General features: G+C 38.7%; 1 protein-coding gene across 1 annotated transcript; it reads right to left on the reverse strand.

The window, feature by feature from the left end:
• Positions 1–18,276: 18,276 nt before the first annotated feature.
• On the reverse strand, positions 18,277–40,110 carry stc1 (stanniocalcin 1). Its single transcript, XM_077223720.1, has 4 exons — positions 39,830–40,110; positions 23,580–23,722; positions 22,846–23,057; positions 18,277–19,634 (listed from the first exon to the last, which is right to left on the reverse strand). The coding sequence occupies exons 1-4, from the start codon at positions 39,942–39,944 to the stop codon at positions 19,352–19,354; spliced, it is 753 nt and encodes a 250-aa protein (XP_077079835.1). The 5' UTR covers positions 39,945–40,110; the 3' UTR covers positions 18,277–19,351.
• Positions 40,111–72,089: the final 31,979 nt, after the last annotated feature.

Here is a 72,089-nt window from a genome sequence, read left to right on the forward strand (position 1 = left end):
CTTAAAGTCTCTTACATTGCCCCCGTTTGAACCTTTAGAGCAGAGCGATCTGAAGTGGATCTCATTGAAGGCAGCATTTCTCTTGGCCATTGCTTCGACTAAGCGGGTGAGTGAACTCCACGCGTTATCAGTTAACGCATCCTGTATGCGTTGGAACGCAGATGGCTCAGTCGTGACATTATGGCCCAACCCAGCATTTCTCCCCAAGCGGCTTTCTGCCCTTTTTAGAAACCAGGCTATTGAGCTGGCAGTGTTTAATCCTCCAATGTCAAACGCGCTGGAAGAAAGTGGAAGCAAACTGCTGTGCCCAGTAAGAGCTCTCCGAGGCTATCTGAGAGCCACGGAAGTTTTTCGAAAATCAGACCAACTTTTTCTCTGTTACGGGGGCCCGAAAAGAGGTCAGCCCCTCTCAAAGCAGAGATTGTCGCAATGGGTAGTTGAGGTTATCACCCACGCTTACACATCTAATAAATATCCAGTGCCTTTGGGGGTGAGTTGCCATTCGACAAGAGGAATATCAACGTCTTGGGCTGCATTAAAAGGGGTCCTTCTAAGTGACATCTGTGCAGCAGCTACGTGGTCATCAACAAATACATTTGCCAGATACTACAGGGTAAATGTGGCTGCTTCCGGTAATATTGGAACAGCTGTCCTCTCCGGACCCTCAACTTCCTCTTAACGGTGAGTAGGACCTCCTCGTGACCTTGTTGTTATAAGTCATCCAGTGTGAAGCACTGCCTCTGGCGGTCAGGAAGAACGAAATAGAACGAGAGTTACGTATGTAACTGCGGTTCTATGAGTTCTGGATGACCGCCAGAGCTTTCTGTCACTCGGAGTCAGGCGAGAAGATTCCGTAGGGACAGTCTGCAGGAAGTCACAGGGTTAAATAGAGGAGCACCCCGAGTCATCCTGGTCACGAGGGACATTGTTTGTATTTGACTCGACCTATGCATTGCAACGAGAGATAGTATCCAGTGTGAAGCACTGCCTCTGGCGGTCATCCAGAACTCATAGAACCGCAGTTACATACGTAACTCTCGTTCGTCTGGTTTGGTTCGGCCGGGTCCGAGTCTTTCGTTCTTCCTGTCAGTCCCATAGAGACTATGCTGTCAGTACTGGAAAGATAAATGATTAGTTCATCTCTTCGGTTTCGAGTCGTTCATTCTTCAAGTCAGACTCACAAATATAGCACTTTGCAGAAACAGAAATGATTAGTTAATCTTGAATCCTTCGTTCTTTTGTTACGTGACAGCTGGTATCTCAAATCAAATTCGTATTATTGACTGCGTCTGACTGTATATATTGTTTTATATTTTGGGAATTAACATAAAATTATCAAAATATATGTGCAATAAACATCATCTGAATAAAACAGTTCCATCTAATGATTGTCCCTGTCCATTTCACTTTTTGTTAAATGTCTTGTGCATCTGTGGTGTGTTTTTAGTTTTTATTATTACTATTATTGTTATCTATAAACACACACACAAACACACACACACACATATATATATAAACAATGTGTGTTTGGGTCAAACAAGAGTTTAGATAAGGTTTCATAGTATTACATAACTGCAAATTTAAGTTATATACTTAGCTACTGTGACTTTTCACAAAACAACCAGTCCCGAACACGAAGACTCGAGACTCACAAAAGAGTGACTAATAATTTCAGTCGTGACTTCATGTACCTTATGCATTGTTGCGCGCATTCGCGGTCAACACAAAATGAACGAATCACTCTCTGAGACAACTCGGTAGTCCCGAGTCATATTAATGATTCTTTCAAAATGAACGAATCGTTCATGAACGACACATCACTATTGCGTATCCTGTGCGCTTTCGTCATTGGCGGAGCAGTTGGTCAATCCCACCTTTCTAGTAAATACGACTTGTGATTGGACTGTATGTCAGCAGACAGCAAAGCATTGGCCAAGAGCAGAAGGCCCTCCCTCCAGGCTTTTTTTTAAGTTGCGAAGTTGCGAAGCTTCATTTTCGCTCAGTCTGAGTTTCAGAGTTTCAGAGCAGAGAGCGTGACAACGCTGCCACAAATCACGTGAGTCGCAAGCTCGCAACTGTGTGGGTGTATCTCCGCAAAGTGGGTGTTGTAAACTCAGCTCTGAAAAAATAGTCTGCAATAGGAGTGCAAATGTAATGTAATGTGATAAGTTTTGCCCTTTCGAACCTCAGTTTTCAGAGTTTCAAAACTTTTTTTCACCTATTCGCACACCAGTTTTCAGATCACCATTTACAAGGTTTCAAATCTGGAAAACAAACTAAACACTGGGAGAACAGTGACAAATTCGAAACTCTGAAAAAATGATTGCGCAACACCGTAAAAAAGAGTGTTGCACTTCTGAAGAAGGAAAACTCAAAAACAAAATTATGTTTGCAGAGATTTACATTTTTTTATCACTTTGCAAGCCTGCAAAACTCTGTTTTCAGAGTTTCAAAACTTTTTTTCACATATTCGCACACCAGTTTTCAGATCACCATTTACAAGGTTTCAAACCTGGAAAACAAACTAACACAGTGCGAGAACACTGACAAATTTGAAACTCTGAAAATTTGTTTGCGCAAAATTGTATTTTTTTTTTTACAGTTCTGAAGAAGGAAATCTCAAAAACAACATAATGTTTACAGAGATATTTGTATTTTTTTACATTTTGCAAGCTTGTAAATCTTATGTTTCGATCTTACAAAACTTTTTTTGGTAAGATTTTGAGTTTTCGAACACTTAGTTTCAACCTTTCAGAACTTTATTTTCAGTTTTGAATCATGGCAGGATATTAATCCCATACGTCACCTAGATGCGCGTGCGCGAGCGGTGCGCGATCATGGTCAACTGACAACGAGATTAAGCAGCTGAACAAGAATACGGCCGTGAAAAAATAGACATGCCATTTCAAAAATCTTTCATTTATTGTCATAAATATGTTTTCAAAACCATTACTTTCATCAAATTTTATGTGACATAATTTCCAGTAGGCAACTGACTGCAAACAAGCAGGCTTAGCCTATGTGTCGGGGCTGAGCCCCGGAGAGCCCCGGCCCAATTTAACCACTGGGTATACGTATAGGCTATACATCGAGTTACTAGGTGTTGTTTTATGTAAGTCACGTGTCATTTTACCTGTCCACCTTACTCTTGGTAATCTCAAACCACGCCATCAAAAGGCAGAAAGGAGAACGTAAAAGGAAAGTATCACAATCATATTCAAAACGAGATGGCAAACAAAAAGCAGCAGGGTTATGACGGTAACAGAAAAGAATGAGCGTACAAAGAAACAACAAAGCAGAGCGCCGTGAAAACAAGTCGCTCTCGTGTTTTTTTCAGCGTCCTTTTAACGGCTGGTGGGAAACTTGATTGGCTGTGGGGGAGGTGACGTCACGCCATTGGTAGAAACGGACAGCTCTCCCAGCCAACAGCAGACCAGCAGTGGAGCGAGCCTAAAGGCCCGTTCACACCAAGCACGATAACTATAAAGATAACGATAAAGATAAAGTATATGCGTCCACACCAACGACCGATAACGGTCTTTTTATTCTAAGCACGCGCGCGCCCGCGCTGCGGTTTTAAAGTAGCGAAATTGATGACCTGCTGCTGCTTTACGTTACAAAAAAATATCAAAAGAAAAACAGCCACTTTTGGGTACACGATATCCTTAAAAGACGAGAGGAGTTGCGAGAATCCGAATTTTATTATAATTGTTGTTTACAACATGTCATTGAATATGTTTTTGCTTTTCTTATTGCCTTTACACGTCTTTGCCAGCAGATGTCCTCAGCCAGCATAATATGTTCCGAGCGCATCTATACAGTGAATCTAGCAAGTCTAGTGTAATCGATCTAATCTAACTGTGAAGCTGACGAAGTCAATGATGGGAAAAAAAAGCGTTCTGAAAGTGATCCCAACGATATCGTTCCTCATATCTTCATCGTTATGGTTGTGGTGTGAACTTTGTTATTCTTTAATATGGAAAACGATTTTTTGAATTATATCTTTATAGTTATCTTTAGCCCACAGTTATCGTGCTTGGTGTGAACGGGCCTTAAGAATATGTGTGAGAGAGAAAGAGAAAAACAGCTACGCACAACCTCAGGGACGAAACAATCACATTGAGCAAATCCCAACACAACGGTACACTCTTTAGAAAAATGGTTCTGAACAGTAGGCTACAAAAAAGGGTTCTGCAATTGTTATAAGCCAAAGAACCCTAATTTGGTTCTAAGTAGAACCCTTTATATAAGGTTCCATAAAGAACCATGCTTTGAAAGTGCTATATAGGACCTTGGTGTTATAACCTTTTCAACAATATTTATTTTCATTATTGTTAGTATATACTCCCTTGACATTATTATTATTATTATTAATATTATTTTTATAAATTATTTATTAATATAGAATTTTTTAGTCCTCTATGCCTGGTCTCATATCTTATTGCCTCTACTTGGGTTTTACATAAAAAAAAAAACAGCATGTTGTGTCAATTAGGTACTTTTATGTTTTATTTACATGGCAGATTGTAGAAAAAATTACAGTGCTATAACAACAGTTGTTAGCTGAAAACATCAATAAATAACAATTGACACTGAACACGATTTAGATGTAGGCCTAATGAAGACCAAGTTCCAGGGAAATATCTTCACAATCCCCTATGATGTCTTTACGTCCTTCATTATATGTGTATTCTGAGTGGCAGTTTCTCTCTGCAGATGAGGAGGTTATGATACATGACAGCATCTGAAATACACAATTCATACTTTGCAGTCACGTGACAGCCATGGATACCTGGCAGGCAACAAACGCTCACAAAATGGCCAATACTACAATCAATTATACAGTGAGGCTATTTTGTTTCCATAGCATAGCACATTAACAAAACGTTTAATGACACTAATAACACTAAAAACAAGACAATTAGCCTACTAAATATGAACAATATCACTAAAATGATATAGGCCTAAAAACAGTCTTTAGTTCACGAACAGCACAACTCTGCCATCTGTGAAAATCAAAAGCAGCTTCAAAAACTTGTTTAAAAAGTTAATGTAGGTCCACAAGAGAAATATTAAGCCAGTAAATTAAGATAGTCGTCGCTATACCGTTATATCCATCGTCGTCTCTGAGAGAACGCGGCGTTAATGCAGCGACAGATGCTGAAAGCTCAGTCCGTTTCTACTTTCACTTTCAGGGAAGGAGCGCGTTTACATGCACGTTCTTAACCCGATTATGCTGAATAATATTGCATCCAAGTATGAATTGAGTTTAGAGTTACATTGTGTCTCTTCCATTTGATATGTAAAAACAAATATGTTCATGAAGGCCAAAATTATTATTTAAAATGATTAATTAAAAGTCATGGGATAGATTTGATATTTTTTTTTTGAGTGGTATGTTTAGGCATAAAGTCATAATTTTAAAATATCATACATTTTATACATATATCTCTGTTACTTTGTGGAGAAGAGAATATGAGTATCCTTAAATGAACAGAGGTGCCCACACTTACATGTTTTGCTAAACTAAAAACAGAAAAGGACATGATTGTTAGGAAATTATTGTTACAATTTTTACAATGAAAGTTCTAATTTACAGACATTTAAGAAAGAAATAATTTACCTGTTGAGAGTATGTTGACAGTAGATGTGTAGTAATGTAGTTGTATAGCTGAGCTCCAGAAATTCAGTAATGAGGAGGCATGACAGTTACAGATTTGAAAAACAAAAAGGCGGGAATAAAGAACCCTAAATTTTAATACAAAGAACCATTTCAGCATATAAAGGTTTCTTCGAGGCGATACGGTTCTAAATAGAACTGTTACTACATGTAAAGGAAGAAGGGGGGACGCTTAGTTGGGGAGGCGATTTCCAACTACGCTTGAATGAGTGTAAAACAGAGATTGTTATATTTACCCCTTCTGATGCCAACTCAAATCTCTGTGTGTTAACACCCTATGTTAAATCTAATGTGAAAAATGGAGTCCTACTGGACAGTGCTCTATAGCTTGACAGACAAGTTAATCAGGTTGTAAAATCAAGCTCATTGTGAGTCCTGGTAAAAGTCTTTTCACTCTTTTAACAATTTTGAAAAAGTGATCCATGCTTTTATCACCACTAGGCTTCACTACTGCAACTCTCTGTACTTGGGAATTACCCAGTCTTCTTTAAAGGTCCCATATTGTCAAAACTGAAATTTCCTGGCTTTTTTCGTGATAACAGAGGTCTAGGGGTTATGAAACTACCATATAAGTTTCAAAACAGTCGATCCACAGACAAATGCACACAGCCTGCATAAAGTAGCTCTGCCTTTTCACGAGCCGTTGTGACTTCCGTATATTTGTGATGTCAGAACTACTCAGTCACCAATGGTAGATCACTCAGAAAACAACCGACCAATCAGAAGAGAGGCTCTTGAATATTAAGACAGGCCAAAATCGAGCTGTTCTTGGCAGAGCTCCTGAGAAAGGAGCTGTAAAAATATATTGACATTGTTTATATACCGCAAATATATATTCTTGAGAACATCAAAACCTAAAATAAAACTTCAGAAAGTTGTACGATATAAAACACCTTTAGATGGTCCAAAATGCGGCCCTTTTCCCTCAGTTCTATAAACCATAAACTCAGTTAATGCAAACCATACCTATGATGTCAGATTCACAGAAATATATAACATGTCAGATTTAGATATATAGTAATTAGCAGAGTCATATACAGTACTGTATATAGAAAATGTCAGATTCACATAATGCATAGAAAATGTCAGATTCAGATACACAATAATTTTGTCAAATTTGAATATGAGATGTCAGATTGATTTATAGAACATGTCAGATTTACCTACAGTATAAAGGAAATATCAGATTCATATACAGTATATAGAAAATGTCAGATTCACGTATATTAAAAATAGCAGGTTCAGATGTATAGAAATTGTCTGATTCAGACCTACAGAAATTGCCAGATTCACATACGGTATATAGAAAATGTCAGATTTAAATAGGAAATGTCAGATTAAATTAAACAGAAAACATGTATATGTTAATATAATATATATATATATATATATATATATATATATATATATGTATATATATATATATCATGTTCGCATAAAGTAGCCTATAGAAAATGTCAGATTCACAGAAATATATAACATGTCAGATTTAGATATAGGCCTATAGTAATTAGCAGAGTCATATACAGTATATAGAAAATGTCAGATTCAGATACACAATAATTTTGTCAAATTTTATGTTCGCATAAAGTATAGAAAATGTCAGATTCACAAATATCCAAAATGTCAGGTATCTTCACTACAACTGACAACACCGTCCATTTCTCACCCAACTTTCTGGTTTCACTGCTAGTCCATGTGTGTGGTGTGTATGTCTTCTATCTTCTAGCTACAGCGTTTATTTTTGTCTTGAGTGTTTGGTACGTTCTTAAGCACTGGCTTGCAGATCCAGATGTGTTCTCCTTAGGAAAATAAGAAAAGTTTTCTGGGTACTGACGAGAAAATACAAAAGACACTCTTTTGTTCTCAACTCCTGTTTTTTCAGATCCTAGACTTTTTATTGGACATAAAGCTAAAGTGGCAACCAATTATCATACAAAAGCAATGTTATTAAAATAATACATTCAAAACAGCCCACAAAAAGTGAAATAATATGATGTTGCAGCAAGAAAGGCAGAGCAGGAGAGGCTACAGGCTCGTCTCAATCATGTGATGTTTGCTTCGACCAAAAGAGGGCGCTGCTTGCCATAGCAGCTTCAAAACCTCCATCCTCTTTCTTCCTCTACTTGTTACTTTCTCCTGCTAGTTTTCCCAATGAAAACCACACTAGGGTGAACAATGATTTCATTTAGTTTCATTATGTACAGTACATTATCTATCAGTGCTCACTTATTGTTTTATTGGACTAGCATTAGTTTGGGGAGAACAAGAGTGTTGTAAGTTTTTACAGATCATGACATTTAAGTGTATTGATGATGTGTAAATATTATTTAGAGTAGTAAAACAAAGTATGAGCTGCCATAGCTCATAATACAATGTAGTATATTTACCATGGTAAAATAACCGTAATTGTCTCCCATATTTAATAACAATGCAGATGTTATCACTCCCTTTGACCCGAGGATAAAGTGGGTATCATGGATGGATGGATGGATGGATGGATAATCATTGCTGAAGAAATGTCCTCATTTTTCATTTAAGCTTCTTTAAAATATCATAATCATTAACCTTTAAATATCATTTTCTTTTGCTTCAGTTGTTTACAAGCAAACCAGGTTCATGATGTCACATTCACACATATAGAAAATGTCAGATTCACAATTAGGCCAGACACGTATGGATATCTAACTGTCACAATAGAATAAAACTCTTGTGATATTTTAATAACAATTAGAAAATAATAAAATAAATCATATTTCATTACCTTTTGGAACTGGGAAGGGTTCAATTTGAGCAGGTGTTTTTATTTTTATTTTTTTACCATCATCACTGTCCTCGTCTAAGCTCATTTCCCAGTACCTTCATATTCGCCATCTCAACCATATTCTTAAAACTATCGTTTCCAACATCTTCAAAATCTGTATTTTGATCACTGACAGCTTCTTTACTAGATCCACCATCAAGTGACAGTGACACTAATATTTGATTGCGTTCAGTACTAGCTCTGCAGTAAATCGCTGAGCCACAAGTTTTGCTGATGACGTTTGTGTATTCTTTCGTTTGATGTTTGTAGTAATTATGAGTGGAATATCACGGCATCATTGTGTATCAGAAATTTCCACCTTGAGGAATAAAGGTAAACCTGTTTAGTCATCAGAGATTCAATTGTTGCACAGAAAAAATATATACCTACACTATTAGATACTTCGGATCACTAGACCCTATACACTTTTCACCAAAAATTAATTAGCAAACAAACATTTTTTTTTAATGATTTTTTATATTGTTTACAAGGAATAGATTGAGGAATACTAAGAAGGTTGATGTCTAACTTTAAAAATGAACGAGGGGGAGGGTATGCGTTTACTTGGGGTTAAATAAGGACTGAAAGAGTTGCCGGAAGCGTAGTGATTGTAATACTGAAAGGGATAGTTCACCCAAAAATGAAAATTAGCCCATAATTTACTCACCCTGAAGCCATACTAGGTGTATATGACATTCTTCTTTCAGACGAATACAATCAGAGTTATATTAAAAAATGTCCTGGCTCTTCCAAGCTTTATAATGAGAGTGAATGGCTGTTTGACTTTGGAAATATACATTAAAGAGTATCTATTCATGATTAACGTATCTCCGGGGGTTAATAACGGTTTTCTGAAGTGAAGCGTTGCGTTTGTGTAGCTTTTGTGTTGCGTTTGTTTTTAGCTTTTTACTTTTGCAGATTGTATTTAGGCTTCAGTTGGCTTGGTTCTTTTGGTCCAGACCAAAAAAATGACAACAACAACGTTTAGTCCTGGTCTGCTTTGCATTCACATTGGCATTTTTGACACTGAACCTAAAGGCATAGGGATGTGTAGAGGAGTGTACATGTGTAAAGGAGTCAAAACAGCAGCAGGAATCCCTCCGTCACACACACACACACACACACACACACACACAAAACAGGAATGCTTGAGCATTCTGTCCTTGTTAGGGTGGCATTTAGTGACATCATGTCCTGTTTTTGGTTTGTTTACATGTTTAGATTTAATTCGAACTGCACCAGAGCTCGTTTGGAAGCGGATTTGAGATCCATCTTTTCAGCGTCTCGGCCCGTTTGTTTGGTGACTCCAGGATTCAGATGGCAGCGTTCACACTTTTTCAAATGAACCGCACTAACAGAGCAATCGCACCAGAGTTTGTTTTAATCCAACCAAACATGCCAAGTGTGAACACACCCTAATAAAAGTTATGTTCATTTGTGAAGATTGTCATGATGAACTAAACGTGTAAGAGTCATAAACGTTTTTTGCTATAATCCAAAAAAAATCCAATGGAAAAATCCTTTTTTTTTTTGAGGTGACCTGATGCTGACTACAAAAATATGTCATCATTGCAATGCCCTATAGTTGTCACATAGACAAACACCTGTCAAGTTACTGAATTAGCACAATCACATGTTAAGATGTTAATGGCTTTGACATCAATATAAATTTGGTGATGGACAAAGGTAAACCAAAGTTTTAATTTCAGCAATGTGGCCTAAAATGTTTGCGTCATGACCCACTACTGGAGACTGACATACACATACGTTGAAATGAAAGTCAGCGCCGGTGGGGTTAAAAGTCGAACATATTCCAGCTGGAAGAGCATCCGGGATCCTGACAATCAAATGCATGCAGCAGCTTTCATGATGCTTGAGTCGCTGCTAACAGTTGTCGCTCCTGGCATGATAATCTACTTGGGGCGTTTGCAAGTGAGTGAGTTGAGTGAATGACTAAATAAGTGGAACATGACTGAATCAATGTTGAGCCCGAGCTGCCGCATCACCTACTCCTGAGCTCGTGCAGAAAATGAGAAAAACCCTTCAGGACTCGTTCAAATTACCATGAAATTATCTCCCTCCCCACTGCTAGAGATAGCTCTGCCTCGCTTCAGCTCGTCTCCCTCGCTCGACTCACTTCCTTTCCTCAGGCCTCTTTACAGAACAGAACCCAACCACTTTGCAGTTTCAGCGTGTTTGTGAAGTGAGTTTAAGAAAGTTCATATCTGAAGGCATTGTCTCTCTTTGGGGAGATTGGTTGCAGATTGGTCACACTCAAATGTATTTTAAGCATCTTTAGGACTGTCAAGCAGAAGATCGTTCCATAACTTCCTAAAAGCGTGACTCTGTTCATCTATTTATCCTACTCTACATGGACACCAGACCCATATGTCCTTGTTGAACATTTCATATAAAAACCAAACCATTAATCCTTCCCTTTATCACTATAACAGCTTTTACTCTTCTGAAAAGGCTTCCAGATCCTATTCAGATCTAGGCTTTGCGTAGGCAAGTCAAGTTCTTCCACAATAAATAATTTCTATAAGAATCTCGCTTTGTGCACAGGAACAAATTTGTGCACTTTTTCAAATTGTTGCTGGGACAGAAGAATCATAAGCCTATAGAGACAATTGGTTCCAATGGTTTCTAGAATCTACTTAAGCTTACACATATTAATGAAATTCCCACATGCATTAGAGACTCAACCTCTTTTGCCATGAGCACATTTTTGTTTTCTAAATTAAAATGTATTAAAAAGAAAATCTTGAAAATTCCCTTTTTTCCCTTTTTCAAAGTCTTGATTTTGTTTTAGGGGTCTAAAGGAAGGTTTTCATGCTTGATTTAAAAACAACAACTTTTTTTCCCCACATATTTGACATTGTTGCAACACCTCTCTACTCAGTCTGTCAGTAATGCTCTGGGTTGCGTTTCTCAAAATAACCAATGCACCTGTTCAGTATGCTTTTGAGAAATGCAGCTCTATTTAGTTCCTGTCTCTATGAAGCCACTCCTTCTGAAAAGAGCTGGACCAGTGAGTGTTGTGATTGGTCAACTCCCATTTATTTTGCACATTCCTCTGGCGGGAATGATTTAAATGAAGAAAATTGTGATGCAGGGCAGCACCATAGACATTGAGGGGGACCATTCTCCCCCAATAATTAGAAATGGCCAAATTGTCCCCCCCAGTATTTAAAATTCTTGCACTGCTCTGCTGCACTCCATTACACAGTGCTCTTTATGTTGTTAGGAAGAAAAAAAGGTTTAGAAGTTTACTTTTTCTGTCTCAGTGGTCCACCAGTGCTCCTCAATGCCAAAATGATTGAGATGGTCAATCAAATCAAAGTAGGCAGATTGTGAATTCCAACATGAAGCGTCAATTTGACACTGAAAAAGAGTGAGGTAAGATGTAAATAGCGAAACATGTAATACACGCAAACTGTTTTGCGGTAGAAATGTGAACTGACCGACAGTAACATAAAGGGCCCTATCATACACCTGCAGCGCCATGCGAGTGCCTACAAGGGTTTTTTGCTAGGTTCAGCCCGACGCAATTATAATTTTTACGTTATGCGCTATGTTAAATAAATAGTAAATGCAATTTAGCGCCCATGGGCCACAGGTCCAGCTGTTTTCTGAAAACGATGTGTGTGTTCAGGAATATTGTTGGCGCGTTGCTTTTTTGAGGCAACTGAAATAGACTGCGCCATTGACCAACTGAAACCTGGTCTAAAGTCAATGACGCAATAATTTATTTTTTATTTAAAGAGCGCGTTGGTAATGTGTGCCTATAGGCGGGTCCACAATGCGTGTACACTCTACTTATTAAACACACACTCTGCTTATTACACACACTGGGACGTGCAGCAGCACACAAACATGCCAACAATTAAAAATAAAAGAATTACAATGTAAAAGATTATTATTGTGTGCATAAAGATATGGTGGAATCTGGCTTGTCCCGTAGATGGTCTGCTTGCATGCTTTAACCTCGTGCACGAGCAGATCCGTTTCCTCTATGAAGTCGCCTTCAGTTTTTCCGCTTGCAAATTCCATCATGTAAATAGTGAATCCGCCATGGCGTGAACACAACTGGCTTTTAAAGGGAATGGGAGATGAGACTCTGATTGTTTTTTGCACATTACGCCCAAAACACACCCATTACTCATTAAGAGAATAGGGACAACCCTTTTAGACTACAAAATGCGCCAGGTGCGCCGGTAATTTTTCCCGTCGTTAAACTAGCAAAAGTGGATGCGGTGTGCGCTTTAGACCATGCTTAGATTGTTAAAATAGGGCCCATAATGATGCAAACTACTCAACTCTTTTCTTAAATATGGCCATTTTGAATTGAAAATATGTATTTACGTGATTTAACTGACTGACTAATTCCTAACTGATTGTGACGAGACAAGAAACTTTTGACGTTTTCGACATATTAAGCAAACAAATGTGTCCTTGTTGGCCTTGTTGTGACGTGTTTGTTCCTGGAAGAAAACTCAAGACTACAATGGGAGTCCAGAAACAGTGAGACTGATATAGAGAATAACTCCCGCTGGAGGGACCTTGTGCAGACGTTTTTCATGATTATACAGCAACATTACCCACCAAAGAAAGTTAAAAAACTAAAAAACTAAAAAAAAAAAACATAGAACCCAAATGCAAAAAAAGAGAAAAATTCAACCTTTTATTTAAGTACATTACTTTGGTGGTAAAGAAAAAAATCACACATTTAGAAAAAAAAAAACTTGAAATCATGTGTCCCACAATTATTGGCACCCATAACAATTCCGCTGAAAAATTTTAAAAAAATTTTTACAAATTATTTTTTCTGTAGTTGCTGAAGTTGGTCAGGGTATCTAGGAACTTTTAATTAGTAATTCATGACTTCCTGTTTCCCTGGGGTATAAATATGATGTGACACAGAGGCCTAATTCTCTTACCCATTTGTCAACATGGCAAAGACAAGAGAACACACCATTCAAGTAAGGCAGATGTGTGTCGACCTTCATAAGTCAGGCAACAATGGCTACAAGAAAATAGCCACTCGCCTTAACTTGCCCGTATCTACAGTCAGAGGAATCATTAAGAAGTTTAAAACAACTGGAACAGTGACAAACAAGGCTGGAAGAGGTCCCAAGTTTATCTTGCCACAACTCACAGTGAGGAGGATGGTAAAAGAAGTAAAAAAAAACACAGAATTGCATCAAAGAGTGGCATCTTGGGGTCACAGGTCACAAAGTCTCCAAAACAACCATCAGACACTCTCTACATGCCAACAAGCTGTTTGGGAGGCATGCAAGGAAAAAGACTTTTCTCACTAACACTCACAAACGTAAACGTGCGGCACTGGGACTTCAACTGGGATCATGTGCTTTGGTCAGATGAGACTAAGATTGAGCTTTTTGGCAACAAACACTCTAAGTGGGTCTGGCGTAAAACAAAAGATGAGTATGCCGAAAAGCACTTCATGCCCACCGTGAAGTATGGTGGAGGATCTGTGATGCTGTGGGCCTGCTTCTCTTCCAAAGGCCCTGGGAACCTTGTTAGGGTGCATGGCATTATGAACGCTTTGAACTTTGAACCAGGACATTTTAAATAAAAACCTGATGGCCTCTGCCAGAAAGCTGAAGATGGGTCGTCATTGGGTCGTTCAGCAGGATAATGTTCCAAAACATGTGGCAAAATCTACACAAAAATGGTTCAGCAGTCACAAACTCAAGGTCCTCCCATGGCCATCTCAGTCCCCAGACCTCAACCCAATCGAAAACCTGTGGGGCGAGCTAAAGAGGAGAGTGCATAAGAGAGGACCCAGTACACTGGATGATCTAGAAAGATTGTGCAAAGAAGAATGGTCAAAGATCCCTCTCTCTGTGTTCTCCAATCCTGTGAAATGTAATAGGAGGAGATTAAGTGCTGTCTTGTTGGCAAAAGGGGGTTGTACAAAGTATTAATATCAGGAGTGCCAATAATTGTGGGACACATGATTTCAAGTTTTTTTCTTCTAAATATATGATTTTTTTTTTTTTTACCACCAAAGTAATGTACTTAAATAAAAGGTTGGATTTTTCTCTTTTTTTGCATTTGGGTTCTATGTTGTTTAAAAAAAGGAGAATTTGTTGAAGTCCTCGACCACATCTTAAACAGGGGTGCCAATAATTGTGGAGGGCACTGTATATATATATATATATATATATATATATATATATATAATAGGACCCCTTTATGGTACTATTATACACCCTTTAGAGGTAAATATGGTACAAAGTTGGACCTTTTGAAAGGGTACCATAATCCCAGTGACAGCTTTTGTACCTTTTTTGTCTGAGTGTGTAGAAAAAATACATTAAAACAAGAAATTATATAATGGAGACGACTCTGTGTGAAATTCAATAAGATAACAATTTGATTTGTAATGTGGTGTGACTCTCCCCAACCCCCCAAACCGATTCTTCCGATTTTAATTGTATTTTAATTTAGATTTTTTTTAAATTCTCCTTTATTGTGGACACTTGTATTTTTCATTGACCCTGCAAAAAATTTGAAAGCATAGAATTCTCTAGAATGTTAACATTTGTTAATAGGAATTACTGGAATTTCCAAATTCATTAATTTCAAGGTGTGTTCGCATACTTTTGGCCATATATGTTCATAATGCGTGTTTGGAAAACAGCGTAGGACCAGCCAAATTGGTGTTGATCCTTTATTTATTGCCCAATGGTTTATTAAGTTTGTTCTAGGATTATGCTATATTGTTACATGAGTGAATTCATTGTACCCAAGTCCAAGTTTTCAATATTGCGCCATTTTTAATGAGTTATAATAGGAGCTCAAATACTCCATAATGAGTGTCTTCAGTTTCATGAGGATATTTAGCTCATAACAGCACCATTGAAATGGTTAATATAAACACAAAATAAGATACCATATGCGAGATCTGATCAGTTTATTATTACACAGTAAAAGACACATAGTTGATGTATTTGTATCTTTTTTTTGACCTCTCAGCACAGAAAGAAACCCCACACATATACACAGGTATATATGTATATATGGGTTCAGTATAAAGTGCAAATCAATCACAAATTTCCATCAGGTGTAACATTAGGGAAAAAAAAAATTGAATAGACTGCCTTGCAAAACAATATTTTCCTATTTTGGTTCCATACTGCATTTTAAAAGAAAAAAAACAAACAAACAAACATTGAATCTTAAGATTTGAACATAAACAGGAATATGAGTGATATAAGTGGATTCAAGTTTTGAGAGGAGAGAGTACCATACAGTTTAGTGGCTTGTGTAGCCTATAGTCCTCAGGGCCCTGGATCAAAGAGGAGAAATCACCCGTTTCTGGTGAATCAGAAACAATGAAGGACCTAACAGATCACTTCTATTGCAGCGCATCCTGATCTCTCTGGTTATGACTTAAAATGACAATATTAACTAAGCACTAAACTAACCTGAAACATGTCTGGGACAATTTGATCACACAGAATGTCAATTTCTAATCAGTCCCACTCACTACATTCTAAACTATTTCTACTGCGCAGGCATAAGAACGTCCGATTCAATTCTAAGTCTTGAAGTCTAGATGATTCCTTGAGGCAGTGGTTATATAAACTTTAAATTTGGCAACAAGAAGGGTCAGTTTTCAAGCTCTGCTAATCCACCATAAATCGTGATAAGGACACAATGCTGTTCAAGTTCAAATGACCAGAGGGCTGCACTAAACTTTCAGCGCCGTAGGCACCCCTTTGCACCAAATACAGACATTTGATAAAATATACATTCTCTGAAGTTGTACAAAATCCATTAGAACTTTGAAAATTCTCTGAATCACAATGGTAAGCTACATGACAGAGGCTTTGAATGAGAAAAAAGCCTTTTATCCACAGCAGTCGAACAAATGCAATGTAATAATTTAACAAAATAACACACATTTACACTAACATTTCCCTTTGATGCAGTAACGGAAGAAATGAACAAGTGGTCGGTACAAGAGTGGCCAAACCTTCCGAACAGCGTTGCAGCGTCGCCGTATATCAAACTTTAATGCTACTTAAGAGTAGGTCACAAGCATATTTTTAAAGATGAAATCAGATGTCTTTGAGCTGGCTTGAGGTGAACATCTGCACTCGCTGCTGTTTCTCTGGAGATGGTATGGACACCTTGTTGCTGAGATACCAGAACTGCAGTTGAAAATGGTAATGCATAATTGAGTCACTGGTCATGCTCATCATGATTCGCACACAAAGTCGATGGGGTTTTAAATGAAAAACAGCTTTAACATTAACACAGTGGGGTTGGAAATCAGTTTAGCAGCTTTGCTTGGTACAGGTATGGTGTTTTAATAGATTGCAAAATTATTATCATACCATATTTACCCAAAGAAAAAAAAATCCTCACTTATATGCCGCTACATCCCTGCCTGTTCAACAAGAATACAGCAGCTATTCTGGTGTGTTTGAGCAGAATCTGATTATGCTTCAATGCCCTTTAATAGTGGTCCTATGAAACAGGAAGTGCATATATTATTATAACCACACACGCGCACACACACACACACACACACACACACGCACACACACGCACACACACGCACACACACGCACACGCACACGACCACGCACACACACTTTTAACCATTTTGGCCAGAAACGGGGAAGTCAAATAAAGAAATCAGAAAAACAAACAAAAGGATTACTGGGAGGCGGGAATCTGATTTCATATGGGTGAAGAAAAAAACCCTACTGTTTAGGTCTCAAAACTTAAAAGGCCCCTTTTCTGCTAGGGGCTCGATAGCATGGATTTTAGTTTGAAACCTTTCTAGCGATTATTGCATAGTTTGGTGAATTACTTTTAGGTTTGCAGATCATTTGGTTTAAGAAAAAAACAGTCATTCTGCCCCTCCGGTTCTTCTCTCTCATTAGTCTTTGGGTCCAATTCAATCAAACTGCTGTATTATCACCACAGTACCAATATGGCGCCAGCGTTAGTTCACCATAAAACAAGCCGTTTAATGGTCAGTCTGTGTTTTTCAAAAGAATTTAGGGATTCAAATTGGTCATTTTAATGGTTACATTTGGACGGGACTAGTTGAAAAGTGGTTTTGCGGTAGTTTGATTGGATTTGGCCCTTCGCTCCTCAGTCATTCCCAAGCCAAACGCTGCCCTCCAGTCTTTGCAAATCTGAACTTCCCCAAGAAGCACTTACAAAAGAGATCTTCTCCTTTCACCCTGGGAGAAATAGGCCTTTCCGAAACATTGTATATTGCATAGTGTCGAGAATGGCTTGGGAAAACACTTTGCCCCAAATTAACCACTCGCGCATCACGTACGATGGCTGAACCGCATCGCCCTCCAGCGCTATGAAATACTGGATGTCAGTTACTCCGTTAAAGCTAATGATATACTCTATATAGCTGATTAACCCTGAAAGTATACACAGCATGTGGCAATGCTCAATAAACTTTTGACAAAGTTTGTATTATAGTGGTCCCATATAACATCCGCCTGACTCGTATGACCAGCGTGTTCCCCCATGACCAGCACAGAGTCATTACATGGGTCTTGTACAGTCAACTCAGAATGACTAAATAAAGTGATTGATTAAATAAATTTAAAACAGCTCCCAAAACGGACGCCTAAGCAATTAAAAAGCACAATATCTGTAAACCGATGCTTGCTGAATGAACTAATATTGCCCACAGAAACGTAATAAAATAAACATTTAAATAATATAGTAAGAAAATAAATATTAATAAGTCAATTAATACGTTTTTAAATAGACATTTAGATTTTTTTTTGTGATTTTTTTTCTTTTTGTTTTGTTTGTCGTCCCAGCAATGCTGGGAACAGCGCGCTTGAACTCACTTCTGCATGTCATATTCACCAGGGAGTAATTTGTTCATCTGTCCAATAAGTTGGCCAAAATATGTGTTTAGACGTAGCGCTAACAGAGCTTCGAACTGAATTTCCTCTCAGAGTTAATTTGTACTACTTGAACAGATCATAAGTAGAGAGACGATCTAAGAGTCAAGAAAATGTGGGGAAAAAAGCTAAAGAAACGAAGCCGAAGGAATGTGAAGAGAGGTTATCTCTCCCTTCCTGTGCATGTCTAACTCGTTTTATAAATAATGACTGGTCGTCCAGTGTGGATTGCTGACATCTACTGTTGCTGTACTCGATGCTTATGATTTACGGCGTTTGAAGTGAACTTCAGTTTTTTGGTATTTTAATGAATTCCTGCACATAGATCTTTAAAGATAGCTCTCACCAAATGGGAGAGTTTCACAAAAAGGCTAGTGGCAATTTGAGATTAACAGCTAAAGTAGTAGTAAAATATCTGTTAATAAATAAATAGTACACTCTTATTTCTATAACACATGCCAACTATTTCACATCAACGCAAGATTCAGTTTATATACAGATACATTTTTGTTGCTGTAATCTCTGTAAGATATATTTCATATACAAATGGCTATTTATCGTTTTTTTTATATATTTTTCTTTCGTTTCTAGAGATATTTTCATGGAAATAAGTCTATCTAAGAGCTTTCTACATTATGGCCTGGATGACTCCCGCTAGATTTCACGACGACACACGGATCGGTCTGTAAACCAGGCCGAGTTCCCCTCGAAATAATGCGTAAAACGCTTTTCATCGAATATGAAATGATAAACATAGAATTTGACATTCGAGATGTTTTCGCACTGGTGCATGCCTTTTTCCAGTTGAGAAGGAATGTGTCCCTGTATAGCCTTGGAAAATAAACCAATGTTTTGTCTTGCTTTTTTTTTTGTGTGTGTGTGTGTGTGTGTGTGTGTATGTGTGCTGGATGGCTAAGTTTGGACTGGCAAATTGGTCTGAAGTTAAGAGCTGTCACCAATGTTGCGTTTCTTGCCAAAGAGATTGGAGGCATCTCTGTTGCGTAGATTTGGCTGGTGCTTGTATTCATGGGGACTGACAGACCACCGCCACCCACCACGAGCCTCCATTCCAGTAGGAACTGCAGCAGACGGACACGGCTTGTTCTGCAGTAGCTGGAAGAGCATGGTGATCTCGGGCCCTAATCGGGTCAACAGATTTGCCCTCACCAGGTCCACTGTTTCATCGTCACACTCCATCAGACTCTGCAGTAGTTTCCCATAAAACCTGCAGCGAGACAGAGAAAACTCACACTGAGCCGGGTTGCGTCAACAAATTTGACGGTTAAAGGGTTAGTTCACCCAAAAATGAAAATTAAGTCATTAATTACTCACCCCCCTGCTGTATCAACCCAGTAAGACCTTCGTTCATCTTCGGAACACAAATGAAGATATTTTTGATTAAATCTGAGAGGTGGATCACTGCTACATAGGCTGCCAGAGGGAATGAAACTTGACGGCCCAGAAAGTCATTAAAGAACATGTTTAAATATTCCATGTGCCTACAGTGGCTCAACTATAAGTTTATCAAGCGACGAGACTACTTTTTTCCCGAAAAAACCCCCATAAATAACGACTTTATTCGACTATTCCTTTTCTTCCTTGTGGGCCTGAGACGAGAGTACAAGAGATTTCCACGACGCATGCGCGAGAACTGAGAAGAGGACGTTCTTCTTCTAATACTTCTTGTTCAGTTCTCGCGCATGCGTCGTGGAAATCTCTTGAACTCTCGTCTCAGGCCCACAAGGAAGAAAAGGAGTAGTCGAATAAAGTCGTTATTTATGTTTTTTTTTTCGGAAAAAAAGTATTCTCGTCGCTTGATAAACTTATAGTTGAGCCACTGTAGGCACATGGAATATTTAAACATCTTCTTTAATGACTTTCTGGGCCATCAAGTTTCATTCCCTCTGGCAGCCTATGTAGCAATGATCCACCTCTCAGATTTAATCAAAAATATCTTCATTTGTGTTTCGAAGATGAACGAAGGTCTTACGGGGTTGGTACAGCATGGGGGTGAGTAATTAATGACTTAATTTTCATTTTTGGGTGAACTAACCCTTTAAGCTACATTAGAAAGCTGCATAATGCGGGTAATCTGAAACGAAAGAATGTGCTAAAATCGTTCTCAAATGACACAAATCATTATTTATTAAAATATTAGTTGCTGCCACAAAATCAGTGAATTTTTCTAGCAAGCTCATGACAGATAACAATGAAGGCGTATACTATCTACCTCATTGGACACTTGCGGAGTTTGCACTATACAGGTCCTTCTCAAAAAATTAGCATATTGTGATAAAGTTAATTATTTTCCATAATGTAATGATACAAATTAAACTTTCATATATTTTAGATTCATTGCACACCAACTGAAATATTTCAGGTCTTTTATTGTTTTAATACTGATGATTTTGGCATACAGCTCATGAAAACCCAAAATTCCTGTCTCAAAAAATTAGCATATCATGAAAAGGGTCTCTAAACGAGCAATTAACCTAATCATCTGAATCAACTAATTAACTCTAAACACCTGCAAAAGATTCCTGAGGCTTTTAAAAACTCCCAGCCTGTTTCATTACTCAAAACCGCAATCATGGGTAAGACTGGCGACCTGACTGCTGTCCAGAAGGCCATCATTGACACCCTCAAGCAAGAGGGTAAGACACAGAAAGAAATTTCTGAACAAATAGGCTGTTCCCAGAGTGCTGTATCAAGGCACCTCAGTGGGAAGTCTGTGGGAAGGAAAAAGTGTGGCAAAAAACGCTGCACAACGAGAAGAGGTGACCGTACCCTGAGGAAGATTGTGGAGAAGGACCGATTCCAGACGTTGGGGGACCTGCGGAAGCAGTGGACTGAGTCTGGAGTAGAAACATCCAGAGCCACCGTGCACAGGCGTGTGCAGGAAATGGGCTACAGGTGCCGTATTCCCCAGGTCAAGCCACTTTTGAACCAGAAACAGCGGCAGAAGCGCCTGACCTGGGCTACAGAGAAGCAGCACTGGACTGTTGCTCAGTTTTGCATGTCATTCGGAAATCAAGGTGCCAGAGTCTGGAGGAAGACTGGGGAGAAGGAAATGCCAAAATGCCTGAAGTCCAGTGTCAAGTACCCACAGTCAGTGATGGTCTGGGGTGCCATGTCAGCTGCTGGTGTTGGTCCACTGGGTTTTATCAAGGGCAGGGTCAATGCAGCTAGCTATCAGGAGATTTTGGAGCACTTCATGCTTCCATCTGCTGAAAAGCTTTATGGAGATGAAGATTTCATTTTTCAGCACGACCTGGCACCTGCTCACAGTGCCAAAACCACTGGTAAATGGTTTACTGACCATGGTATAACTGTGCTCAATTGGCCTGCCAACTCTCCTGACCTGAACCCCATAGAGAATCTGTGGGATATTGTGAAGAGAAAGTTGAGAGACGCAAGACCCAACACTCTGGATGAGCTTAAGGCCGCTATCGAAGCATCCTGGGCCTCCATAACACCTCAGCAGTGCCACAGGCTGATTGCCTCCATGCCACGCCGCATTGAAGCAGTCATTTCTGCAAAAGGATTCCCGACCAAGTATTGACTATTGGGTGCATAACTGAACATAATTATTTGAAGGTTGACTTTTTTTTTTTGTATAAAAAACACTTCTTTTATTGGTCGGATGAAATATGCTAATTTTTTGAGACAGGAATTTTGGGTTTTCATGAGCTGTATGCCAAAATCATCAGTATTAAAACAATAAAAGACCTGAAATATTTCAGTTGGTGTGCAATGAATATAAAATATATGAAAGTTTAATTTTTATCATTACATTATGGAAAATAATGAACTTTATCACAATATGCTAATTTTTTGAGAAGGACCTGTATATATATATATATATTTTTTTTATTTATTTTTTTTTATTTTATTTTTTTTATTTTATATTCCAGTTAAATGTTCATGTTATATAATTTGGTTGCTTGCATATGTATATTAATCTGACTGGTTGTGTAAAATAGGCACATAACATTGTGATATCGATCAATTTACCCCTGAATCTAAGCAAATAGTAATCATATAGAGGCTAAAAGAATTGTATCGTGACAAAATGACCGATTTACACCCTTATCCTTTATATGTCACTGTTCACCACTGCTAAATCGTACACAAGCAACTCAATTAGGCCTTGTTCAATAATCCTTGTGAAAAACAAGTACACTTGAGTGTGTTAATAGTGCACTTTATACTTAAGTGTGTGTTGTTGTTTTTTTTAAATATACTTTTAAGATTTGAAGTACAGTACAAGTACACATTCATTACAAATAAAAGTACTTTTGCACAAGTGAATCCACCTAACTGATTCTTTAATTCCCAAATTTGGCATAATGGTAAGGTCAACAATCCTGAAACCCCTTCTGTGTTTTTGTATACACCATAAGATGGAATCTTTTAATTCTGTTCAAGAGTCTTACCTGTTGGGAAAGTGGCTGGGTAGTTGAGCCACCTCTGCAATGGCTTCTGGGTTTGATTTGGCCACTTTACAAATGTCCAACTTGCTGTAACACTCCTCTTGAACCTCCAATATCATCCTCTGGAAGGTGGAACACCGTCTGACTGTTAGAAAGATCTTGGAAGTGATGCCATTGGCGATGCACTTCAAGCTTTCTTTCACAAAAGCCTTTCCCTGCAAAATGAACAGGAAACTACATGTCAAGCACAGGCCTGAACAGGGACTTCAATCCATCTCATGAAACTGGAGAGGTTTTAGTTTTAATTAAGCGGAACCTTGGGCAGTAAAAAGTAGAAATGATTCTCAAACAAGTCATTCTTTTGAACCAGTTCTTTTTGAGGAATTAGTTCATAAAGTAATTTGGTAATAAGAACTTTGCTTGAGGTGGGTGACAAACTAAGGCAACATTTAGTGTGGCATATTCTATACAAGACTAATCAATTAAGAATGCCGTTATAAATGACTCTGTAATAAAAACTTTTGAAAATAATAGCTCCCATCAGGCCTTTCAGAGTACACTCGCATCTCTGTGGAAATCAGCAGCAATCATTTGACAGGATTCATCCAATCCTAGTGCTTCTTAGGTTCGTCCTGTCTGCTGAATAGGTGATTTGACATCAATAGGATATTGTGTTTCCATCGATGAACTGACATATCGCTATTGTACTTTGCCATGAATTGTATACAAACACATACCTGAGTGTCGAATTTAGCAGCACTGTAGAGAAAGGACTTGCAGATGTCATGCATGCCATCTGTGTCACACGTTGAGTTTTCAAGACATGCGAAGGCACCGCAGCCCACCTGGAGTGCACTGTTCAGGCAGCGTGTCACATCCGCTGCAAAAAGAAAACCACTGTTACAATACAAGAACCTAAAAGCATTTTTGACCACATTTATCCCTATTGTATTGTCAGTTGATCAAATCATAAATGACTGCAAAAATATCTGGCAAGTCCAAACCAGAAATAATTGGAAATATACATATGTACTCCATCCATGTATCCATCGATGTATCCATCCATGTATCCATCCATCAATCCATCCATCCATCCATCCATCCATCAATCCATCCATCCATCATTCATGTATCCATCCATCCATCCATCCATCCATCCATCATCCATCCATCCATCCATCCATCCATCCATCCATCCATCCATCAATCCATCATCCATCCATCCATCCATCCATCCATGTATCCATCCATCCATCAATCCATCATCCATCCTTCCATCCATCCATCCATCCGTAATTCTCTTTGCAGTCAATGAAATAAACTAACTTCCTTCTATTACATGGATAGTTCAGCTTGTACAGTCTCAAAGAACAGAGGTCTGGAGAAAACCCATTTAGGGTTATTGAGAGAGCAGTCTTTGGAGACAGTTTGGACTTCCAGTGTGGAAGTATGGGGCAGTTAATGCTGGAACATATTCTCATGGGAAATTATTTAAGTAGAAACACATTGTGTGTACCAATAAACTTGTAAAACCATTTAGGCAAGATAATTAATTTCTCAGCTTGCTTACAAGTGAACATGGGATCATTTTTAAGGGGACACGTTCTCATTATCACCTTCCAGCTCACGGAATGTTTAAATACCATCCAGTTTAAAGGGGAACAGTTGTACAATACGGGAACGCTCCACGAGTACTAGGGTTTTATGTGTGACATGGTGTGAATTTCCATTCAGTTCTGATATCAAGCCAAATTTCGTCTTAAAAGGACAAATAACAACAAGCTTGACTAGCCACTTGACAACCTGAAATGTATAATAACTGAGCCAAGCATTGGCGTCATTACTCCACTCCACTCTCTGCCATAAATTTTATGGGTATTCCAGCCATTTTTCTGTTCTTGGAACTGTGACCCAATAAATGAAGAATACCCACTGCAGTCCTTGAGGGGTTCTTGTAGTAGTCTGGACATTCTGTGCCCTGTGTTTGCCCCCGTCGTCAGAGAGTGAGAGAGAGAGGGGTGTAGGGCATGTGTGCCACTCTATATTGGGTTCTGCTGACTGTCTCTTTTGGCACAATACCCATTATTTCCATTAACCTTACATGTGACAAGACAATAATGTTCAGCGGGGTGAGTAAAAGGGCCAAAACCACCACCTCCAACAGTTCCGCCTCAAAGACTATAAAAATTTGCAGCACAAACTCGCAGCCTGTGGGGCCGGGATCCCATGCCACGCCGAGAAACAACCTCAAGTGTGTGTGTGTGTGTTATAGAGACTGGTGTTACTACACACTCACTTTTGAATCTGAAGGAAAAATAGACTGTGTTGCTGTGTGTCAATGCTCCTGGCAAAAGGCAGACTTCTGATATAACCAGAAACCCCCCCAAATGTCATTCAGTGAATATGTCTATTGTCCAGAGGAGCAGGTTAGGGCAAGATCTCAGAAGTACATTCTGTTAAAGCCATTTGCTCAATCTGCACATTAATAGAATATTCCAGGTTCAATGCAAGTTAAACTCAATTGACAGCACTTGTGACATAATGCTGATTACCACAAAAACTAAAATCAGGGTTACATTGAGAAAATTACATTGAAAGTAAATGGGACCAATTTGTAAAAAGTAAAGCACCACTATTATGCACATTTAAGGGTTTAATCATCCAAGGGCATTTAAGGAGAAGCATCCAAGACCAAGTTGATACTTCAACGAAACACAACTGAGAACTCTATTTCTAACTATTTTCTAACTCTATCTAATCATGACAGACTGTATATCGTTGGAAAGGTCTAAGACTCCCAAATAGATATTTTAGCACTGTTTTTTGTTACAAATTGTAGGAACAATAAAAGATGAATTTATGACAAGAGTACACCTCAACAAATCTACATCATAACAGGAGTTCTGACCTTTGTCACAAAAAGTCAACACACACACACTTTTAATAATTGAAACTTTGGTTTTCATGCTAAAAGTTCATAATAAAACGTATAATCTAGTATTTGTCAAGAAAAAAATATATAAAATAATATTATCCTCTAAAAAGTATAATATATATACACTCACCTAAAGGATTATTAGGAACACCATACTAATACTGTGTTTGACCCCCTTTCGCCTTCAGAACTGCCTTAATTCTACATGGCATTGATTCAACAAGGTGCTGAAAGCATTCTTTAGAAATGTTGTCCCATATTGATCGGATAGCATCTTGCAGTTGATGGAGATTTGTGGGATGCACATCCAGGGCACGAAGCTCCCGTTCCACCACATCCCAAAGATGCTCTATTGGTTTGAGATCTGGTGACTGTGGGGGCCATTTTAGTACAGTGAACTCATTGTCATGTTCAAGAAACCAATTTGAAATGATTCGAGCTTTGTGACATGGTGCATTATCCTGCTGGAAGTAGCCATCAGAGGATGGGTACATGGTGGCCATAAAGGGATGGACATGGTCAGAAACTATGCTCAGGTAGGCCGTGGCATTTAAATATTGCCCAATTGGCACTACGGGGCCTAAAGTGTGCCAAGAAAACATCCCCCACACAATTACACCATCACCACCAGCCTGCACAGTGGTAACAAGGCATGATGGATCCATGTTCTCACTCTGTTTACGCCAAATTCTGACTCTACCATCTGAATGTCTCAACAGAAATCGAGACTCATCAGAACAGGCAACATTTTTCCAGTCTTCAACTGTCCAATTTTGGTGAGCTCTTGCATATTGTAGCCTCTTTTTCTTCTTTGTAGTGGAAATGAGTGGTACCCGGTGGGGTCTTCTGCTGTTGTAGGCCATCCGCCTCAAGGTTGTGCGTGTTGTGGCTTCACAAATGCCTTGCTGCATACCTCGGTTGTAACGAGTGGTATGATAATATCTTTTTTATCGCCTTTTTTATTACATCTCATATTTTAGTAGTTCCCCTTCAGGGACTACCGCTGCGTGAAATCGCAGTGGGAACGCCCTCAGCGTGACGCGTCTGAACCATGAATGAAATCAGTCAATGGAGAGAATGAGCGTACGGCGAGTGACGTCATCGACCAGGAAGCTATAAATATCCCCTGAGTACACAATACGCCAGCTTTAGTTACTTCAGCAGCTCTGTGTGTGTCTGAATCTGTCGATTGTGTTTGTCTGTTTTGTCAGGAGTTTTCACTATATATATTTTATATAAAAAAACCAATATGAGCGAGCAGTATAAGAAGTGTGTTCCCCCCTGTACTCGGTACATCACGGGTGGGGATTCACACGAGCTAAGTGTGGCTTGTTTGGGAGTGCAGCAATGCCCAGTCGGCTCTCGAGGGAGTCGATTGTCAGCATTGCGAGCGTTTTCCCTTGAGAACTCTGCGCTCGCGGCGATCGCTCTTCGAGGAGAGTGATTTGCTGCGAGCTCCCCGAGGCTCGGGTCCTGCTTCTGTTGAGGCAGAGCGGCGGCGCTTGTCTTGGGGCTCGCAGATTGATCTCGCTGGCGACGTTGAGACGGGCTCCGCCCTATCTCAGCTATCTCCGACGAGATCTAGTGCCTCTCACCCGGCTCTGGAAGCACGCGCTGCGGCGGTTACTTCTGCCCGGGTGGAGGCACATGATGATGTTGAATTGAGATTTTCCAGTTCTGACGAGCTGGATGTCGAACGTTTTGCATCAGAGAAAACTAGTTTATCACATTATACTGCAAATGAAGAAGGTTTGATGGATGTATTATCTCGGGCTGTTGAAAAGCTAAAAAAAAAATTAAAAAAAAATAGTATCAAGTGGCCAGCTGATAGACAGGTTTCTAGAATTAAAAGCAATCTAGATGATAGATTTCTGTCTGCACGACCTCAACCTTCTAGCCGGTGCTTACCGTTCTTCCCAGATCTTCATGCTGAGGTTTCAAAGACCTGGGTTAGACCGGTTTCAAGCAGAATTTACACAAATCAGTCCAATGCTTATGGTAACATTGTTGGTGCTAAATCTGCTGGTTATGTGACGATACTCTAGGCGGAGGAGACGCTCGCGAGCTATCTCTCTCCTGCTTCATCGTCTTCACTTAAAGCACCGGCTCTTCCACCAAAAAATAAATAAATAAATAAATATATATACCTCTGTGCTGGTGGGGAAGGCTTACTCGGTGGCTCGGCAGGCGGCTGCATGTTTGCATACGATGACTTTTATGCAGGCTTTTCAGGCCGACCTGCTCAAAGGAAATCTGAGGGGGGTCCCCGCCGAGAGAGACTTGCGTTCACCTCCCTTAAGGGTGCCCTGTCTCTCCCGGCGCCCTCAGGGGCCCGTCCTACTAACCCTGCCGAAACAGGGCGTAGAAGGGTCTGGCGAGTGCTTTCCCGAGGGACGCTCGCCGCCTCTAAGGAGGGTTCTAGTGTGTTCAGACCAGTCGTTCCCTGCCGGTGCGCCGTTACAGGGCACTGTGTCTTTCACGCAGAATGTTCAACCAGAGCAAAGTCTTTCGTCGAGTTCGTCTTCCAAAAGATATATTGTCAGAAAGGTCTGAGTCTCAAGGTTCCATTTTTTTGTGACAGAAGTGATATTTGGACAGAAATTTTGAATTTGTTATGGCAGAATGCATACAATTAAATTCAATGGAATGTAAGTCACCCGGTGGCTATTTTTGGTATTACGCCTAAACAAAATCTCATGGGAACTTCAATTTTTGTGATATCAACTTCACATTTGTAACACAACTTGGTTAGATATACGGCTTTGATTTTATAGTAATTTTATAGGAAAAAATATTTTGTAAAATATATATTTTATATAAAATAAAAAATATTAAGTACAGTATAGGCTATTTGATTTACTGTAAATTTAAATTTCCATAACTTTTTCATACTTTCATTTTTTGAAGTGCTTTCCCTTCAGCAATAATCTGCTGAGTGTTTTCTTTAAAACAAAACAAAACTTAGGTCTATATTTAATTATAACCATTTAAGTTTGAATAATGCATTTTAATGTCCATTCTCAAAAAGGGGGGTGACAGTTTAATATCAAATACAGTTGTATCACTTTCCTACACTCTCTGTTGGTGTCTGGTCAAGTAGTGACGATGAAATGTTTCCATGACTGGCCTCTCTTATCAATGGAACAGTTGTCTTTATTAATACATGACTAAAAGTTTTTCAGCTAAATTGTGGCGTGGTGTGCACAAACTCATGTGATCTAACCTGAGGTGTCTAGCTGACCCATGTCTTAGCCTTTTGGGTGCTTTTAGACTAGTTACTCTTGTGAAAAAGAAGTGTGCTTAATTGTGCATTCATAGTTGACTTCAAATCTTAAAAGTAGCCTATATATATTTTTACTTACTGTACTAACTGTACTTGTAGATTAATACAAAGTGTCTATTTACACTAGTCAAGTCAAGTCCCCTTCATTTATATAGCTCTTCTAACAATATAGATTGTTTCAAAGCAGCTTTACAGTGATAATAGGAAATTAATGTAACAGAGATTGTTTTGGCTTTACAGCAGCTCTAGAATAAAGTTATTGTCCAGCTAAAGTTAGTTTTGATTTATTCACTTCCATTTTAAAGATCATTAATTATTAACGTAGGGTCCGCTTACACAACACTATTGTAACTGAAAACAGAAAACTTTTAATGGGTTCTGGTCATTCATTTGCACTACAACAGTATTTGGTGGCTTGAGAATGCAAACTTTGAAATAGGTTCCAAGGTGCAAGTTTTGAATTTAAAAAAAGAAAAACGTTATCATCTCCATGTAAACTTCAAAAACTTGAATCTGTGAAAACTGTGACTGCGTGCACATGCATATTCGTGTTTAGTTTATAGGTATGCGCGTCTGATATATATGTGCGCAGGCGCGTAGTCTTTCTTTACAAATTGACATTACCAAATTATTTGTCTGGTCTGCATAGTACATAATCTTTTGTCATTTCCGCGGATCCATGCGAACTGGAATCATTTTGATGACGTTTTATCTGTACAGAGGTAAAGAGAAGGAAAGGAGGCCTTCACAGGGGAGAGTCTAGTTGACACTTCAGGGCTGCATTGTCGTCGTGTCTAGGCGCAGGTCCTTCATCAGATCTGGATACGGCCTGGATCCGGCTGACTGTGGTATACCTCAGTAGCTATATCACCCTGTAGCCACAGACTGGTTGCCCACTGAAGCTAAGCAGGGCTGAACCTGGTTAGTACCTGGATGGGAGACCTCCTAAGAAAACCAGGTTGCTGCTGGAAGAGGTATTAGTGAGGCCAGCAGGGGGCACTCACCCTGTGGTCTGTGTGGGTCCTAACGCACCAGTAAAGTGACTGGGACACTATGCTGTCAAAGAGCACCGTCCTTCGGATGAGATGTTAAATCGAGGTCCTGACTCTCTGTGGTTATTAAAAATCCCACATCCCAGTGTAACCCCCGGCATCCTGGCCCAATTTGCCTATTGGCCTCTGTCCATCATGGCCTACTAATCATCCCCATTTACTAGAGCTTAGATTCTCTGCCCGAGCCCGACCCGACCCGCGGGCCGGGCCGATATTTCCCGCCACTATGCTCGGGTCGGGTCGGGTCGGGCCCATGATCAAGCACGTCACGTGTCACGCGCAGCGTCTCCTCCACTCGCACGCTGTGCTGTAGGCCTAGGTTAGCTTAAGTGTAAAATGGAGCTTGAAGAAGTAAAGAAAAAAATTAAAACAGGAGAATTAACTTTGAGCAAGTATGAAGGAAAGTCGGAGGTATGGAAATATTTTAAACTAGTCGTGGGCAGTGAAAACATATGTGCTGGCTTTGTTGAGTGCAAGTGCGGCGCGCTGCTAGAGAGTCTGTACGTGTTGTAGCCATTAAATAAGCGCATTTAGTTTCATATTTATTAAAATATTATAATGTTATTTTTTTCCATCTATGTTGATTATGAAAGTGAACAGAGTAGATAGGAGGATGCGCAATATCAGGAGACATGGAGTGGTTCAGGCATGATTTTGACCACTTCATTATGTTTTGTTTTGTAGAAAGGCTTTCTTTAAAGTGAATTTCGTTTTGTATAAATTGTATCTTAATTTTAATAAAATTTTCATCAACCAATTGCCTGGATTTAATAAATAAGCAGCAAATATAGCAGACTATAATCATGATATGGAGGCGCCGGCGAGCCGCGGTCACCATAGCACGTGAACTATAGCCATCTCATCATAAATTAAATCAATTCTCGGCTCGCTTGTCACCGAATTTACAAATTCACATCTTGCTTGTTGCACGCACACATATGTCGAAATAACATTATTAATAATAATGAATCTTTAAGATTATTTGATTGAATACTGAATGTTGTGCTTGTTCAATTTAATAAAATTAAAACTTTCATTGTGATAATTAAAATAATTGAATATTAAATATTAATTGGCCAATTTTTGCACATTTATTAATAGTATTTATATTATATATATATATATATATATATATATATATATATACATACTGTATATATAAAATTGCACAGCTCCCCCCTGTCAATGGTCTAGCACCCATTCAACACCTGCGTTAAAAAATTATCTGGGGTCGCCCCTGGTTATAACGGCCCACGTATTAAAAATGGTAGGGTTTAAATCGGCTCGGGCTCATAATTACAGTTAATGTGTCGGGCCGGGCCGGGCTCGGACACAACGTGCATGGGCTCGGGTCGGGTCGGGCTTGATTTTTTGGGCCCGATCCAAGCTCTACCATATACTGATTGGCTTCATCACTGTCTCCCTCACCACCAGTAAGCTGGTGTGTGGTGGGCGTTCTGGCGCAATATGGCTGCCGTCGCATCATCCAGGTGGATACTGCATATTGGTGGTGGTTGAGGAGACTCCCCCTTCCATGTAAAGCGCTTTGAGTACCTTGAAAAGCGCTATATAAATCTAACAAATTAAATTAAATTAAACCTTGCGATAAAGACAAATATTAGCGTAGACGCCATTCTTATGATGTAATGACTCCAAGTACATCAGATGTAATGAGAAGTGTTCCCGGTTCTGGCTGACCTAATTTATGCAGCCTTTTTTTACATGATTTGAATTATAGAAGTTGATAATGTGTTATGTGAGTGTGTCTGCATCCCGGACAATGTTAGGAAGACTGTACCAAAGTTTAGGTGCTAAATAGGAAAAGGATTTACTGCCAGCAGTCGATTTTGATATCTTAGGTATTATCAACTGGCCAGAATTTTTTCGCAATAGATGTGAAGGACTACTGGGGAGCTAAACCATTTTGTGCTTTCTAAGTAATCAGCAATATTTTTTAATTTATACAATGTTTAATAGGGAGCCAATGCCGTGTTGACAGAAATGAAAGCTTTAGCATATAGTTCTGCCAGGAAGACTTAATTACTACGTCACTTATTACCTTCACATCTATCCAATCATGTCCTTATACTCTCTGTATAAAAGATTGGGTAACACTTTATATTACGACCCGCAAACAACTGCGTAAGTAAACCGAAATTACGGTGTACGTTTCTGTAATTATAGTGTACTTCCGTGTAGGGTATAAGGGAACAATATGTTAGGTTTTGGGTAATAAAGGGGTAACAAGCAGATACACAACCTGCAAAGAACTTCGTAAGTAAAACGAAATTACGGTGTACGTTTCTGTAATTATAGTGTACTTCCGTGTAGGTATAAGGGAACAATATGTTAAGTTTTGGGTAATAAAGGGGTACAGCCAGATATACAAGCAAATTATTTATAATGTAATTATTTTAAAACTAACAGGTACCTATTCTGTTGGTATATTCCAGGCAAAAATTGTAAGTCTGTTGTATATAAAAGTTTTTATCACATTTCTGGCAAAATATGTTCTTGTGCAATGTAGTTACAGGGTAGTTTTCACATCTGTGGGTTGTAAATTAAACGTATATATATATACAGTGTGATTTCAAGATTATTTCTGTTCTGTTTACCGTTTGTACAGTGTCAATGTCATTTCAACATTGTGATTGTTTATTGTTAAACTTGTTTTAATAAATGTTTTTGGTTTAATTGTGCTACTGTTCTTTTACAAGTACTAATTTAGAAATTTGTTGATAATGCTTATAGTGAAGCTAGGTTTGTCTGTTTCAGCATACTGGTTTAATGTTGTATTTACCCTGTAACTACACAGAACAAGGGGATAACAAGCGCCACTTTAATTTACAGCCCGCAGGAGTTACACTTACCCTGTAAATACACAGTTGAAACGGGTAACAAACACTACTTACTATGTAACAATACGAAACAACACTATTTGCACAGTAATTACAGAGAAAGGTACTCTTATTAAGAAAACAAAACAAAAAAATGTTTTAATTACACAGTATATTTGCCCTGACATTTAAGTGTCATTGCAATACAAGGTAAGTACTAAGTACTACATGGTACGTTCTAAATTAAAATCAGCCTACATACAGCCATATATATATATATATATATATACAAAACAAAAACACTATTTGCGTACATATATATATATATACATATATAACATATATACATATATATATATATATATATATATATATATATATATATATATATATATGTATATATAAAATACACACACATATATATATATATATATATATATATATACGTTTAATTTACAACCCACAGATGTGAAAATTACCCTGTAACTACATTGCACAAGAACATATTTTGCCAGAAATGTGATAAAAACTTTTATATACAACAGACGTACAATTTTTGCCTGGAATATATTAACAGAATAGGTACCAGTTAGTTTTAAAATAATTTCATTATAAATAATTTGCTTGTATATCTGGCTGTACCCCTTTATTACCCAAAACTTAATATATTGTTCCCTTATACCTACACGGAGGTACACTATAATTACAGAAACGTACAGCGTAATTTCGTTTTACTTACGAAGTTCTTTGCAGGTTGTATATCTGCTTGTTACCCCTTTATTACCCAAAACCTAACATATTGTTCCCTTATACCTACACGGAAGTACACTACAATTACAGAAACGTACACCGTCATTTCGGTTTACTTACGCAGTTGTTTGCGGGTCGTAATATAAAGTGTTACCAAAGATTGGTACTTACACATGTTTGAGTTCGCAGATGCTGTCGCGACAACTACCTCCATCCTCCCCACCATCACCAGGATGGTCCTGTCCATACCTCCCAGGGGTGTCGGCTGCAGCCCTGCCTTCGTCTTCAGGCAGGAAATGCAGATCCGCTACCCATCGGATTATGAACTACGGACGGGGCCTACGCCAAAGAACTTTATAAATAATTGCTTGCTGGGCTGTCAATAAATTAATGCTTTTTTACATCATTATATCTCCCCAATCTCTTTATGGTAGAACCGGGCTAATATGGTCATACTTCCTGGATCTGGTAAGAACTCTTGCTGCTGCGTTTTGGACCAACTGTGGTTTATTTATTTAGCGTGCAGGGCAACCACCCAGTAGAGCATTACAATAATCTAGTCTTGAGGTCATGAACTAACTGTTCCGCATTTTTCATTGAAAGCATATGTTGTAATTTAGATATATTTCTAAGATGAATGAATGCGGTTTTACAGATGCTAGAAACGTGTTTTTCAAATGAAAGATTGGTATCAAAGAGCACACCCAGGCTCCTAAATGACGACAAAGCCTTAACAGAGCAGCCATAAAGTGTTAGACAGTATTCTAGGTATGACGTGCGGAGGTTTTTTGGTCCAATAATTAGTATCTCTGTTTTTTTCAGAATAGTTCTTTTTTTTGTATCAGCTAGGCATTCCGTTAATTTTGTGAATTGGTAAGTTTCGTCAGGGCGTGAAGAAATATACAGCTGAGTATCATTAGAATAACAGTGAAAACTAATGCCATGCTTCCGAATAACATCTGAAAGCCAGAGGGCGCTCTCAAACAGAAACTCCAACGCAGTCATTCCAGGAAATCCCTTTGGGCATCATACTATCCTGTAGCTGAATAAAAAGACTTCGATTTTTTTTTTTGTCTTCTGTTGGACAGGAGGTTCATAATTGCTTGTCATGTTTGGAAAGATGTTTGGCGTGTGTTGCTTTTTCAAATGCACGTTATAAGCGACTTAAACTCGCAGTGCTTTCAGATGGTTTACTACTGATCACAGAGCCGTCCGTCCCTGACAAGCTGCAAATAAAAAATAATCGCAGCCTTTGCGATTTCATATTCACAACAAACCAAATCGGTTTAAGCACGATTTCATGTTAATTGCGATTAATTGTGCAGCCCTAATTCAGATACATGACATACAGGATGTGTATATACATTTCTATAGAAATTACATTAAACATATATTTTTATATACTGTACCATAAATGCTTGACAGTACATCCAACAGTACACTTATACTGTCAAAACCATATTCCAAATATGATATAAATAATTCTGAAGTATAAAGATAACTACTATACTTTAGTGGATAAAAAAAACACTTAAGTTCAACTAATTGCATTTAATATAGGCTACATTTGCAAATAACATACATTTAAGTGTCCAAATCATTACATTCAGTTATATTATTTTTAATCATAATATTTCTATAATAAGTACCCTCTTTAATAAGATATTTTTATTTCAAATGCATGATGAAGCCAAATTACACTGGATCTCCCAGGGAAAATACGGGGACCTGATTTTGCTACTGTTATTGGATTATAAGAGGGCTTTTTTTGTATCATCGGACACCCCTCTAGACGTCATCAGTAACCTTACAGGGGAAAGTACGGTTACGGATGAATTGGACCACACCGTTAAGGAGATGTCCCTTCACTTAAACTGCACATGGCTGAGAAGAGGTGTAAAATATGGGTTTGATATTGCATTTGATGCTTTCATAGAGCACTTATTGTATTGCAGTGGGAAAACAGGCATGATGATAAGACATATTGTGACTAATGAAACTTGAATACAGCTTGGCCGACTCACTCTGATCATTTTGAGGGTACTGTGATGGGCCCTGACAGGTCAGGACTCATTTGAGATCCAAGAAAACACATCAATAGACAATGCGCAGTCTTGTGTTTGCTTTCTCTCTTACTCAGTCGTGTATCATCAAGTGCTGTAAAACCTCAACTGGGTAAGTTATCAGAGCCCCTATGTACTGTTCTGGACAGGTGATATCACACACACAGACTAATAGGATGAATTGTTGTAATGAATAATTCATTTTCTACACTTGCATAGCAACCTGTTCAGATTTCAACTTGCACAGCGTGTGACCCTGACTTGAACTTGTGGCCCTGAGTGTCAGTGTTTCACACCAGACTCTAATGCATGACTCAGCTGTACCTCGCAGATTTGGAGACGCCACTTCAATTGTTTTAATATGTCAAGTAGAGTTCATTAGTTTACGAATGTACTGTAAACTTACTGGAAATTTGCTTCATTGTTTTGGGTTATGAACTTGATTCTTTTAATTTAGACTTAAACTTAAATTCAACTGATTTCTATTTCCCAGCATGCTTTGCCATGCCACTTGAAAGGGAGAGTAAATGTTAAAATTAAGTGTTATATAATGTTTTTGTGCAATATTAATGTTAAGTGGGAGATTTAGTAGTTTTTAATGTTTTGTTATGCTAATTTAGACGAAATTTCTGTCATGTTGGGATTTCTGAAAGGGTTACCATCTTGGTGACGAGTGGAGCATGAGTTTGGATTGAGAACAGATATAAGTTAAATGTTATAAATTGTCATACATATTCAACAATTGCTATGCTATACCAATTAGCAAGTTAACAATTGCTGAATTTGCCAGTTAAAGCGGGCCAAGTTTCCACTACTAAAAATACTTAAATTGAGATTACATAATAATATTAAGTTAAATGTGTGAGTACATAACCTCAAATTTATTGAGTTTTGCCAACTTATTCAGGTTTAAAGTGTGGACATTTTTTTCACTATTTGAAGATCCCATTGGTCGTTTCATCAATGGCACTGACACTGAAGAGCCTTTAAGTCCCCCTGCAGATGACAGTTTTATCCCGTCCAACTCATCTTTGATCACCAAAATGACATATTTAAAAGTTTTTTCCTTGAAAAAAATTCGTCATGCCTTAAAATATATTGAATGTAACTCTATACCGTTGCCTCATTTAGTATACACGGTTCTATGAATATGCAAATGATCCCCGCCTCCACTCACTCATTCAGCTCAGAGATCCACTCGTTGACGATCACACTTTGACCTGATTGGTTACAAGGTCGTTTGTGACGTCAGAAACACCAGCGATTTCAAACCGTGTTTTTGAGACTGTCTTTGGTTCACTGCAGTTTTAAGGAGAAAATACTCTCCTTATATTAAAAATAATATTAAGAAAATACTTAAAGCACATTAAAAACATTACATAGACATATTAACAACATCAAAAACTCGATTTTCACCAGAGGGACTTTAAGATAACAAGAGATAAATTGCAGTTGTAAAAAAATGAACTTCATAAAACGGGTCTCAATAATATTTAGCATATAAATGAAATAAATAAAACAACAACTTTATTTAGAATAAGCCCTACGAATTATGTTTTCTAAAGTATATACTGTTCATTTTGCTCTTTTGGAATTATTGGTGCACCAGTGTCGCTTTGTCTCAAAAGCACTGAGTCAGTACATGTCTCCCTGGCAACTAAGTACAACAGGAAGTTATGCAAATACCAAGTGGAGTTTGACAAAGGTTTTCACGTCCTGACCAGAGACAGAACGGAACTGAGCGTCCCACACCACTCACAGATCCACTATTTGACACTTGGACAAGCTATTCTCTGCAGCATATTAATTACTGACAAAGCAAGAACCCTTTGTAACACTGACACCAGATCTTCAGTTTCAATATAATGAGCAGTAAGTCAGAACATTCAGGCATCTGTAATAGAGTTGGGCCCTTTCAGGTGCACACAATGTCCTTTAAAACATCCTACTCCATTAAAGTTAGTGTAAGCGAATCGCACACCCTCCAATTCTCTACCTGCATAATCTATACACCTGCTGTGGGATGTTCTAAAACACCTGTCATTTTCAAATAAACCAGAAGAGCTTGATCAGCTGGTTCAGGTGTATTTGATGAGAGCTGGAACATGATAGAATGACCTCACCGGGGAAAGCCTTTTATATAGTGAATCAGCCTTTCACAGAAAATTAGTAACAATGATGTATATCTATTTAGAAAGCACTGTAGCGATTAAATGTATATGTAATGTTTCTGAAAATGTTCTTTTTTTATTTTTAAATTGTCCTTGGTATAAGAGGGTTTAATTGTATCACCATTTGAGATTTCACTCTGGTTTGGTTTTGTCCATATTGAGATTTTGAATGTTCTACATTTAAAAAAATAAAATAAGGTTCTTTATTGGGATTGATAGTTCCATGGAACCTTTCCATTCCACAAAAGGTTCTTTAGATTATTAAAATGGGTAGCACTTTATTTTACAGTCCTGTTCCCCATGTACATATTATGCACTTATAGTAATCGCAACAACTGGGTAATAACCCTGAACCTACCCATAAACCTAATCTTAACCATTTACTTACCTTATATTACCCAGTATTTTGTCAGGTAAGTACACATAAGTGCACGTACTGTAAAATAAAGTGCGACCTTAAAATGTTCTTCACACTAAAACATGTTTTTTAAAGAACTGTTCACTGAAAGGTTCTTTGGGGAACCAAAAAATGGTTCTTCTGTAGCATTCCTGTGAAGATCCCCTTTTTTGAACCTTTGTACATTGATAAATCTACCTGTCCAATTTGATGCCAGAAAAAAACAACCATTTTGTTTTACAGTAACCTGGTAGCCAGAACTTAGTGTAAAAAAATACAGTGATGATATACCATTAAATGATATAATGTCAATACCAACGTTAAGCTATTAAAATGTTTGCTACTGTAACATGTGCTAATACCATAATGGAAGATTACATGATGACTTTAAGATCATAAAAACGGAAGAACTGTGGCTAATAATAACATTAAGACAGAACCAGTGTCACCCACACAAATGCAAAACACTATCAGAGTAACACACAAAATAATGTAATTATGACACAAGCAATAATGCTGTAATAGTGTAGGATATATCAGCATGGTAAAGCCATACTGATATTCAGTACATTGGATGATTATGATGATGCAATTATTTTTCTTTAAATAAGAAGTAAATATTAACATTGATAGAGATATTCACACAGGATTTGGCCAGTTATGTTTTTACATGCCAAATGCATGTTGGAACCCTCAACAAACTGAAGTGCACCATTCTGTTATTTAAAATAGCAGCACTCTTGACATGTTGACCAATCCAGATTAACGGAGTGGAAAATCTAAACAAATGTGATGGATTGCATGCAGTGAATTTGGCAATTAATCTTCAATAATGAGATTCATACATTGTGCCATTAAAGTCTACATAGCCTATAATATAGTACTTTTTTTTCCAGTAAATAATAAGGAATGTGTTTATTGTATTGCCAACCAACACATTTTCCCTCTACATATACTATTAATGCAATTCATACTTTTTACTTAAAATTTACACGATTTTAAAAGTGTAGCCTATGTGTCTTTTTAGATATAGGTATATTCGTTTAAATTATAGGGTAGCCTAATTCATAGATTTTACTTTGAATTTGACCGTAAAAGCTGTTGTCTTTAAACGCTAGCATTTTTACGTTATGTGGTAAGGTAAGCAATTAACAGGTTTTTGCAGTAGCATTCCCCCCCCCCCCCCCAATGTAGAAACTCCTGCTTTTGAGGCTGAAAGCGACGGCGGAATCATCATCATTCACATTCATTCATCGCGCTCAATGCATCAAAAGCAGCTCATCATGAGATATGATGAGTCCTCGTATGCAGGTCAGAGGATGATGAATATGATATAGCTAATACATCTGTCACAGAGCAGGTCAATAGATGCATTGGGTGAGAGCTCATCAAAGAGGAGATGACAGCTCTCATATGATCTGACTATACACCAAGCAAAAGCCCAATGCATGCGCATCAGCACACAACCGGCTCATTATTCCCGAACGCTTCCTACTTACAGGGGCTGTTGTGGGAGAAGCGTGCTCTCCTGGGCGAGTAGGATTCGTTCAGATCCAGTTCATACGCGGAGGCGATGAGCACGGCGAGCAGCAAAAGTCCGGTCCTTGGCGGCATCTCTCTCTAAATGACACTGGGGGGTTCTATGAAGGGCAGTAAAAGAGGATTTCCTTTAGGTGTTGCGCGGTGTGCGGTTGAGGAAATGCGTGTGATGTGGGCAGTATCATGAAGGCTCCGTCTGTCCGGCTGATCTCTTCAGCAGTTTCTTCTTCCAGCCGCGTGCATGACAGGAGCGCAGGTCGCGCTTTATATGTGCCCGAGCATCACGAGCTCGCCTCTCAGCCCAATCACATCACAGCAGGCGCTCTTACACAGCCAAAGCTCAAACTTTCATTCATTGATCCGTAGCATTTAAATGGGCTTCTCGTATGGCGTAAAGTTTGCTGTTCCTTTTGACTTGGGAAAGGTGATTGGGGAAAACGCTCACATCCTCGCGCACTGTTGTTATATACAAATAGACGTACTTCAAAGAGACAGATCTGACCTTGTCTCATATATAACAGAGCTTAAGTGTGATCTAACACAACTTTACCCTACTGAAAAAATAAGTAAATGCTGCTCTCCCAGTGCAAAACCCATCTAAAACCAGCAAACAGACAACAGACTAGTAGTTTATATTGTGCAACTTTATCATATGCTTCTAAACACAGACACTATGTTCCATACAACCAAGGGGGGAAAAAATAGATGGTTTGCTGGTTTTGGCTCGTTTATCATGGCAGACAAGCCCAAAAGTGACCAAACTCCTTTTAAACCAGCAAAGAACCAGAGTCTGGCACGTCCTCATAATGTATCAAAAAGAGAGTTAAAATTAAGATTTAAATGAGTAAAATTGCCCAGTAGATGACATGGCATAACCCCTTCCTGTTAGTGTAATGCAAGACTAAATCTCATTACTCGCTTTGAACAATGAGAGTTTGTTTTTCTTTATCTTTTTTTTGTTTCATTCAGTAATCCATCTAGCCTATTATATTTCAACTGTCTACACAAGCTTTGGCACTGTGTGATTACCAGGATCGCGTTTTAGTCAAATGTATTGCGTTCTTTGTTTTTCTTAACTGTCTTTGAGAAATAACATTTGAAGTTATTCAAATGACTCGCATTTTTATCGCTTTGGCATTTTGATGGACCCTCTACTATAATGGCGCTATTGTCGGTGAAGCAGGCGGAATTGTCTCTAGCTGACAGATAAACTGCGTAGTTATTGACACAAATCCTGTGGCTCACGGAAACCATCATTGTTGACTTTACGCGTCTCGTAACTCGCGGACTCAAGCTCGCGCACGGCGCACGTGCAGAAGCGCACGCGTGATGTGACACTGAAGTCTGCGCCTGAAGACTCGCCCAATCAGCACAGTTATGGTTTAGTAAAAAAAAAACTGCTCATTTTAAACCTTGAAGGAAAATGAAGAAAAGTGTTTTATTCTGAACACCTTTTAATTAATCACTGGGACTAGTTGACCCACTTTCCCCCCACACAATAGGCTATAGGTTAATATGGGAATTTCTGTAAAGACACACACCTTGATTTTAAAATACAATAAGCTATCAAATATTTCCACCTTATTGCCAAGGGGGGAAAAATATTAATTTAGGATATGCTGAATTGTGTTTTGCTTGTTCATGTTGTGACTCTATGGGGTAAGCTGTCACATACCGCAGAGAACCTGCCATTAAACAGCATATTCAGGCATTTCAGCTCAATTTAAAAAGCAATATTAACAGCAAAAACAGACATTGTGCAAATTTATCAAACTTGTTTTTATACATTGGACCCTATTTTTACAGTGACATTGGAATGAGGTTCACTCTAAACTTTATTAACATCACCGGTTATTATACCGCCCCTCAACAAACATTCTTCATTTGCTGAGTAATGCAGACAGCATCTGAGCTCTTTTCCCATCTGTGCGTGTGGTACTTCCAGCAGGTGTTTCCAAGTGAAAACACCATCAATGGATAGTGAGTCATGAATGGATTTGTGCCTCACCCCCTACTTACAGATCACCACATCCTCTGCAACGCCATCAGATGATTCACAAGGTCTTATCTACTATTTTGTACCTCTTTAAAATGCACCAGTGGTCCTGATATATTCAGCCTTTAACTTTGTGGTTAGACAGTGATTGTACAAGATGCGGCATTAACTTGCTAATACAAGTGAAACCCTAAACGCTTCATCAAGACTAAATGCACTTCTATTCTTACACTAATTTCACTAGTAATGGTGAAAATACAATAGGGGTTAAAGAATAGCAGGAAAGGTCAATCTCTTTTCACTCAGATTTAGCCAACAACAGATGAGACCCGAAGTTCAGTAACTTGCCATTAAGAAATTGTTAGATCGTAGTATGTTTTTCTTCTTTACAGATTCCATTAAATTGGTGGGCCGTATTCCTCCCAAGCTTCTTTTGTCTAAAAAAAGCTTTTTAAATGATGTTTTTAAAGCCTTTAGTGTTCAGTGGTTTGATTTGTAGATAGTAGGTCTCTAGTTTTAATTTATTGCGACAACTTTATTACGAATATATCGGTCTTCTCAACTTCTAGTGACCTGCTTCATTTGTCAAATATGTTGACAGCTTTAACTTCCCCCTGACGTCAGAAACACCAGCGATTTCAAAACACATTTTTGAGACTGTCTTTGGTTCACTGCATTTGTATGGAGAAAATACTCAGCAATAGTGTTGACTTATGATTTTACACATGGTTTGTCTTACAGCACATTAAACACACCACATAGACATATGAGCAACATTAAACACTTGATTTTCACCACAGGTGGATAACACACAGCAGACAAAATAGGGAAGCTATCACGTCTGCTACTCCAAGAAGGTTAATTCTTATATTCTTTCAGCGACTTATTGCAAGTATACTGGTCTTTAAATTGGTCTTTTGGCCAATAACTGGCAGTATGATGCAAAACTGTGATTGATTTCACCCCTATGCTAGTCTGTTATTAACTGAGCAACTACATAATTTAGTTCTACACCATTTTACATTATCAACAAGGTGAAGAAAGCATTACAACAAACAGGATGGAGTATTGGGGCTTTTCCTTATCACCTCTAGGGCCATTTTCCTGGGATGTGTTCCACTCCAAATTTTAATGCCATTCACTTGATAACTTCCCTCCATCCTGTGGACTAGGATGTGCGTCATTGCTTACGTTGCATGAGTGCCTACTACTGGCGGAACTCGTGGATGAGGTTTAAATAGAACACACTAAGCCCTTGATCACTTGGAATTCACTATTTAAACCCCTTTTTTACATTTTAATTTGTTTTATGCACCATTCTAGCTGTTGGAGAAATATAAAATTGCACACACACACACACAAAAAAAAAAATCAATAGTATAAACGTTGACTGTGAACATAGTGTAGCTACAAGTATTATGCGATTAAATCTCAAAATAGTTAAGTCCCCCTATGGTGAAAATCAAGTTTTTAATGTTGGTTATATTTCTATGTGGTGTTTTTAATATGCTTTAATGCTTTAAGACAAACCATTTGCAAATTCATAAGTCAACACCATTGCTGAATATTTTCTCCTTAAAACTGCAGTGAAAAAAGGAGATTCTCAAAAACGCGGTTTGATATCGCTGAGGTTTCTGACTTCACAAACTACCTTGTCAGATCAACGTGCCGGCGGGCTTTAGCATATCATTAACAGCGAACTAGCAGGGGAGTCTCGAGAGATGCCAGGTCTTCCTGGTAAATTTTTTTGTTGATATGAAAAATCAGGTAGATTTAGCAATATTGCGGGTGTATGATGTATATTACGATGTCATGATGAACTATATGCCTTTCTCCACTGATGTTCTGAGTTGTTGAAAGCGTTTCTGATGATTGTTAGAAGGCAAGCTGAGATGGCGAATGGGAACATGGTTTGTGTAACATTAGCAACACATTATTAGCTGTTTGATAAAAGTCAAGCAAAAAGCTAATTATATTAATTATCGTTATGTGTCCGACGTTGTAAAGAGCGATGCCATTTGTGCAGCGTTTACCGTATTTTGGCTGAGTGGATCACTGAGCTGTTGTGAGTGGAGGCGGGGCTAATTAGCATATTCATGGCTCTACGTATACTAAATGAAACAAGGGTGTAAAGTTGCATTCAAGCTATTTTAAAGGGTAACTCAACCCCTGGTCAGAGCCTGACTCCGCCCACTGGTAATATTCGAAAAATGCTAGAAAAGTGCACCTGAGACCCGTCTTTCTGTAGGCAAGGGCGTGGTCAGCTAGTGCCTGCTTACGTCACGCAGTACCACAACATCCAATAGGAAAATTCAACTGCAGTAGGCACCGTTCAACCTGAAGAGGGCAGCAATCAGACATTTTTACACCATATGTTGTAGAATTAAAACACTTTATAACCAAATGTCAAAAAATTTACTCGAATCAATGAGCAGTATTAATAATGCCCCAGTCTTACAGATCATTAACTAAAAAAAAGTTGTTTTAGGGTTTAGCTACCCTTTAAGGCATGGAGTTTTTTTTTTCACAGGAAAAAACGTTTAAATGTCATTTTAGTGATCAAAGATGAGTTTTAAGGCATAAAATGATGGGGACTTTAATATATCATATAGTTAAGAGCGATCTGCTGTGGCATCACAATCAAGTTAGATTGTGGGATATATAAAGCTGCTTGAAGTGTACATATTGAGTAGACTCGCTCCCTCGATCAAAATCAAGGGGACCAGGGCCTGTCCAAACTTCCCTCGCCCACTTGACAAAGTGAAATGCACTTGGGATGGTGGTAGGGATTCCCCCGAGGGGAAGTGCTTAGGGAAGTTCTCGAGTGTATGTCTAAAAGCGAAGTGTAACGCAGCCCAGGTTGCATTCACACTGCCAGTAGGAACTCTGAAGTGACCTAAGCTGTCTGAAAGTGCCGTAACTTAAGCACGCCATTCAACAATGCCAACATCTTGGCAGAAGTGCCTGGACTTTGCTGTTTTCTATGTTCGTGGAGTTAGTTAATGGAGTAAAACTGTGTGTTTACACTGCTTTTTAAAAATTGTCGGGTGCCGGTTTGCATGTGTTTGGCTAGTCAATGTACACTTACGTCGCTGGTAGTTTACTGGTTGTGCTGGGTTAGACCTTACTCTGAAGTAGAAACTAATTTAGTTGCCCCAGTAGGCGATCCTATAACTAAAATCGTTCCCAGTTGCGGTGCGAACATGCCAAAAAGCAAGAACTTCGGCCAGTAGTTATGGGAACTATGAAAACGGTGCGAAAGCTTCTTATGATAACAGGTGCCAGTCCAGTCACACATCACATCAGTCAATCAATGCCTCACTGCATGTGTGCACTAGACCTGCCAAAGCACGAGGAAATTACTTTTAGATTACATTAGTGCTTGCTGTTCTCATACGAGGAACCTGTGCGTTTTTCTGAAAGACCACATTTTGGGGCAACCATACATGTGTATGTCATCCAGAGCTTGCATAATGATGCAGGTGTAAAATCAAGCTTGGTTTGAGTAATTGCCAACTTTAAGTCCAAACAATGTGTCTAAAATGCTTTCAGAAACGTGTTCACATAGTTATAGGAGTTGCATTTCACACCGTTTTTAAACATTTAGTCACCAGGGAGCTCTTTTATAAAATGGGTATTTTTTGACTGCTCTCATACTGAATGCTACCATATTTTTGAGTGCTTTTTGAGTGTTACTAAGACATTCATTCTGTGCAAATGTTGGAGGACAAATTTACCCCAGCAAAAATGAAGAAAATGGTATTATAAAATCCAATTTTCTGCAAGAGTGACTCACGCAGTGTTTAGATTGTGGCAAGGATTTCAATCCAGCTGTTCTGGAAAAGTTATCAGAATTATTATTATCATTAAAATGGCTCCCTAGGGGCACATTCAACGATTTGAGGAAAAATAAAAAATATATTTCTACATGTATTTTTACCTTTGAGAGCACTCTTTGGAAGTTCTCAGAACAAGCATACACAGCAAAACTGTTCTCCACTTTTTGAGTTCCTGATTTAATTTCTCAGAACACAGCCAGCACACAAGGATAAATGATGTGTAGCAATGTGTTTCTTCATCTCAGCCTAGCTTTGGCATCCTCAACCAGCAACTGACTTTCGGTCATGGTTTAAATGCACTACATCATGTCGTGTCCAGACAATCCAGACTGACATTTTCATTCATTTGGGGGAGTACCCAGAAAAGACCTAAAGATTCAACAGCTGCGCTCACATATGGACTGAATTCATCTTTGGCTAGTTACAGAGGTAAGTCAAATTCAGGTGGTCTTCCACCACAAATAAATTCAACCCTGGAGAATAGTGATATATCAGGCAAATGAAGTCTCCTCTTATGAGTGGTTAATCAGGGGCGTGTTACTATGAGAAATAGAAACATCTGGACGTAGGACATGAGGAATTGTAAACCTTTCGTCATTGTTAAGTTACTAATCTATTGCAAACTCCTAAAAATGTGTATGTGGGAAAGAAACAAGTGTTTAGATGTGCATGATGGGCAAGGGTTCAAAGACAGGGCATGATGGCAACCAAAAGTAAGCAATCTGTTTTGGCCTGATACCACACATGGCATATTTGCATTGCTTTGCATGAAAGCAGTTTAACTGATTCTAAGATTACTCTCCATTTGCATCCTGTCCTTTCTGCCAAGAGGTCAGCTGTAACCCTGCACTCGCTCCTACGGCATCGTGGGACATGTATGTCCATGAATTACAAGCTCTGGTTTCTGCTTAATGAAATAGACACAACAGCAAATAATCTGGCACCAATGTGCAATTGATATCTTAAAGGCCCACTGAAGTGCCTTGGAACGCGCAGCTTTGTATGATGCGTTGATGTAATTTCCACTGAAACAGGAAGCTAAGGCGGGACATATTGAATGGCTCGTCCCACTTTTCAAATTGCCAATATCGTTTAGTTTACCTCACAGACTGCAAGTCATACTTGATCGCACCATGGAAGCGAATCCGAGCGCTGATGATATGTTCGATTCAATAATATAGGTGTGAATAAATTCTAGCCATTTCATTCTTAACCAATGTACAGTTGGAAAATGGAATAAAACCTAAGCGTACATTTAATCGTTTAAGCAACCGAACACACATCTCCAACCCATATTGCTCAGTGATGTATCAACGGTCGCTTTGGCCATGTGGTGTTTATAGCATAGTTTATAGGGACGGGACACTTTAGATTGTAGAGAGCATTTGGTTGGACAGAAGATGCGATGAGAAGCTGACGTCTGCAGTGATGTCATAAAAATCTGTGATCCATTTTAGCGGAAGTGAGAGACTGTAAGTTTTGAATGCTTTGAAACCAGCACATACTTGCTTCATTTTATTCCCATATGTTTTAAAAATATCCATAAAAAAGTAACACTCTGGTCCATTTTTCAATCCAAATACTTAGAACTGAAGATCATCATTACAACTAAGCTTTCAAACCTTTCGGTGTTATTGTAACTAACCATCTGTATTGTCCTAAAGTGCTCATCTCAAAGGTCCATTTGGAAAGGTCTGTTGTATCATCAGCTCAGATCTAAGAACGAGCCTATTTGTGTCCTGCAGTTCCTGTACGGTCCACTAGAGGGTCTTTGTGGAATGTGCATTGAGAACCTACAGCTAAAGGATGCTCAGTTAGTCTGCAGTACAACTGGATGAGAGTACATTCACTGTGAAGTCCTTTTGTGGACTTCATCAGTTTACTGAAAATCTCATTTAGTATACTTAAAAAAAGAAAGAAAAAAAGAAAAGTTTACTTGCCAGATGTTGCAGGAGAGCAGCAATACAGTTTATGTCCAAATCTTTTAACTTCTGGCCTTTCAGGTTTTCCAGCAGACGTCTATAGGACCCTTGGCCCAAAGAAAGTCACAATCCAGAGGTTGCCAACAGCATTAAATATTCAGTGTTGACTTTTAGGTCAATAAAGTAAGAAGCAGGTCGGGAATGTGTGAACTGAGGTTTAATATACTTCCATAAAAAGCACTATATGAATCATTTAGTGTAAGTAAGTACATTACAGTGTGCTGAGGCATATCATTGCATTTTTGGCCTGGCAAAGAGGTTGGCTCATTTATGACGGAGATATATTCATTTCTACATGCACTGCCTTATAATGGCTGCATGCTTTCTCCCCCTTATTTCCATTAAAGTGTAGCGATTTTCAATGTATTCATGACAATCATGAAAATTATTTCTCAAGTGAGAATACATGAACAAACAAATGTCGGAAAATGGCAATCGCAGACTCTGGATGCAAAATTCCCAGAAGTATAATGGAAACTTATTCTAATCATTTTCTTATTCTAATAGATATTCATGTATGAATGCTTGATTCTAGTGGGCAATTCAAGGTGAAATTTAAGCTTTGAAGTTCGTCATTTTAGATTTTTAGGATTACTTTGTCATTGCAATGATTTATATAATTAGATATGACCTCGAAAAGAAAAGATTTGTAAGCAATTTTGTTGTTTAGTTGTTTCAGCTACAACTACAGTGTTTGAGGGCGGGGCAAAGTAGACCTTGTTTGAGGGCATAGACTGGCATTATGCTAATTTCTTAAAAACCTACAGAAGTGAGACTGGAATTACTGATGACTCGTTTTGGCAGTTCAGAATTGATTCTTTCTTATAGGAGACAATAACTTTATCTGCAGATTGATCTTTCAAAACTTTGTAGACCTTATACATTCACAAACAGCTCTATTATTGTACACTACATATGTTATATCTGAAAATGCATAATAGGGGCAATATTTCATTATTTATTATATTATCATTATATTACAGATGTTTGCTAGATTTCACACTGCCTTTCATATCGTTAGCAGATCAGGATTAGGGTTCCTTCACCTCCAGAATCCCAATATAACCTGTACTAAATTGTACAAAAAAGTATTTCTCTAGCAGATTGTCAAGTCACTTATGCACAGTGACTAAAAATACCTTACAAGTGCACTATAAGAGTTTCCCCCCACAAATTATAATGTTTGCCAACCACATCAATATTTACAGATAAATCTTTTAAAACCATGTTTAGTTACGGAAATAAGAAAAGGTGCAGCGCTAAGCCTTCGTGCATCACAAAGTTTACAATGGAGTTAGCAAGTTGAGTTAGTGTAAAATATGTCACACGCTCACTTGACGTCTCAGAGATGAGTAAATGTGCTACAGACGTCAACCCATGACACATCACGCACAGTCTTATTTATCAAAATGTTGTATACAATTATCAAAGTGAACGTCAAACTGTTGTGGTTCTATTTACAGGGCCACAGTCGGATCTGTACAGGACTGTGCCAGGCGTCAGCATCCCAACCCTCCAAACTTGTTTTAGACCATCCAGTATTTACACATTTACCACGGTTATTCAGTCAGCTTCACTCCCAATGTCACACTCAAGCGCTTGTCCAAACAAGCCATTCTCCTGTCTTCTATCAAGGAAAATCAAACGATGTCCACATTATTTATTCCTACTTTGTAAAATGTTACGAATGAGAGAAAAACATGTTTTACTCCAACCCTATATGGGTGGGACAAGTTTTCCTGGAGCACGTTAGTGAAATCTGTGTTTCGCAGACGTTTTAATCGCGCCTGAACCTACCAAATCTTTGTTCCAGAGCAAATTTCCTACAGTTTTTTTTGGCTCACTCAACTGTCTTCTGAGAAACCTAATCTGTTCAAAATGTGAATTTCCGTGATGGCTAATATTACATTATCCCAATGCTTCTCCTCATGCGTTTTTTGACTAGCCTGAGCGCAATAACCTACCACATTACATGAAACTGGGCATTTTAATATCACTGTCAGGAAGGGCTATCCAAAAATATTTTGAAATTGACTCCGATTCCTGGTTCTGGAATCGATTCCTCACAGCTAAATTGGAGGGAGCTTCATGGACGAAACCGTTGTTACAGCAAATTCAGCGTGAGATGGCTGCAGCAGGGTTCGACAAGAACGTCTTATTAACAATGTTAATAATAAAAAACATGTTATGTACTTACCGTTATTCTCAATAGTAATCTCCGTCTATACAAATTACGGTGAGCTGCACGAACACGTTGGTTTTGCCGGGTTTGGATGCCGATATAGGTTTGCAAAGCCATAAGCATCAATAGTAACGCAGCGTCCGCCATTGTTTATGGTGTGTTTGGCACTGCCGGGCTAGTGTTGTTGGGAAAGAGGAGACATATAGTGATGTAAGACCTGGATCTGTGGTGACCCTCTAGTCTGTGGAAAGGCAAACCGGTTCTTAGAAGGCTCGCCAGACGAACCAACTCCAAACCAGCAATAGCACTATAGCTCTGAACTAACACCCGGTTCATACTGGTGAAAAAGGGGTATCAGTTGCTGTCTGGGAAGTTCACCTAATCTCACTGTGTCTACATGATATGAAGGCTTACCTAATTTTAAACTTAGTATTCACTGATTATTATCAGTATCTATTATCCTTTCATGTACTCCAGAGTGACGTTCCAAACTGGCCACTGTGGACAACAAAACGAGTCAGTTTCATCCTTTAAGAAAAATCAATCTCTGTATTTGTGTCGTGCAAATTTTAATGTAGGAAACTCCAAGATGTTGTCATATGCTAGACATGCAAGATCACTGAACGAAACTGTGACAACAAACCTCATTAAGTAAGTGAATAAAAGGTAATAATCTTAATTTTAGTAATGCGAGTTCACACAAATGGCTTTTAATGATGTTTTGTTAACTAAGTTCAGGAGGAACATGTTTAAATGATATATCCAATCAGAATGAGAGGAGGTATATATATATATATATATATATATATATATATATATATATATATATATATATAGCCGACTCACCTCGACAGTTTTCTGCATCCCTCCGCCATCCCGAATCATCACTGTTGGCTGGTTTCCATCTCAGCCAGGGATACAGGGGAGTACTCTGGGTTCAGGATGCCAAATACGCATCTTTTACTCCATCTGATTATTTGTAAGTGTAAACCTGTGAATTATATGTTTAGGCATGACATGCCATGATACCGAATTGTTAGCAATATGTACGCGACAACATCATTATGCAATACATACGTAGAAGAAAGGCTGAAACTGTTTTTTTTAACTCTTTCCCCGCCATTGATGGAAATTTCCGTCATTTGTGAGAAAATGCTTCCTCGCCAAATTTCAGGCTTTCCGTGTTTTTTTCACTGTTATACGGTAGGGGGCACTATTGCACATCTTCTGAAATACCCCTTTTCCACCGAGGCAGAGCTGGTGCTGGTTCGGAGCCAGAGCCTGGTTTCAAATCGGTTCTTTGTTTTACGACCACCAAAGCACCAGCTCCGAACCAGTAAAAGTGGTTCTTAAGTAGCACCAAATCATTGCTGGTCTAGAAGTAAGAACCGCTTACGTCAGCGGCTGGGGGCGGGGTTACCGTGACCAAAAAGACAAACAGAAACTTGTGACCGCCATTTTTTAAATAGCAGCTAATCGTGCTAATAGCAGCTCGATTGTAATCTCCGTTAATGCAAGTTACGGCGAGCTGCACGAACGTACTGGATTCGCCGTGTTTGGATACCGATGTAGGTTTGCAAAGCCATGAGCATAAATAGTAATTCAACGGCCGCCATTGTTGATGGAAGGCTTGTTCGAGATGCATCGGAGCGGCATGGACTGATCGGAGCTGCGGGAGTGTTTGGAGAGCATACGACTCCTTCTGCTTTTGGATCGCTCTCGCAGTTCGAGATTCACAGTGCCGAACCATCTCGAAGAAGCCTGGTGTGTTTGTGTGTGTCGCGCTAGCGTTGGTGGGCAACATGAGATGTATACAGTGACGTAAGATCTGGCTCTGTGATGGCTCTCTAGCCTGTGGAAAGGCAAACCGGTTCTTTGAAAGCTCGTCAGTTGAACCAACTCCGAACCGGCACTAGCTCTAGCTCTGAACCAGCACCTGGTTCTTGTTGATGGAAAAGGGGTAAAAGAGTACTGAATCTCTGGATCAAAACACATGTGAAGAAGAAGCAGAAACAAGTGATAGCATATGTTAGCAGATGCATATATAAAATAGTGCAATCATCAACATTAAACAGCATAATAATCAAAACTGCCTAATGTTAGTGAATGAAATGTTGACCAAGGACGAGCTTTAGGACTGTGAAGATTTAGGGGTGTTGATAAACTCAATCTTCTCCATCTGTGTTTTGATCAACGATCTGAATCTGATCAGGATGTAGTCTTTTACAAAAACATGATTTTCTCAGCTTTTTGCTCAAAATGTTTTTTTTTTTTTTTAATCATACTTACCCACATTCAAGTGTTGATAAAAAAAGAATGCATAAAGCTAGAATACATTTTTTTGTTTGTTTAAAAGCAGAGGGTCTGTTCTTTCTTTTGATATATTGCATGTTCAGCTATTCATACAACAAAATATTCTGGGGGCCATGAAAAGTTTGTGAAAATGATCAAAAATGCTGGCAGTGGCTTGCCACTTTTTAAAAAAGCGCTCTCATTGAAACAAATCGTTCAAATCTAACCATCCGCCGTCACTAATAATGAGCAACCAAAAGGCGAATGAATGATTATCTCTACTGAACTGAAAAGGCTGTTAAAGAGGAGTCGATTCCCTTTGATGGAATGGATTCCAACCATTCGTCGGATGATAGGAATTGTAACGCAAAAGTCGTTTTGAAAACTAGTCCCGTCCAGTGTTGTATAAAGTACTAGAAAGCAATACTTGAGTAAAAGTACAAGTATCGTCCTAGAAAAAGACTTTGGTAGAAGTGAAAGTTACGTTTGAGAATATTACTTAAGTAAAAGTCTTAAAGTATCTTATATATACTGTACTTAAGTATCAAAAGTAATTTTCAGATATTTAATGTACTTAAGTATTTGTAGTAAAAGTAAAGATTTTTTTTTTTTAAAGCAAGCGTTTAAAACTTTGAGTATGAACTTTATTGTGGCCGTTAGAAAGGGAACTACTCTGTTACTATCATAACCTCAGTTCCCTGAGAGAGGGAACGAGTATTGCGTAGCCGGCCGCACTATAGTAACCTGGCGAGTTGTCGAAAACTTATAGGTTAAGGCCACGCCCCCTTGGCGCCCGCACCATTGGATGTGTAGTTGCCCCAGCACAGCCGATGAGCGAGCCAGATGCTCAAAGTGCTAGCTGTGCAGCTGCAAATGCATTTTACACATAAGCTTCAGTAAATCGAGGAAAATGAGTTTCCCCCCGGTCCTCCAGTAGGCTTCCATGGCAGTTTCAGTTGTGCTTCCTCCTCCTTTGGCAACAAACAAGCATTACGCTGAAATAGAGCGTGCAGAGCGTGCGTAATGCAATCTAGGAGCAGTGATCCGCCAAACCTGCTTTTATTGCAGCCGCACACATTTCTTCTGATTTTATTCTGTAGTAACGAGTAACGAAGATGCTTAGTGGAAATATATCGGAGTAAAAGTATACATTTTATCTAGGAAATGTAGTGGAGTAAAGATCAAAGTTGACAAATTTAAACAGCCAAGTAAAGTACAGATACGTGAAATTTCTACATAAGTACAGTAACAAAGTATTTGTACTCCGTTACATTACAACACTGGTCCCGTCTGAATACGACTTATGATTGAGAATGTTAAATGAAATCAGATACATGACTCATTTTATGCACCTGCATGTACAGAAGACATTAGAACATCTCTGACTCTCCTGGCAGTGTTAACCCTGAATAGATTTCACATCCTAAATGTATTAACCCAGCATTATCTCAATCCCAGAGGAAACTGCGCACAGACAAGTGCAAAGACTAATCTGATCCGCTAGGCTGGATGAGTTTGCCAATATTTCAGGTTATCACTTTATGACTAATTGAGTTAATGAATAAGAGAAAAGGGATATCGCCAGCTCATTGTAAAGGAACAACAGGCATTTCATAAAAGCCTAACAATGCGCAGCTAAGGTTTGATCTGTTTGGATTACAAGAGATGTAACTTCTACTTTTACATTTTGGTATGAGCAAAGTAGTGTATATATATATATATATATATATATATATATACTTTACCAATCGCCGATTGGCTCTTAATCAGAAATGTTTCTTGAGCAGCATTTTTTTTTAGGACAAATCAGTTCAACAGGACATCTGTGATATGATCTGGGAAAATACCAGGATGTTATTTTAAACAATACCAGGACATAATGGTACATTTCTTACACTAGGAGTAAATGCTCTCTTAGAGGTACAAACAAGATGGTACAAAAATTGACCAATTTACAGAAGTACATACACTGGGGCGACAAAGCATTTGTACTCTTCGTCCTCAAGCATCATGTGACACTGAATACTGGAGAAATTATGCTGAAAATTCAGCTTTGATCACAAGAATAAATTACATTTGAAAATTTATTAAAATAGAAAACGGATATTTTAAATGGTCATATTTCATTGCTTATAGCATTAGTGAGCATAAAAGACTCATTTCAAAACATTAAAATGCAAATGCAAAGACTAAAAAGCCCCTAAGTTCAAGGCACTCAAGGCTATAAGTGATATCAATGTAGAGGCAATTTTGGCATTTTAATGCAATACTTTTAAAATAGCAATTTACTGTATAAGAAACATTTAATTACACACTTATTCATAGCCACCACTTCAGCAAATGGCAGAAAAATGTTCTGTTAATGTAATCATTTTTAGAATTTCATAAACTCTTAAGTATTTAATAAGGATTATTATTCTGCTTTGAGTACATCACAGAGAACATCTTGAAGCGACAACGCCAGTACAGACATATTTCACAAATTAATCTCCATTGTGATGGGAACTTTAGCCTACTTTGCACACTCTGTACCTCATAACAAATGTATTCCATTGCCAGTTATAGAAAACTAAGTTGCAATAGATAGTTCATTTTTTGGCGACCTAACAGTGTTTTTAGTCTCTGTGGGACTTTGGGGGAGGTTATTTTATTAATATATATATTACATTACATTATTATCGTTCAAATGTTTGGTGTCAGTAAGTTGTGTACTGTTTATTTAAAAGTTCACTATATCATTTTCGGCCCTCTAGTAGTTAAAAACAGAACTGCAGGCATGTGCGGAAGAACATTTTGGTTGTGCTTCGGCTCTGTTTGACTTTGGTGATAAATATGTTTCGCGTCATCTATGAACAGTCCAAAAAAACGATGTAGGCCTACTATAATTTAAGCATGTAAGTGCATTATTTTATACTGTTGTTTTGACTAATTGGACACATTGATATTTTTAAATTAATGACGTTACAAAAGTTGTTATCATGACTCATTGCCAGTCTGACATGGTCAAACGTTGCAATTTTTCATAACTGATATCCTGGCCAAAGAGAGCTAACTGCTCATAAAACATTAGGCTTAAGAGATATATCCAGTTTGGTTGGAAATGATCACAAGCGGACTATTTGAAGACGTTAAAAAGAAAATTACGTTGAAAGTAAAATCCAGCACAGCACTACAAAAAACATAATAAAATAACCCAATACATAATGCTTTACTGTGAACTATGTTAGACAGAGCTACATGGCAATTTATCAGTTCAATAAAATAAATGACTCACCTATTGAGTAATTAAACCTACATATTTTAATCGCTTTTTACAACGTGTCAAATCCCTCAGTTCTTGCCATGTCCAGAAAGTCAAGCAAATTTTGATTCTGGATTTGTTACGAAATCTGTCACGTTTTCTTTTTGCCAGCAGATTCTCCTCTGTTTGGCTATTTATTTTCTTAAACGTGTGATTCCTCGGAGGTTCGAAATAGCTGCTCCATGTCAAACTTTATCACTCGTATTGACCATAGTTGTTAATACATAGATGCCTCATTAGTGTTTGTGTTTCTATGGGCCGCAAGCCACCCACCATATTGGAAAAATCAAACCCGGTCCGTGAACACCAAGCGGGTAATCCATCAGCCGGAAACTGAAGCCTCGCGGGGGCCGCCATTGTAGCACAACTTCACCTGCTGTTAGCATTCCATTGACTCCCATTCATTTTGGCGTCACTTTGACAGCGAATAACTTTACATCTGAGGCGTCCTAAGACTTCATTTGTCCATTATTTATTGCTAAAGAAACACGACAATGTATAAAAGGCTCCATTACTTTGTATCTTACGTTATGGCCCCATAGAAGTCGTTTTTGTAAAAATAGGCTTACGATTGCGTCATAACCACGCGACTTTCTGTCGCACAATAGAGACATTACCGTATAGACAGGAGGAGAAGCTCGCAGGCAATCTTTTACTGTCTATGAGGCAATCGGGGGGACATAGAGTCATAAAGTAAAGGGAGACGCCCATAGATGGAGAGTCCATAAAAGCAACGGGACAAAATATTTCAACAACGTTTTTGAGGAATTAGGTGATTCAGATTTGTCTTGGCAAAGCTACTAGAAGATTTACAACTGTCAGACTGTCGTCAAGCTCAGTTTGATCCTGCGCAGTCGCTCAGCCATCAGGAAGTGCTTTAATCGGGCTTCAGTTTCCTCCGTTGAAATCAAGGGGGTCGCTGTCATAGATATCCATTATAAAGGCTAGATGTCTTACGGCGGAGTCTCTATCGTCATCACCGTCGGCCATCTTGTCACAGGCAAGCTTTCTTGTGGGCTCTGTGGTATCTTGTGTAAGATGAGTGATCAGCACGAACACAAATACTCTTATCTCGTTGAAATCTTGACGGATTTACAAACGGTTTGGTTTCTTACAAACGTTATTAACGTGGCTATAATTCTGGATGATTATTTATTTTATACACTTATTATTCATAAGTATACAGTGTGATAACTACATCTCTGACGTTTATAACAAACCAAACCATTTGAAAATCGGTAGAAAATTGAGCACCATTAAAACACAATGTTACGAGTGAGCGAGCTGCCTGTGACAAGATGGCCGCCAGGTGCGGACGTCGACCTCCATTGGCCAACAGCGCAGACGAGACATCTAGCCTTTATTATGGATATCTATGGTCGCTGTGTCCATTTCTTTTACTGTATATGGTGAACACTCGAGACCAAGTGCGCATCGGCAACCTAGTTATTTACATGTATGGAGATTTTCACAGCATCTAGTTTATTATTGATGTTATAATTCCAACCTGGTCTCATTGTTAATACCAAGGTAACATTTAGAGGTTCAAACATAAATGTTTGGATAGATGCTGAAACGTAGCCTACAATATGGACATATTGACAACATATAAATGTAAATAAAACATTTACAACTAAAAAGAAAATGTAAAATATTAACAAATATTTTATATCTAAAATATATTTGTATAATTGCCCTTTTATCATTTTATAGATACATTTTAGATTTCTTAACCCTACCACAAACCCGGACATTACTATTTTGTAGAGAATAAGAATATCTTTTATGGAGAAAATGTCTAGGAAAATTTAATTTCAGTAACAATATAGCGTTTTGAGCTGCTAATCCCACTTCTGCCTCTAAAACCTATTACCATTTCTTAAAAAAATATGTAGTTAGAAAGAAAAACATAAGATAGACAAGAGTAACAATCATTTATTTATTGCAAAAATTTCAAAAGCAGTATCAAAAGTAGTCAAAATGAGGATGTGTCCTCTCTGGCGGTATACAGTATAATAGTTTTGTATGAAGTACAAAGCAGAATAAGTTATTAATTGCTGTGAATCGTATCCTGAATCACTCTGTGAAGGTGCACACTTCTCATTCACATGAGCAGCAAATCATCATATTAGAATGATTTCTGAACGATCATGTGACACTGAAAACTGGAGTAATGATGCTGAAAATTCACAAGAAAAAATAACATGTACAGTTATCCCTGACAAATATTGTGGAATAATTTAAATAATATTTTTAATTTGTTAAAATATTGTTTAAATTATTCCACAATATTTGTCAGGGGTAGCTGTAAATGAACTCACAACACAGGAGAATAAGATACAAATAGTCTTTAAATAAAGGGAAAACTCAGGGGAACAGATATTACAACTATTAGTCATCAACGACACAGAACAATGTGAACGAAACAGGAAGTATAGGCTACACAGGTTAACTGAGGGAGCTAAACAGGAACAGCTGAACTGAATGATAACTAATGTGTAGCCATGGAAGTCATGCAGACAAGACAGGAACTAAAGTAAACACAACGTTTTTTTTTTTTTTTTTAAAGAGTTTTGTTGCTATTTAGCGCTTTGGGAGGGGAAAAAATAAAAAAGAACCTTTTACCCCGGGGGGCCTTTAGCCTGTACCCCTTTTAAATACACCAGAGCTGAAAGATTCCCTATTGTAAAGACTAGGAGAAAGGGTGGTCTTTCATAACCTAAGATGCCATTACATCTTCTTTAACCTGGAAACATGCATGTTCTTTATCAGGGTTTTTACAGACCCATAGTCTCTCCAGTCAACACAGGAAACATCCATGATAGAAAACGTGTTTCCAGCAGTGGCGGCGGACTGGTGAAAATAAATACAAATACATTTCAGATAGCTGTTTAAGGTCTCTTACCCCCGTTATTGTCCACAAAACTTCAGTACCGACACGTTTCTCATAACACGCGCGGGTGAAGCTCGTCCTCTGTCACTTGCTGCTGCCGGATTTAAAAATCGTGTTGGTCCGGTCCGAGATCCTTTATCCTTTTTTTTCTTCTTCCAGCGAACGCCTTGTGAAAGGTTTTTTTTTTTGTAAATCAATGACAGAATTTGGTTTAACTGCTGCCATTATCTCTACGAAAGTGATCAGCCTAGAAAGGTTTTTGCGGAGTCGCATGCGAACTCGAAGTAGTGGCCAAGAGCGTAAATTTGAATGACAGGTGACGAGAAACAATCAGATTGGATAAAATAACTTGTATCAAATTCTGATTCGCCAGGGACGCAGCGACCTGCGCCCGGAGGAGGATCTTTAAGAGACCAATTAGATTCCAGCTTCAGGTCACATGCTGCTGAAAATTAAAGGACTCAGATTTGTCCGGCGTCCTTCGCCCATGAAACATATTGAAAAACATAGAAAATAGTTAACCAATTAAAGCCAGTTTTTATTAAATGCTGCTTACTACCGTATGCTATACCGCACATTGAATGAGTAAACTATTTTATTTTTTATTTTTATTTCATTCTTATATAATTTTTGTATACATGTATGTATATTACATGAAACCTTCCAGGTAACGTTATATTAACACAAAGACATTACATTAAGCTTCACATATCATCAGACTGTGCGAAATGTAATGAACATGTAAAATATTTAAAGCTTTATATCGTAAATCTTCTTCATGGACCCCCTGGGGTACTCAGAAGGATATCAGTGGTATTAGCCATGAGAGTGCAGTGGTTCAGTGCATGCCATGATCCTTTTATAAAGAGTTTTAATGGTGCTTAGAGGCAATAACTTGGTTTTATTAAACCGAATCCAGGGTGAAAGAGTTTCTGAGCTCTGCACTTTATCACATCCACCTACTGCAGTGTATTCACAGCGTTCAGCAGGGAGGGCATAAAACGGTCAGAGCACTTGCATATGTCACTCAAATAGCCTTTTAAACTGCCTTTATGTGTCTAGTATTGTTTTTCTTTCTCTTGTACAGTAACAAGCAAATTGCTGTCACTGAGTGTGAGGAATATGAGTCTTAATAAATGTTTACGTAGATAAAGGCTGGATTTTTTATACGGTTACAGCACTTCATTCACAACATTTAGGGCCCTATTCTAATGATCTAAACACATGATCTAAAGTGCGAGTGCACTTAGCGCATGTCCGAATCCACTTTTGCTAGTTTAACGACGGGAAAAATGGTAGATCCAACCAGCGCATGGTGTAAAAGGGTTGTCCCTATTTTCTTATTGAGAAAAGGGTGTGTTTTGGGCGTAACATGCAATAAACCAATCAGAGTCTCATCTCCCACTCCTTTTAAAAGCCAGTTGCGTTGCACCATGGCGGATTTACTTTTTACATGGCGGTATTTGCAAACGGTAAAACTGAACGCTTTTCTAGCGAAGTAAACGGATCTGTTGTGTGCAGGTTAAAGTGCACGAGCAGACCATCTACAGGACAAAGTGTACGCGCGTTGTGGACCTGCCTATAGGCGCTCATTACTTATGCGCTCTTTAAATAACAAAAAAAATATTGCGCCATTGACTATAGACCAGGTTTCAGTTTCCTCAACATAGCAACGTGCCAACAATGTGTCTGAACACACCTGGTTTTCAGACCAGCAGTCCATGGGGGCACAACTAGCAAAAAACACTTGGGTGCGCAAGGGTGTATGATAGGGCCCAATGACTTTAAAGGGGTCATGACATGAGAAACCAAATTTGCCTTGATCTTTTGGCCTATAAGAGGTCTTTGTACCATTAAAACTTCCTGCAAAGCTAAATACAGCTCGTTGTGGATCCATGGTATGAAGTGACGTCACGGTACGAAGTGACGTTCCAGTCGTTTGCGTATGACAGTCTCAAACGCAAGACGACTACGTCTCATCCCGCATCATTGCATTGCTGTCGCGCCCACAGTTGTTCAGTCGACGTGCAGCGAGTGGAGATCACGACGCCACACAGACCTGGCTTCTGGCTTTGTTCCTGGCTGTGGACAAACTACTTGTTTGAACACGCTGCCGAAAGATCCAGACGTCAGGGAAAAATGGATGCAGTTTATTTTTTGCAGACGCACCAGTCACAGCAGTGTTAATTTAAGCGTGTGTTCTCTACATTTCAAGGATGACTCTTTTAAGAACAAATCGCGGTATGATGCTGGCTTTGCCAGAAAACTTTTGCTTAAAGATCAGGCCGTGCCGACTATTCTGGGCCCAACAACGACACCGCAAATAAGTAAATAATGTAAGTAATTAATGTATTTCACCTTAAAACTACTTTTTATGCATAAGCACTGACGTTAGCCAATCATAACAGTGGGTGTTAACACTAAACTCTTGGAGGGGACAACCCTCTTAAAGGGGAAACAACCCCAAAAAACAGACTGTTTGAATCAGAGGATGAGAAACAGGCTGGGAAAAGGTCATAAATCACTACATTTTAAAAGTTTTTTGTCCAAAAAACTACTGTATAGTAATACTATAATTCCACCTAAGGGAACACAATAAAACAAAAAACAAAACCATGTCATGTCATGACCCCTTTGAATTATATTACGTTTCCTTTTGCACTTTAAAAGTTAAATGTCCAGGGAGTTGCGCTAAAACCATGTTCAAATTTCTCTGAAACAGATTAACGTCAATGTGGCAACATTTCATTACTTTGGCTGTTGTACGTCTAGCGGCAAATAAAATGTCCAATTAGTGCCACTAAAGGTCAACATGAAATCAAAATGGACAATTATTGACAATTCCTGAGGGCAGGACAACATGTCACTTACATGAGATTAACCAATAGGAAACTACCATGATCCAACCATTCAATTAACTCTTTCCCCGCCATTGATAGAAATTTCAGGCTTTTCATGTTTTTACTGTTATACGGTAGGGGGCTCTATTACGCATCTTCTGAAAGAGTACTGAATCTTCTGATCAAAAGACATGCGAAGAAGCAGAAACAAGCGAGAGCATAGTTAAGCAGATGCGTGTTTAAAATAATGCGATCATCAACATTAAGCCGCAAAAGAATCAAAACTGCCTAATGTTACTGAATGAAATGTCGACCCAGGACGAGCTGTAGGACTGTGAAGTTTAATCTACTCCATTCTTTATCCGATCTGGATGTAGTCTTTGACAAAAAAGAATTTCAGCTTTTTGCAAAAAAAAATTAATTAAACTTACCCACATTCAAGTGTTTGGGAGGGAATGCATGAAGCTAGAATAAAACGTTCTCTCTTTTTTTTTAAAGAGGGCCTTCTCTTTCTTTTGATATATTGCATGTTCAAATATTCATGCAACAAAATATTCTGGGGGCCATGAAAATTTTGTGAAAATTATCAAAAATGCTGGTTGGTGGCTTCCAACTTTTTATAAAAAAATGTTGGCGGGAAAGAGTTAATTTCTTATGGACAAAATCAAGTCCCGACCTATATTTTTTTCTTGTTAGATATGCCGTTTCGCTAGGATATACATCACAATAGAGAAGAAAAGACTATCACAACTTCTGTTTCATGCCAACTTTAATGCTCTATCGTATCGTGTTTGACGATAGCATGCCACCTACACTAAACCATACCTAAACCAAAACCAAACCGATAGTGTTTGATGTGAATGATAGTGAGATAGTGTTTTGAACGTGAGATGAAAACTGAAGCAACCATTTAATTTTAGATTGCTTCTTCAAGTCTTTGAGCTCTTTCATTGAGTGTCTTGAATCACAAGACTCATACCCGAGCGCTTCCATCTCAAGTGCAATATATTTCAGTTGTATGTGCAGTACCCATCCTCCAGGCCTTATAGATCGACTTAACCAGTGATTTTTACCTAATATGTACAAAGTCATGGGAAGTCCCCCAATCTGCAGGGGTGAGTGAGAACTGGCCTATTCAAGGTTGTCATTTGGACATGTGCGTTCACATCTGAGCTCCAGGTGAATATCACATTGAAGCATGTCTTTCCCTCACTGGGCGGAAATGTCAACGCTGTTTAGACCTGCAGACTGAGAAAGAATCAAATCCCCTTTGACAAATTTGGTTTGAGGCTCTTGCATTTCTATTACAGAGTCTGACTGCCCGCTGACTCAATCTGCGCACCTGTACTAAAAAGGCTACAGTTAAAGTTATGGCTTGGCTGCTGGGATGCTTGTGGACTTTTTTTATATATAAAAAATATATAGCAAAGCAGTAATTTCAACAAAAAGTAAGAATCATTAAATAAAAATCTAATAAGAATAATCTAATAAAAAACGTTTTTTGAACAAGTACAGGTATCCAAAAATTATGATCACGATTGTCAAAAAATAAATCTAAATAAAATTTAATTTTCTTGGTTTAAAAAAGTAAAACCAAAATCCAAGGAACCCCTGCAACCTGCTTAAGGGGTTAGTTCACCCCGAAAATATTTTATATACTTTACTACATACTTTACTCGCCCTCAAGTCATCCTAGGTGTATTTGACTTTCTTCTTTCAGCCAAACACAATCAGATTTTTATTAAAAAATAGGAGCGAGTAGCACCTGAGATTTTGAAGCCCAAAAAAGTGCATCCATCCATCATAAAAGTAATCCATACGGCTTCAGGGGGTTAACAAAGGTCTTCTGATGCGAAGCATTGGGTTTTTGTAAGAAAATATTTGTAACTTTATAAACTATATTCACTGGCTTCCGGTAACGGCCGAATGCGAGTTCAGTTCCGGCGGAAACGTGACCTCTGACCCGATGCTTGATGTAGGATGTAGGATGTAGGAGTAGCATAATCTTAGGTGAGAGTAGACGCCTCTCGCAGTCCAAACAAATTCAAACTCAAGCTCCTCCCACATTTCTCTCTAAAAATTCTCGTTTTAGACTTTTAATTCTCAACCAGTGTTTTGTTTTGCTCTATCCTCTGCGCTTCCGTGTTCATCAATACTCAGGCACTATTCACTCCCATTATAAAGCTTGGAAAAGCCAGGATTATTTTTTATATAACTCCTATTGTGTTTGGCTGAAAGTAGAAAATCATATACGCGTGGCTAGAGGGCGAGTAAATTATGGGATGATTTAAATTTTTCGGTGAACTAACCCTTAAGTACCCCCCATGGGAATCACTGATTTAAGGTGTGTTCACGCCATGTCGGAATTATGGTAATTTTTACATTCTTATTCTCAGAACTCATAGTTACAACTTGAAAACTTCAGATTTTCTGAGAGCTCTGACTTGGACCACCTGACTGCTGAAAATTCATTTTGGCGTTGATAGTGTTGCCATAGAAACACATAATTCCGAACAGCTCTGGGTAGAATGTGATGTGTTGTCATCTTGTAATTACGGTAATTACGACATGGCGTGAAGCTGTGAACGCAACATTAGATTATCAGTAGGTCCAGGCTGGAAGAGATTCACTTCAATTCAAAGTCCAAGCACATTCATGAATAAATCTATTCTAAGAATAGTTATTTTGCCGAGGTACTGAAGATGTACACACAGGTACCTCGTCTCTCGCTTCTAGAATATGATCAAGTGCATCTGTCTTTGTTTCTTCTGAATCTTTAGCTTGTCTTCATCTCCTCTCCAGTGGGCTTGGGTCCATGTTCCCTGCAGGCTATCGTGATGCCTCTTTATCAGTGTTTTCAATTGTTGCATTTGTTTCTTTATGCTTTCCCTCACCACAACAGCTCAGACATATTAGGAACATATTTGATTTAATGCTAAACTGCATTAAAAGCTAAATAGTCAAAGCGAGCCAGGCTGTATTGCGTGAGCCTTTTGAGTTTAGATCTACTGTGTGTGGCATTTGAACTGCATTTAATTATTAAATATAAAGCCCCATGGGAAGGCTTGCCACCCTGCGAGATTTTAAGCATCAGGTTAGCTGATGTACTTGATGTACATAATGGGAAGTTAGTTTGCTTTCAAGCCATCTGTGTGAAATGCTATCATGGGAACAGTTTAGTCTTAGAGAAATGAAAAACCATACATTATCAAATCAACTGTTACAAACAGAAAAGTGCAGTTGCCTAGTTACTGAACAAAGTTCAGTATTCTCAAATTTTCCAAGTATATCTCTACATCTCTCATTTCATGTGGTGTTGTTCATAATCTTTATATTATATTATAATAAATTACATTTATATAGCACTTTTCTCGACACTCAAAACGCTTTACATATTTTACATTTAGCTGACGCTTTTATCCAAAGCGACTTACAATTGCTATATATGTGTCAGAGGTCGCACACCTCTGGAGCAACTAAGGGTTAAGTGTCTTGCTCAGGGACATTGGTGTCTCACAGTGGATTCGAACCCGGGTCTCTCACACCAAAGGCATGTGTCTTATCCACTGCGCCATCACCACCCCCATGTGAACATATGGAAGGGTGGATCTCATTAACCACCAATGTGCATAGTATCCACCTGGATGATGCGATGGCAGCCATATTGCGGAACGCCACACACCAGCTTAGTGGTTAGTAGGAGACAGAGTGATGAAGCCAAACAGTATATAGGGATGATTAGGAGGCCATGAGGATGGATAGAGGCCAATGGGCAAATTGGGACATACTGGGATTTTTAATGACCACAGAGAGTCAGATATCTCATCCAAAAGACAGTGCTTTTTGACAGTATACTGTCCCCATCACTATACTGGGGTGTTCAGACCCACACAGACCACAGGATGAGCACCTCCTGCTGGCCACACTAACACCTCTTCCAGCAGCAACCTAGTTTTCCCAGGAGATCTCCAATCCAGGCACTGACCAGGCTCAACCCTGCATAGGTTCAGTGGGCAAGCAGTATTGCTTGAATCTGATTGGTTGAGGAGCATCCAACTGCCTTGAATCATTAACTCATCAAGGACTACAGGGGCAGATCTAAAATTATAAATGTGGTGGAAAGAGGAATATGAGGCGTGGCACACTTGTACCATAATTCCTGTACACATTCATGTCCATAAAATCTTACCTCCTCAGGGAAAATGAGCTGCATCCGAATTGTGTCATATAACACAACATATTAAGTATCTGAGATTGGTGTGTAGAAGTAGGTTTATCATTTTTACCTAGTGAAAAAAGTTACTGAAATCAGTTCTGAGCAAGTCTGTTCAGTGAACTAAAACAGAACTGGTTCATAAGAATCAATAATTTATGAATTGGACAACAGTGGGTACACATAATGGAGAAATTATTTTCTTGCCATTACATAGCAAGTTATAATTCCAGTGGTATTAGATGGAACATTTAAATATTGAGTCAAAATGTACTCTATAACAGCTGCCAATAAATATATGAATTACTATGACCGATATTTTTATCTCAAGAAGATCAACAATTAGTTAGTCTCATGAATTGGAAATGATGTGGGCTGCTAAAGTTATCACTACAATATGGTATTTATTTATGGTCAGAACACAAATTCTTTGTGAATTATGATGAATATGATGACTTGTCAACATGTCATTTGTTATGGCTTTTGTCCATTACTGAAGAAACTATTGAAAGATGCACATTTCTTTTAGGTTATCGATCTATGAAATGTTTATATGGACAAGTTTCCATACTGAACACATATTTGACTCTCTGAAAGCAAAGCAACTGTACAATCAACCTTTACCTGGCTGGCCTGTTCCTCACACTAAAACGTCCCTCTTCAACCATGGCCATCTGGTTTCAGTTCTAGGCTCATCTGGTTCTGTCTCCAGTGAAAGAATTTCAGGAATACGTCCTGGATACATGCCCACATCCGTTCACACAGACCAGTGTTTTCAATTACACTCCTTTTAAATGGCTCTGAGGAGCTTGCTGTGTGTAAGTGTGTGTAAGTGTGTGTGTGTGTGTGTGTTTCATCTGTTCACAGAGAGGAGTGTTTTCAATTAGCCTCCTTTAAATGGCTACAAGGAACTTGTGGGCCAGTGAGAAGTGAGCATCGGTGGCTTGGTTGGCCACTTTATGCTATATTTTATGCTTTAAAAACCCAGACTGCCTGTAGTAGCCTTTTCCTTTTGGACTTTTGTTCCCTGAAAGCTACTACTGTTGGCTGAGCTGGATATAGCTTGACGCGTGCAGTTGTATGAGGAGTAGAAGTTGATCCAGTTTGTCCAATGACCAATTATTGTTATTGGTTTAGACAGAATACTACACAAAACTTGAAGTAAATAAAACAATAATTAAACTATAGGAGTCTCTTATATGGTAACAAACGGCTTGTCACGTCATGGAACCATACGGCACACCACCACACGGTCAAAAGACTGTTTGCCCTCTCAGCCACACCCAAGTACTGTGGCTTCCTGTCTTTAAGGCCTTTCCCCTTGGGCTCCACCTTCAGCCTCCCAACCGTCCTTTAGGTGCCGGTAGACAGACCTGTGGTCATATATAATCACTCACTCATTCATCCACAGACACACACCACTATTCACAAGAAAGAAACATGAAATCAACTCAAAGCTCAATTTGGCTCCTACACTGCCTATGTGCGTGATAGTGAGTAAAATATCTTGACATTTGAAGGACAGATTTAACTTTTTGTGCATTGTGTCCTTGTGTGTATTCCTTAAAATAAATATATAGACACTAATCAATTCTGTAGAAATGTAAATTATTATTATTTTTAAATCAACTTCAGTTTTATACAACAATCCATTCCAAGAACACTGACATTCAATATTCAACCGCACTGGAATGTTTATCTGTTTGTAGCATGCTTGTTTGTTGTGATGTTTCAGATTATGTGAACGATGTGGATTGGAAACGCTGCAAGGAGCAGACTTTGTATGTAGCAAGTTTTTTTTTCTCACTCGAATTTGAGCAAGGAGTTGAGAGGAGCTGATTACTTTGTTCCACTCATTTGATGTTCCACGTTGGCTTTCTGCATTCATTGGTTAGCAGCCAGCGGTATGAATTAACGAAGTACAAGTACTCGCATTACTGTAATTAAGTAGTTTTAAAATTATGTACTTGAGTAAAGTTTAAGTAATGTAACTGTACTTTTACTCTGCTATTTTCCTTCCATTTGGGGTCATTACATGCTTGTTTTAATTTAATTTTTATCCATCAAGGTGATTGGATAGAGAGAAAGTATTCGATCTCATGACTCTCATGTCAAATCAAATCACGCATAGAAACCTTTAAACACAGCAGTAGACTGTGCCAACTGCTGTTAATCATGGCTGCTGTGGAGGCACATCCTTCAAGCATCAATTCAATCGAGCATTTAATTCTTCCTCTAATTTGAAGAAACAAGGTAAATTTTGGATTTCTTCTTGTTTGCTCAACCCGATCTCAGGGTAATTCATAAGAATTTTATGATGTGGCTAATTCGCATGAATTTATATGATTTTAAAAAAAAATCACCTGGAAGGACAACTCCTAACCCTGCCCCTTTGCTTACCTGTCACTGGGGTCTAAACAAATGCAACTACCACTTTGACGCTTCAAAAAGTTCATAAAAAGATCATAAAACTAATCCATATGAATTGAGTGGTTTAGTCAATTTTCTGAAGAGACTCGAATGTTTTATATGATGAAAAGATAAAATTTAGGCTTTTATTCACATTTAAACATTCATAAACTCACACATCAGTTGTGGTAAACGGAAGCTCAAGCATGTTCGCTTGATGTGCGAGAACCAATGAGGTTCATTCTCATGTTACGCAACACGTTTTGCGGCGCTTTTAACCGCCTACTTCCTGGATTTGAAGATCGGATTAGTTCCAAACACTGTCATTTGGGCGCGGGACTTCATTCACTTACATTTCTGCGCGTTGAGTTGTTCCAGAAGTAAGTTGCTGAAATATCGACCTCTTTTGAATTGTCAACTGTCTATATTGTGTCAGAGGCCCTTTGCGATGCTTATACTGGTCTTCATTTGTATATGCACAGCGTAATTATTTATATTTTATCTTGGTTGTTTCAACCAATTTTCTAGCATTGCCTGCTTGCTAGTTAGCTAGCGTGACTTTGCCAGCTGTGAAGGTAGCATCTAATTCGTTCGGTAATAATTCGCAACCACGTTTATAGCAACTTTTATTTAATTTAATTTTTGGGATTTACTAACTTTTCATTATGTGACGTGTTGGCTGAGTTTTGAGTGGTGAATGCTGCGCGTCGAGTTGTTCCAGAGGTAACGTAAGTTTCTGAAATATCGACCTCTTTTGAATTGGCAACTATCTATATTGTATCAGAGGCCCTTTGCGATGTTTATACTGGTCTTCATTTGTACATGCACAGCGTAATTATTTATATTTTATGTTGGTTGTTTCAACCAATTTTCAAGCACTGCCTGCTAGCTAGTTAGCTTGCGCGACTTCGTCAGCTGTGACAGTAAGAGTTCGGTAATGAATCGCTACCACCTTTATAGCAACTTTTATTTAATTACATTTTTTGGGATATACTAACTTTTCATTATGTGACGTGTTGGCTGTACTTAATTCTGCCACGGCAGACCTCTTGCGTGATCATGAAGTTAGGCTAATGGCTGAATTGGAATTTATAAGCAAAATCACGGGAATCAATAGCCTAATACTGCCCAGTTGTGCTAAAATAAATATCATTAGACATCCATCATCAGATGAATGATATGGAAAAGTTAAGTTAGAGCCGCTAAAGCCAGTGCTACTACCCATGCGAAAATGAACACTAAGCTTTTCCCTCCAAAAATATAGCCTAAAACTTATCTAAGTAATATACTGTACAGTATTTCGTTGTCACCCTGCCTCTCCAAATGCAAAACTGACATTAACAAAATGCAATAATGCAATAACAGCTGAAAAAGTACTTGGGTGTGTGTTTTATTTTATATTTACCGTTCAATAATGCAATCGCTGCTGTCTGTCCCATAGGCAAGGCAAGGCAAGGTAAGTTTATTTATATAGCACATTTTATACACAATGGTAATTCAAAGTGCTTTACATAGAAGAAATTAAAATAATCAAAAGAAATCAGAATAATCAAAACAGTTTAGAATAAAAGATAAAATACAGAAATAATCAAATGAAATAAGAATAATTAAAATATTAAATAAAGTACAGTACAAACATTCGGACGAACAGTGGCACAGTGCTCATTCAGTAAATGCACAGCTAAACAGATGTGTTTTGAGTTTGGATTTGAATGTGACTACTGTAGGAGCACATCTGATCTCTTCTGGAAGCTGGTTCCAGCTGCGGCTGGCATAGTAGCTAAAAGCGGACTCGCCATGCTTAGAGTGAACCCTTGGTATTTCTAGCTGATGTGATCCTAATGATCTGAGTGATCTGTTAGGTTTATATTCAGTGAGCATATCTGCAATGTATTGAGGTCCTAGGCCATTTATATACCAGTTATAATACTTTAAAATCAATCTTATATGTAACTGGCAGCCAGTGTAAAGACCTGAGGACTGGTGTCATGTGTTTATGTTCTGGTTCTGCTCAGCGTTCTGTATGAGCTGCAACTGTCTTATGGTCTTTTTGGGAAGGCCAGTGATGAGTCCATTACAATAATCCACCTTGCTGGTGATGAAAGCATGCACAAGTTTCTCTAAGTCTTGACTAGAAACAAAGCATCTAATTCTTGCAATATTTTTCAGGTGATAGTATGCTGATTTAGTTATTGCTTTGACATGACTACTAAAACTAAGGTCTGATTCCAGAGGCACACCAAGATTCCTGACTTGATTTTTGATTTAGTTGTTTGACCCCTAGACTGAAGGTATGCGTTCACCTTGAGAACTTCATCTTTGTTTCCAAACGCAATGACTTCAGTTTTGTCTTTGTTTAACTGAAGAAAGTTTTGGCACATCCAATTGTTTACTTCATCAATGCATTGGCAAAGGGAGTCAATGGGAAGTAATGGTTAGGCGATAGGGCTAAGTAGAGCTGTGTGTCGTCTGCATAGCTGTGGTAAGCGATTTGGTTATTTCTCATTATTTGGCTCATTGGGAGCATGTACAGGTTCAAAAAGTTCATTGAAATCCTTCTTAAGGAGTTCCGACTGCTATTTGTGAATATCATTCTTCCCCACATGAATGATGAGTCGATTTGCAGTCTTATGTTTCATCAGAATGTTCTGAAGTTCTCTGTTTACATCAGAAGTTGTTGCTTGTGGAAGGCAGCACGTAGTTGTATCCCTGCTACTAATGTTTCTGATTATGGAGTCGCCCACTATCAGAGTCCTGGGCCCGGCTGCGCTCTGAGCTGAGTGCCGCTGTCTGCTCGACCTTGAGCCCCAGTTAGCATCAGTGTTAGCTACAGGCTAATTCAGTCTGTGTTTGATCACATTCATCAAATTTGGGGATTCCTCATTCATTAATACTTCAAATCTGTTCTCAAGATGTATAGGCGGTGGTAGCAGACCAGTGTTTGCAATCCTTGTCAGAGCCATATCTGGGGTAGAGGATGCTACTGCGGTAATATGTGATGCTCGTGACAATCTGATGTCTCGAGTGCCTTTGGGTCTCGCTTCCTTTTTGTGCCATCAATTTGTAAGTCGATCGGCTTGTTTCTCTACACTCAGTATAGCCTGTCGAGGAGTACTAAGCCCCTTTCACACAGAGATTGCGGAAAATACACGGATAAAGTGACCCGGATTCGTTTGATTTTGGTTCATTCACACTGCCAGTGATTTTCCGGAATCAGAGAGTGCGTTCACACACAACCCGTAAAAATACCGTAAAGACACGTGGCATCGATGTGACATGTATTGTCTCAGCAGCGTCTATAGTTTGCTTATGAGCTGCGATTTCTCTTGAGAAACCACGCTTGTGCATTTTTTTCTCTGATTCGATCATAAACTAGCGCATTACCTACCGTTTCACTAGCCTGCTTTCACTTCACTTCAGCGTCATCATTACGACACGGCATTGATTACGGTTTTTGTTCACACAGCGCGCGTTCCGGGACTGATCCCGGCAATGTTACTAGGTCCCCAACCCGGCATCGATCCCGGGATCAATCCCGGGTCGTGTTTGCGTTCACACAGAAGGCGTTCTGGCAATTTCCCGGCAATTTCCCGGGATCAACGCGCTGTGTGAAAGGGGCTCTAGATTCATGGGACTCACCGGCTGTATGCTGAAGTCGTCCATGACGAAGCTCTGTTGTGTGTTCCGTCTGGTTTGGTGGTCCCGCAATTAACTTTGTTTCAAGAACAGCAAGCCTTTGTAAAAATCTGTGGCAGTTAGAGCAGCAAGTAGATTCCAGAGGAGGAATTTTCTTATCCTTATGAATGTAGGCAGTTGTGTTTTCTCTTTTCCGGAATGTAAGCTTTCAGTGGGAGGCTGGTCGAATAAAAGAATTCTGCTTTTTTTTTGTAGTAATCCAAGCATTTGAGCACTGTGCTGATTTGCTGAAGTTAAAATTAGGTGATAAAAGGAGATAAAAATATAATAGCGATAGAGCAAAGCGCGGATCAGTAAGCGAGAACGTCCGAACAGTAGCTGAGCAGGAAGTCCTGCAGGAAGTCAATAGAAGAACATGACAGCCAGCGTATGTTTTGGAACTTTTGGGGCTTACATGAACCACGTGACAGCCATAGCGGCAACATCAAAGAGTGTCGCAACTCTTTCTCTCTATGGCTCTGGTTTGAGCTTCCGCAAGAACCAATGAGGTTCATTCTCATGTTACTCAGCACGTTTGAGCTTCCTCAAGAACCAATGAGGTTCATTCTAATGTTACTCAGCACGTTTGAGCTTCCGC

The sequence above is a fragment of the Siphateles boraxobius genome, unplaced genomic scaffold, assembly GCF_051911475.1.
Source record: "Siphateles boraxobius isolate OS27281-9 unplaced genomic scaffold, OSU_SipBor_1 9, whole genome shotgun sequence".
In the NCBI taxonomy this organism is placed as follows: Eukaryota; Metazoa; Chordata; class Actinopteri; order Cypriniformes; family Leuciscidae; genus Siphateles; species Siphateles boraxobius.

Coding starts and splice junctions, on each gene's coding strand:
- stc1 (XM_077223720.1), bottom strand. CDS start 39,944: ATGCCGCCAAGGACCGGACTTTTGCTGCTCGCCGTGCTCATCGCCTCC. Junction 23,723..39,829: donor CTTCTCCCACAACAGCCCCT/GTAAGTAGGAAG, acceptor TTCTTTTTGCAG/CGGATGTGACACGCTGCCTG. Junction 19,635..22,845: donor CCCAGCCACTTTCCCAACAG/GTAAGACTCTTG, acceptor GTCTCGCTGCAG/GTTTTATGGGAAACTACTGC.